Source organism: Talpa occidentalis, unplaced genomic scaffold, assembly GCF_014898055.3.
Source record: "Talpa occidentalis isolate TD23 unplaced genomic scaffold, MPIMG_talOcc4v2.1 talOcc4.2, whole genome shotgun sequence".
NCBI lineage: Eukaryota > Metazoa > Chordata > Mammalia > Eulipotyphla > Talpidae > Talpa > Talpa occidentalis.
This window is the reverse complement of record NW_023602073.1, coordinates 151704316-151776404: the sequence shown is the minus strand read 5'-3', so window position 1 is coordinate 151776404 and position 72089 is coordinate 151704316. Positions and strand designations below refer to the sequence as shown.

At 48.8% G+C, this 72089-nt stretch overlaps 2 long non-coding RNA genes across 2 annotated transcripts; both read left to right on the top strand.

Annotated features, from left to right (window-relative positions):
• The first annotated feature begins 41037 nt into the window (after nucleotides 1–41037).
• Nucleotides 41038–43755, top strand: LOC119253504 (uncharacterized). Its single transcript, XR_005127105.2, has 3 exons — nucleotides 41038–41221; nucleotides 41335–41461; nucleotides 43657–43755. It is a non-coding gene; the product is annotated as an uncharacterized LOC119253504 (long non-coding RNA).
• Nucleotides 43756–44307: 552 nt separating this feature from the next.
• On the top strand, nucleotides 44308–58615 carry LOC129146352 (uncharacterized). Its single transcript, XR_008552923.1, has 3 exons — nucleotides 44308–44495; nucleotides 57947–58058; nucleotides 58591–58615. It is a non-coding gene; the product is annotated as an uncharacterized LOC129146352 (long non-coding RNA).
• Nucleotides 58616–72089: the final 13474 nt, after the last annotated feature.

Genomic DNA, 72089 nt, shown 5'->3' with positions numbered 1-72089 from the left:
CAAAACATAAAGCAAATTTAATTAAATTAAGTCATCTCTGTAGATGAAAATAAATAATTTCAGTGCTGACTCTTGTAATGATTCAGGCTGTCATTCAAAAAGAGGACAGGAGGCTGATAAAGTACTTAGAACTCCATTTATGGGGCTTTTATACTGAAACGCTAATGGGATTTTTCTTGCCAAGGAAATGCCATATTTTATTAATAAATGATTCTGAAACACTCACAATAATTAATAATATAATCACAAAATGTATCTTCAAACGGAAGAAAGGATACTTTAAAGTCATAAGCATTTTTGAAAGCATAAAAATGTCCTTAGAGTCTTTAAAATATTAGGGTATTTAATCAATATATAGGCAAGTTTTATAAGAACGTCTGCCAGGCACAGAAGAGATAGTGGTTGAAAACTCTTTTCATTTTGAGCAGCCAACCTCGTCTCCTGGCTCTCGCCAGTGCAGGAAACAGCACAGCCCAGTAAGGGGGAAGAGGTGGTACAGGGAGCACCAGGAACCAAAGGTTGTGCTGGTCGAACCTGCCTTGTGCAACTTGAGTCTCCTAGAGATGTGCAACCTGCAAGGGGTGACTAGATGGAGGCTGTGATTGTCTTTGGTCCATTTCAGCCCCTAGGACAGGAGCAGTGGCCTCCCCAGCCTGTCCATCCCTCTCTAACTCATTCTGCCCTTCCTCTGCCATCGCCGTCTCTCCCCCAACATCCCACCTGCACCCAGCATGAGGCAGTAGGATTCTGCCTTCCCAGTCCTGCAGCTCCACGCTCTGATCCCTGCCTGCTGCCTCTCGTCACAGAGACACTCACACAGAGCTGGTCCTAGTCTTGTCCCCAGACATCATTCAGAGCCACACCCCCGACCCCTGCTGAGGACTTCCAGGGACTTAAAGCACAAATGTCTTCCCATCATTTTTCTCTTCTCTCCTCTCTCAGGAGCTGGTGTTCAAGGCCAGGACACCCACATTCTTAACTCAAAGGCAGACAGTGGTGACGCTTGCCCAAGAGAAAAAACACAAGAAGACCTTCATTAGCTCAGATGGACATTTGGCACAGAAATAGTGGAAATAAATTCAAAAGGCAAAAACAATAAGCAAAACCATTAATGAAAGAGGACAAACGCTGTGGCCCAGGGAGGCGCCGAGTCCTGTGGTTGTCCTGCCAGATTCCAGTGTCTGATTTTCAACAAAGATAAATCAGAAAGTGGGCAAAGAAATGAGGCAGTATGGCCCAGTCAGAGAAAAATAACTAAAGCAACACAAACCTTCCTTTAAACGCCCTGAGGATAGACATACTGGACAAAGACTTAGGACAACTCTCCTAAAGATTTGCGAGGAACGGCAGGAAGACATGGGAAAAGGTGGTGCTGAGTGGGTGAAACACAGATACCGACAAAAAGACAGAAAACCTTAAAGGGGACAAGAGAGAAATTCTGATGCGAAAATGTGTAATAACTGAGATTAAAAATTCAATAGAGGGATTTAAAGGCAGATTTGAGCAGAAATAAGAATCAGTGAAAGTGAAGACAGGACAACAGAAATCTCTGGGTGAGGACGAGGAAGAGAGACTGAGAGATGGAGCCTCCCTGTGGCCTCCAGCCGTCCCGCGGCTGCCCACGGCCACGGCCAGGAGGCGCAGAGGCGAGAGAAAGAGAAAGGGAGCGAGACGAGCCCAAGAACTCAAGGCTGAAGGCCCCCGACATCTGATGACAACGTGAGCACAGGCGTCCCCGACGCTCCGCGAAACCCACGGACAGCGAAGGTCTCTGCTCCAAGCACAATGTCGGCTGTGGAGACCAGTGACAACCGTCTCAGAGAGAAGCGCCAGGCAGGCGGCCCAGAGGCCGGAACACCCCTAGGCTTGGGCAGAACGATTCCTGCCTGATCTGGCATGTCCTTGAAACCGTCTCCCACCCTCGCCTTCCCTGGACCCCCTCCCCAGGGGTGTTTGTGGGATCTGAGGGAGGGAGGGAGCGGGGCAGGGGATGGTGGTGAGGGTGCTCAGGTGTCTTGGTGGAGGGAATTCTCTGGGCACTACACCTGAGGGGGGGGAAAAAGTAAACACTGTTTAAAAATGAACAATGGGGCCTCCCTGGTGCCCAAGGGCTCAAGACGCAACCTATGAAGCTGTCCTCAGCCTCTGCAGCACAAGTTCGATCCCCGGCTGGCCAGGCAGCTACCCACAGGGCACAGCAGACCTCTCCTGTCTCCCCGCTGCTCCCGTCAGCAGTGGATTTCAGTGGATCTGCCTGTTCTTCTCCCCATTCTGTCTCTGGTGAGTCCTCTCACCCCCATACTGATGGCCTGCACCCCAGTTTTTGTATGCAAAAATAAATAGAAAAAAACTTAAAAAAAGAAATTGTTCCCAAGGAATCCCAAACACTGAACTGATTATACAAAAAGTTTAAAATAATTTAATTTAAATATCTTTTTTTAAACAGAGGCAAAACTTTTGTAAAGAATTAACGTATGGGAATGATGTATTACCAAATAAAGAATGTCAAACAAAAAAAGAAATGTGAAAAAGAATGGGTAGCAATTCTGCAGTTGAAGAATACAATAGCTGAAGTGAGAATTAACTGTAGAAGCACACGAATAAATTTGAGCTGGCAAAAAATTATTCTATTTTAAGCTGCTTTAAGTTACGATGGTAATTACAATCTACCAGACAACACTAAAACCATCCCTCAAAATAGAGAGAAAGAAATGATATAGGACTAAAAATAGCACAAAAGAAAATATCACTGTCACACAAAAAAAGGAATGAAGGAGGGACAGAGAAGCAAAGGCACAGCCACGCAGAAAAGAACGAAAGGGCATTTATATAACTAATATTATTAAATTGGCTAAATAAGCATGAAGTGGGTAGGCAGGTGAAATGTAAATAAAATAAACACTCCAGTCAATAGGCAGGTATGTCAGAAAGGACTTGAGAAAATGTAAGAATACGCTGTCTGCAAGAGCCAGCTTGATTTCATCGGTAAATACTTGTTCAGAGGAAAATAATGGAAGATGATAATATCTCGCAGACCAGAACCAAAGAGGGCTGGGGTTACTCTGCTAGCAATGACATGGACTGAGGAAAATAATTATTGCTAGAGATAAAGAAAGATGTTTTTATAAAGATAAAGGGGTCAAGCCATAAGCAACATCATGCTTCACACATACGCCCCTCCCAGCCCAGGCCCGGAAGGTCATGAGGAAACTGGAGGGAGTTACAGCGAGCAGAGGGGCCTGCACTGCTGTCAGAGCCTGCGCGCCGCTTCCTCTCTGTGGGACGGGATCTGATCTCATGACTGACTCGTGCACATTCCTCTGAAGAACTCCTTGGCCATGTCTTACAAGCCTTATAAGCCAGTTCTGTAACAACAAAATCTCCCAATTATTAGGGCTTTTTTTGTTTTATTGAGGAGGCATCTGGTGAGGAGCCACTGCGCAGATACTACGGGGGGGGGAGGTAGGGGTGAAGTGAAGCTGACACAAGGAGGGGCCACTAGAGGCCTGCCCAGGCGTCTGGAGGGCAGTCCTGAGGGCTGGCACGCGTCCGGCTGGCCTCTCCTCGGTCCTGCTGGCTCGTGTGCCAGCTCCGCCCTGGGAGTCCCACCGTCACTCAGTGGCAGGTCTGGCCAGAGTGGGCCCTCTGGCTGCGTCTGGTGCCCACACAAGCTGTCCGACCACGTTGTCCCCTTGCCGGGCACAACAAAGTCAGGCACGTGGTAAACTGAAGAAAGCATTTTCAAAATAAAATTGCAATGTAGAATAAAACCTGTATTAAAAAGGATGATTTCTTTGGATCTATGTTATTCAGTTGTGACAGTCTCTCCCTCTCAAATTTTGGGGCACACAAAAAAAAATCGCAATTAAAAACCAATTTCAGGGCTTCCCCGGTGGCCTTGGGGTTAAGTCTCAGTGTTACCAACGTGAAGGCCCACCCCCACGACCTGTGTTCGATCCCTGGCCAGGGAGCTGACCCACATGGCGCAGCAGACCTCTCCTGTCTCCCCACTGCTCCCCTCAGCAGTGGATTTCAGTGGATCTGCCTATTCTGCTCTCCACTCTGTCTCTGCTGAGTCCTCTCACTCCCCGCACCTCTGGCCTGCACCCCAATTCTTCTACACACAAAATAATAAATAAATTAAAAAAATTTTTCATTGTACTGTTCATTTATTTATTTATTTAAAATATTTATTTATTTTTATTTATTTATACAAGCACTGGGTACAGTCAGAAGCATGGGAGGGTGAGAGAATTCACCAGAGCCAGAGTGGGGGAACAGAACAGGCAGACAGATGAAATACACTGCTGAGGGGAGCAGTGGGCCCTGCAGGAGAGGTCTGTCGCACCATGTGGGACCCTTGCCAGCCGCTGGGGATCGAACCAGGGCTGCAGAGGCTGCGGGCAGCTTTGCAGCCCAGCGCTCAACCGCTGCGCCACCAGGGAGGCCCTGTACTGTTTATTTTTTAAATAATATTTAAATGCAGTCAATAAAAATCCTATGCCTAATGGATGAATTAGGTTATATTATCGCATATAATATTTTTATGCTTGAACATTAAATTTGATACCAAATATATAAATTAAATAGAGTATTATAATTGCATTATACCCTCATTTGCATTATTATAACATACCTATTTATGTTTTTAACTCACAATTGCTCTGAGAAAAGATTGTGAAAGTAATTTTTTTTCTGAAAATTGTTGAAATTTTGCAGAAAATTGCCTACCTTGTTTTCAAAAAAAATCAGATTATGTATAAAAGTTAAAGAACCCAATGAAAACATAAAGTAGAAATAAAAAGTATAAAAGGCATAAGAAAATAGATATAACCTATAAGCATAACTAGAAGTCAAAAGCAAGAATAAGAATAAAAAGGCAGGAACTGGATACCTGATGACTGATTTATTTCCAATAATGAAGATGCATCAATGCAAAGCCCAGGAGGAACAAGTGTGACAAAGTCCGCTTTGAGCCATACCGCGGTCTAATTCTTCCAACACCAAAGATAAGGCTTGGAAACTAACAAACACTGGGAAAGGCAAGCTGGTGATAAATATTAACATTAAATAATTTGACTATTTAAGCAAAAATTACAACTACATCTATTTGCATTTTACAACAGCGGTGGCGCGTCAATACATGACAGCCTCAATGCAGAGATCCAAGGGAGGCGAACACATTTACACTGCCCGAGACACCTGCAGGGTTCCAGAAATGGGAAGTACAAGTCAGGAAAGGGCACGCTGAATTAATTGTAGATTTAATGTCTAAACTCTTAATCTTAGAGTAACAATATAGAGTTGCAAGGCAGCACTCATGGAAAGATGTAATTTAATGATTAAACAAACATTTGAAAGGGACACAGGAAAGGAGCGATAAGGAAACAACCACCTTTGCGCATCCCAGCGTCTGGCCACGGTCTCAAGGACAAAAGCGTGGGAGAAAGCGAGCTCTGTGTGTGTGTGTGTGCGTGCGCGTGTGCACATGCACTTATATGCACGCGTGCCCGGGGACCGGCTCCCCTGGGAGGCAGAGAGCACCTCCAGCAGCAAGACACAGGGTGAGGCCCGCGCAGACGTTCCCGCCTCCCAGAGGCCGGGCGGCCTCCCCAGCGCTGCTCTCGGCCGGGAGGGGCGCGCGGGCCGGCGAGAGGCGGGCGCAGGGCCGGCGAGCAGGGCCACGTCCTGCAGCCGCAGCCGCCCGGAGCAGAAAGGGCCACGGAGCTGCCCGCGCGTCCACGACTCTCTGAAAGGCCTTTTCTCCCCTGTCTTACCTGGCCGGCCCCCCTGGCGAGGCTGACGCTGGTTCCCAGGAAATAAAACCCGTGCGCCGTCTCCAGGGCCCACCGGTGCCGCGAGAGTCCTGCAGTCCACGGGGATGCCCGGCGGGAGAGGCGGGCGGGGGCGCCGGGGCTGCCCAGCGCCCGGGGTGGCCAGGCGCCTCGCGGGGGCTCGTGTCCACCACGGTGCAGGCAGGGGCCTGCTCGGGGCGGAGCGTCCCGGGGGCTTCAGATCCAGAGCCCTGTCCCTGGGCCGGGAGGGGCGTTCTCAATCCTGAGCGTCAACGTGCGGTTTCAGGAGACGGTCAGGTCACCCGTTTGGTTTCTGTGACGGGGCAGGCGGCACCGCGCGTCTCCGGGGAAAGAGCAGACGGAGAAACGGGAGCTCAGGTGCGTTGTTGTTGTTGTTACCGCGCGCCTGAATAAACGCAGACGCTCACCCTCACGTCCCCAAAGGGTCCCCGCACCCCTGGGCCCCCAGCTGCGCAGCGGCGCATCGTGCCCGAGGCTGCTGTGTTTACTGTAAAGATCCTTGAGGGCCGCGCTCTCTGCGCCCTGCGCCAGCCTCGGCCAGCGCCTGGGGGCCTTCAGCTCGGCTGGTGGCACCGCCCGTCTTGACGGCCTGAGACGCATGGCCTCGCCCTCCCGGGGCCCTAGGCGGGGGCCTGTCCTCGCTGCCATTGCATGATGCAAAATGCTCCCAGGCAGTCAAGTCCTGTCAAGTCACGCGTGCCGACCTGGCACGAGCGGCTCCCAGGGTGGACAGGGCTGGCATCCTGTGGGCCAGTCTCTCCAGGGAGCGCGTGCGTCCTGAGAACAGGATCTGGAACTGAGGCCTGGAAGGGTTCCGGGTTTTCTGAAAGTTCTACGTGTGCCCGGGATCCGGGCCAGGGCCTCCACCAGGGTTTTCACCGGTGTCGGTGGCTGAGGAGGCCGTGGCTGGCGAGGCGACTGCTTCCCCCTTGGACTGGACATGCCTCGACGAGCCCTTGCTTGCGCGGTGCTCCCTGAGCACCCGTGAGCCACGACGCTTTGTGCTTCTAGGAAATTCCATGAAGCCAGTGGTTCCTCCCGATGGTAATTTTTGTCAAAGGCACAACTCTGCGCGCAGAAGGCATCTTTATCACGATGATTCACGTCACATGGAATTTAATAGTTTAAAAACTTCAGCCATGCGGGCACCGCGGTGAGCTCCCGCAGGTGGGTGAGTCGCGGTCACACGAGGGACCCGCAGGGCCGCCGCCCCAGGAAGGCAGCGCGGGACGGGGCCCCCGGCGGTGAGCGCCCCACGTGGGCACAGGGGAGCCCCCGCCGGTGAGGGCAGCGCAAGGACAGCCTGGCCCTGCCGGCCGCGGCTGCGTGAGTCCAAAAAGCAGCCAAGGACCCTTCTAAGTGGCGTTGGGGCCGAAGCAGAAGGTGTGAGCGCAGGGGACGGGCAGCGGCGCGGGAGGCCCTGGCCCAGCGCAGGGAGGCCTGGACTCGCCGAGAGCGGACCGTGCGGGTCAGCCCGGGCTCCCGCCGCCGCACACGGCCCGGCTTTGGGCCCAGCCCGCGAGAGGTGGGCGTGGAGTCAGGAGGAGGAGGGGCGGCTGGCCGGGGGCGCGTGCCCCACAGACGTTCAGCCTCGGGGGGCCTCCTGCGCTGAGCCCCCGCGGGAGGGGGCCTGGCTGCTCCCCGGCTGCAGGCTCTTCCCGGCGCCCTAGCCCAGCTGCCTTTTCAAGTCCAGAAAGCTGACTCCCGCCCCTGGGGAGCCCCCAGCTGGTCCCCCGGGCGCCGTGTGGCGAGCGCCGGCTCTTCTCCAGCCCGGCCCGTCCTCCGTCCTCCGCCCGCACAGGGGCCCTTCATCCCCGCCCAGGGCTGGTCACGCTGGCAGCCGGGGCTTCCTTCAGGAGTCAGGGGTGCAGGCGCCGGGCGGGCTGGGCCCCCGGGATGGCGGTTTCACGAAACAAGGAGACGGGAGGCCCCTCGGAGTCGGGCCCTCAGACCTTCTCGACGGCGCCGGCCTCGCCCGCCCTGACCAGGCCGGCCTGGCTGCGGCGCTGCGTCCCAGAGCCGCGCTCACAGCCGCGGGCAGCGCTTGGTTTTCTATTTCTCGGACCTCGGACGAGGGTCCCAGAGAAACGGGCCTCCCGCGATGACGCGGATAAAAAGACGCTCTGGAAGCAGCAGTGACACGTCGTGTTTCCACTTGAGGAGACTGACACGCTTCGGAGGAGGCTGGTAGTGAGGGCGCGAGGAAGCGCGAGCTACTGAGCTTCCCAGGACCCGCGCTGGGCGCCTCCGCGCGGCCACCTCCTCCGGGCAGACGCGAGGGCGGCGAGCGCAGCCCCCTGGGCTTGCTGCCTGTTTACCCGAACGTGTTTCAATAATTGTGAAATTAGCTCATCATCCTTCCACACTCGGCGTTCGCCTCCAGCTACTTGCTTTGTTTACTTCAGGGACTTTTTGAGGCTCTGTGTACAGAATTAATGAGAAGAGGCTTCAGCCCGCGGCGGCTGCGGGGAGAGGCTGAGCGCCAGCAGGTCACCCCGCGCCCCGCCAGGACCCCCCGCCCCGGGCCGAGCGGGCCCAGATTCTGGAACCGCTCCAAGGACAGCGCACCCTTTATTTAAAGCACAGCGTTTTGATTCCTTAACCTATGGATTCTGCATGTGAAGTTCCTTCTGGAAAACTCCCATTCCAGGATAGTAAATTGCCTGTCCAGGGTTGGTGTCAAGTAGGATTCGGTGCAAATTCGAGACTGAGAAGACCAGGGGGCGCTGTTGACATTTTCTGGAGGAAAATGAGGCCTAAAGGAAAGGAGAAATTCTTATCCTTTTATGAAAACGGGCGGCAGCCGCGCTCTGTGTGTCTGTCTGTCTGTCTCTCCCTCCCCAGAGTGTCCAGGGCTGAGAAGCTGAGCAGGCATAGCCGGGGCGGAGAGATTGTCAGCAGGGAAAGGGAGACGCTCTGGCTGGTTAAGGAGAGTGAGCAGGAGACAGAAGGGGGACGAGAGGGACCCCACACCGGACAGGTCCCTGGGGAGGGGAGGGGGGCAGAGCCCGCCGCTCTCCACCGCGCCCTGGAGAGTGAATGGTCACACCTGCAGAGACGCGGGTGGAACAGTAGGAGGGAAACTGGAATCGGTTTCAGGTTCATGAAAAGAAGAAATCTGGAATCATCAACACTAACTTCACCGGCTAATATGCACAAGCAACGCGCTTTTCATGAGCTGAGATGTCCACCAGGATTCGTCCCGCAGGCCGGGCGTGCTCAGGGGGCCTCGGATGCCAGCGACCTGATCACGCAGCATTGCCAGAAAGTTCTGTTTCAATGCTTCATCTGTTCTTCTGAGATGAGCAAGCGGCGCAGAGAGGCCAGCGTCTCTCCCTGTGGTCGCCCTGTCTCCCATCGAGTTGGCCGATCAGATGAGTGGATGCCAGGAGGGGCAGCCAGGAGGTGCTGCCAGGAGCGGGGGCAGGAGGGGAGGCCAGAAGAGGAGGTCAGGAGGGGGAGAGGGCTCACACCCCATGCCGCCGGGCCCTGCTCTCACCCCAGTGCGACTTGACTTAATTCTCTTTTGAAAAAGTGCCTGGACTTTATTTCTTCAGCAGGAATATGTGCCTTGTGTGTGCAGCACTTGATTGGATTTACTGCCTGAGGAAAAATAGATTATAAAAATAACAGCGAGGTTGTAACATTTTAAATAGTGGGAAGCAGTTAATTTTTTTCCATAAAGTATAATAAATGGATTGATCAGGGGGCTGACGGGACCGGAATCTACACATATTTCCCACATAATCCAGCACCTGTGCTCAGGGCATTTTGGGAAAGATGAGCCCGGAGGACCAGGGGAGGGCGCGTCAGAGGCCGCAGTTACCGGAAACTTCTGAAAGCTGGAGGCGGCCGTGGGCTGCAGGAGGCAGCAGGTGGGAGCTGCTCGGGGGCTGGGGGGAGCAGCGGGGACCCCCTCCAGCAAAACCAGCACCAGGTAGCAACTGGGTGGGATGAAGTGTGAGAGAAATGGGGGCTGGCAAAAATATGCAATATTATTGTAAGTGTTTTACAATTAAACTGTTCTGTATGTACATCTACCGGCATTCAGAGAATTATGTTAAGAAAACATAAAACTCAAGGTTTATGGAAGTGCCCTCAGAGTCATTTAGGTTTCCTTTTCTGTCATATACAATGATGTTTTGTTCAAATATAAAGTCAAAAGTAGAGGCATGGAGCAGCAGTCTGAAAGGAACCAGTCCTGGAGTGAAGTGAGACCTGAGGTGTGGACATTCGAGCAATGGCCTCCCCTGTCTGTGTTGCGTCATCCTTAGCTGCGAGCCACCTGGGTACGTGGCTCATTCCATTAGGAACACATGTCACAGAAAAATCAACCAATGCAAGCCACTGGAAGGATACTTAAGGGGGCTCCTGGTGGCCTAGGGGTTAAATCGCAGGTTGTCACCACAATGGTCTAGGTTAGATCCCCGCCCAGGGAGCTACCCACAGGGTGCAGCAGACCTCTTCTGTCTCCCTGCTGCTCCCCTCAGCAGTGTATTTCAGTCAGTCCACCTGTTCTGCTCCCCACTCTGCCTCTGGTGAGTCCTCTCACCGCCCCCCCTCTGGCCTGCACCCCAGTTCTTGCATGAATAAATAAATAAAATAAATCATGAAAAAATTTTAAAAAGAAATGATCACCCTAAATAAGATCAACAGAAGGAAATCAATCCAAATAACAGCACAACAGATTCTTTATCAATTTCCCTCTCCTCGGTGTGCTCATATTCTCATTGCTGGGCCGCAGCCACAGTCCCGCGGCGCCCCAGAACCCAGCCGCAGCCTGCCGCCGACCCTCCTCTTCACGGCTGAGCTCACACTCCGCTGTCGTGCGCGTGAGCTGCTACTTGCTGTGTAATTTAAAATGCTCACTTTATTATTAATATATGCTAGGAAATAAAAGAAATTTAATGTCCTCATGATAACATAACATTTTACCTACTCCAAGACATGTATTTATATTGATTCATTGAACAATTCTTCAAAATTACCATTTAGGCGAGCGTTTCAAAGCCAGTGCGCTTTCTTTTGCTCTTGGTGCTAGAGAGAAAAGATCAATTCTGCTTGCAATCCAGCTTTTGGTTTAAGTCTCATTGCATCATTGTTGTTTATCACTTGTGTTGCTTTTGTGTCTCTCTGACAACAATGTAACTCAGCAGTGCTTGGCCTCTGGGTAAGAAGAAACTGTGGGTTTAGCCTTGGCTATAAATTGGTACCAGTGGGACTGACAACTACTTCAATTATTATATTATTTTTCACAAGATGCCGTGCTCTGAACCACTTCCCATTCATCACCCTGAGAGCTCAGCAGGTCCTGCTGCAAGCTTGCCTGTCTGCGCCGTCAGCTCCGGGGCTGGAAGGGTGGTCCTGAGCCGGCTGTGGTTTCATCTCTGCACGGGCCTGCGGGCTCGTCAGTCAGGAAAACCCTGTTCACGGCTGCCGCCCGCACCCCCAACCTCCAGTCTTGCAGCTGCACATGAAGGTTATAAAAGTGATGAGTTGTGGGGATGTTCGTGGCACAGAGCAATTCATCACCACCACCAGGGAAATCAACCCCGCACAAGCTCCTTGGAGTGGGTGATCACGTCACCTCATAAAGGGAAGCGAGTATGTGGATTTGAGACTATTCATGCTTGTATTAAAATGAGTATCTTGGGAGCTCCCTGGGGGTGCAGGGGTTAAGTCTCAGCGCTATGAAGCTATCAGCAGCCACTGTGACATGAGTTTGATCCCCAGCCAGGGAGCTACCCACATGGCGCAGCAGACCCCTCCTGTCTCCCCGCTGCTCCCCTCAGCAGTGTGTTTCAGTGGATCCACCTGTTCTGCTCCCCACTCTGTCTCTGGGGAGTCCTCTCACCGCCCCCCCACCTCTGGCCAGCTCTAGTATGCATAAATAAATAAATCTTTAAAAATAAAATAAAATGAGTATCTTTTATTTAAACCAAGTGTGAAGTCAATACCTTGAGTCTGGGACGGTAATGACAGCACGGAATGATGCATGGACCTCAGGGTCCTTCTGAGGCTCGCCCTGCACCCCCAGGTCTCCCGAGAGGCACCTCACCTGGCTGGTCAGTTCCTCAGACCTGTTGGAAACCACAGTTTTTCTGTCGCTGCACTTTCCTGTTCCCTCCGGAGGCCCAGTGCCCAGCCTGGCGCTCCTCCCGTCAGGTGACAGAGATGGGGGGCAAGCTCGGCTCCCGCGCGCCCCACTCCGGGCTGCTCTCCACCGCGTCTGCTTTCGCTGTTTATTTGAAAATGTTTTCATTTCACCTTCGTTCCTGAAGGACATTTTCTTTTATTTATTGTTTTATTGACGCAATATTGGTTTGCAACACTGCGAAGGCTCTCGGGGTCCAGGATCACCCCACCCCAGGCACCAGCGCCCCCGCACAGCCCACGCTGCCTCCCGCCCGCGCCCCCACCTCGCTTGGGAGCCTCGACTCTGCAGTTCCAGGTCCCGGCAAGGTTCAGTCTGGCCTGGGGGTTCGTTTCTTTATTTTCCACACAGAAGAGGCGCCAGTACCGTCTGCCCCCTTCGACCCCCGGCTCAGCGCCGTCCCGCAGCCCTCCACGGGGCTCCGGGCCGGGGGTTCGGCTCCTTCCACAGCCGGAGCGCGTCCTGGATAGACCACCCCTCCCCGACCCGCTTCAGTCCGGGGGGGCGGCTTGTTTCCACGACTCGGCTGCAGTGAACACTGGGGCGCGCACATCCCTCCCCCAGTGCTGCGCTTTCTGCAGGCGGGTGTGGGGGTCCAGCGAGCCCCGCGGGCCACGCCGCAGCCTGCGGTGGACGTTCCCGGCCATCGCCAGGCTTTGGAGCAGCTGGGCCTGCCCCACCCCGCTGCCCTGTGCTCCAGGCTGGCCGGCGCTCGGCTCCCGGCTTCTCCAGCTGGGCCTTTCTCCCAGGGGTGCGGCGTCTCCTCGCGGCTGGATCTGCATTTCTCTGACAACGGTGATGACGGCCTTTTTTTCACGTGCCTGTTGGCCACCTGCCTGTCTCCTTCGAGAAGGGCCTCACGTTAACACTCTAAACTTCTACCTCAAGAAACTAGAAAGAGGATAGCAAAATAAGTCTAACATAAGCAGCAGGAAGAAAACAAAATAGAACAGGCACCAGTGAAACAGGGAGACTAATCACACGAGAATTTTATTTTTGAAGACGCCAATAAAATGGACACACTCTTAGCACACTCGGCAGAGTTGGAGGGCAGGCGGAGATCATCACCCGCCCCAGAGCGCAGGGACGAGCCTGACCCTGGACACAGCTCCCACAGGCTCGCACCCACTTGGCGACTTCAGAGAAACGAACCCATTTCTCAGCAGCTACACGTGGGCCAGCGACCTCAAGAAGGCTGAGTCCTACCCAACATTGAAGCAGCTACTAGCAACTCTGCACAATCTCTTTAGAGGTAGAGCAGGGATGAAACTCATCTGCTTTATGTACCCACCGTATCCTGATTCTAACCCCAAAGGCAGTAAAAACAAGAAAACAACAGAAACATACCCGACAAGAATAGACTCGGAAATGTTCACCCCCAAATTAGCAAAACAATGCAGGTATATGTGTAGAAATAGACGCAGATGTCTCCTGATCCAGAGCAGACGGACTGACATTCATGTGGACTTATCCGCTGACATGGATTCATACATAAGCCGTGATCTGTCTGGCTAAGCAGTAACATGCCACTAACAAATCAATTTGTTTTGCAAAATTCTGAAGTCATTTAACATTCAAAAATCAATTAGTTTAATCCATTGAATTAACATTTGAAAGAAAAAACAAAGCCAATGACCACAGCGGCAGACACAAGGAGTCACCTGGCCAGTCACCCTCCCCCAGACTTCTCTGCGCCTCTGGTTTGTCTCCGTCTCCAGCCTGGACCGGGCCCTGCCTGCCCGGCTCTGCTCTCCCCACCTGCTGGCCACGGCGCCTTCGCCAGAGAGAACCCCGAGCTCTGCACACCTCAGGCTGCTCTGATGCCAACATGCGTCACCTTGGAAGCCCTTCTTGCCTCGAAGCTTCCCCTCCAGACCTGACCCCACAAAGCAGCTGGGCCGGGAGGGCTTTCCTGGAGGCCCCACGCCGCTGCCGCACAGCCGTTTAATCGGATTCTTGTTTCTTGTTGCGCTCATCTGATAGTGTGAAGTCTGCTCACGCACGTGCTTCCACTCCCCGCGCAGTCACCTAGCTCGTAGCAGGTATTGATAAAAATCTATGGGGTGAGTGATTAAGGAGTGAATGGTGACTTTGCCAAGGCTTCAGCACTTTTCGTGAGGGTGTGACCTCTCTCCCCTTGGGCAGCGGAGCTCCGGGGGACGCCGCTCCAGGGAGCACAGCTGTCAGCTCTTTGGCATGTGACCTCACAGCTGTGCCAGATGTATGTGTGGGTTTTGCTGTCTGTGAGACACCTGCAGAGGTGCAAGGGGCCCAGGGGAGAAGACAGAAAAGTCTCACAAATCTGTGAGGTAGACAGGACTGTGGGTCTTCTGTTGTTTCTGTGAAGAAAGAGAACACAGTGACTGAAACAAACGTAGCCCAGAGTTCACCTCAGAAAACACTCATTGGGCCTCGGGATTAGTCCCACCGCTGTCACCACCATGGCCTGAGTTCAATCCCTGGCCAGGGAGCTACCCACAGGGCGCAGCAGACCTCTCCTGTCTCCCTGCTGCTCCCCTCAGCAGTGTATTTCAGTCAGTCTGCCTGTTCTGTTCCCCTCTCTGTCTCTGCTGAATCTTCTCACCACCCCACAGCTCTGGCCTGCACCCCTGTTATTCTACACAAAAATAAATTTTAAAAGAAAAATTAAAAAGGGAAAAGAAAACACTCAATAATGAGAGTCGTAGGCACGTGTCGTTCAAGATTTGAACCATGCAGGAGGGAATGAAATGAAAAGCAGAAACAGCAGCCCCCTCAGCCACCCCAGTTCCTGCCCCTAGTGCAGACACTTTTTCTATGACCTTTTCCAGAAAAAATGAAAAAAAATCTTGTTTACTGAGGGGAAAGGCGCAGTTATTCACCCTCCCTGTCCTGGAAGGCAGGATGCTTGAGCCCCACCCGCTGCAGCACTCCTGCCTCCTGCTCCGCGAGGCTGTGGATGTCATAATTGATGTAACCAGCTGCTGCCTAAGTAGCTCCAATTTTGCGCATTTTTATTATAAAAGCATTTTGATAAATATAATATGCTACACTAAATATTTTATGAGTAATGGATGTCAGAGATGACAAATCACAGGCGCCCTACACTCGTGCACCCTCTGAATTGGCTCCGGCCTGCAGGGGAGCGGGGTGCGCCACCGGGGCTGCTACCCACCTGGCGTTGGTGCCCCCGCGAGGGCCGCAGGTGCTGCCCACAGCGACTCGCCGGGCAGCGCCGTCTCCGCCCGCACGTGGTGATTCTTGCTCTGATCCTAGATTGGTGCATCAGGTGGGGGGTCCCCGAGCCAGCCCCCCCACTTCAAGGAAGCCATTCATGCCAGAGGGGGTGGGTGGGGGCTGAACCCCAGATCTTGCCGCTCTTCTCCCTCTTTGGGACAGAGATCAAGGTGTTTTCCAGAAGGCAGCTTTCACACGAAAAGGGGGCGCTGTCCCCAGCGTGCCTGGTGCGTGGGGAGCGCGCCCAGCGTGGGGTCCGGGCGGTGCTGCTGGGGCTCTGGCCACCGCTCGCGGCCCCACCCGGGTGACTGCGGGCGCGGCCCTGGCCCCTCCGCTGCTCGCCAGCCCTGGGGGCTGCGCAGGGGGGTGACAGTCCGGGGCGGCCCCTAGCTTTCCCGAGCCACCGACGCCCGGTCCTGGGGCGCAGTCGCGTCCCCCCACCCTCGCCTTCAGAAGCCGGGGGCGGCTCGGCCCGCCTGGGCTCTGCTCACCTTCGGTCCCGGGGCGATGATTCACGTCTCGGTTCAGCGAGTGCGGCTGGGGAACCCCAGGCCACGTCCCTGCCGGGCCTGCCGGGCCCCCAAGGAAATGGAACCCGGGCGTGTCCGGCCCACGGAGGAAGGAGCCTCCCCGCGCGGACCCGGGCGCAGAGGACGCGCTCAGCGGAGCTGCAGGAGACGCCCCTGCCCCTGCCACCCCGCCGCCGGGCGCAGAGAAGGGGGTGAGTTTGAAAAACCCTCAGACATGCTCCATTAGGTGTGATCAGGCGTCAGAGTTTACAAATATTTTTAAAGATCTTTCTAGCCACAGACTGGACCGCCCCTTCCTGAGAACCACAATGCGCCCACGCCCCCGTGTGGGAAGGGGCTTTGTGGGCTCTCGGGGCGGGGGGGGGATCCTGTCGGGGTGTTGGGATGAGCCTGAGGGGCTGCGGGGGCCTCGGCTCAGACCCTCAGACCCGCTCGGGAAGTCCCAGGAGAAGCGCGCGCTCCTGCTGCGCTTGGGCGCGGGGTGCGGCTCGGGCAGCCCTGGGCCCCGGGCGCTCCACCAGCTCGGCCAGGCCGCTCGGCCCTGCTGCCCGCTGGAGGCCCCGGAGGTCTTCAGACACGCCGGGCGGTGGAACCAGCCTCGCCTGCCTCTTGGTAAAGCGGTTCCTTCCACGGCAGCCTCGCCTGTGCGCCCCCCGCGCCTGCTTGAGCGCGCGCCGCAGAGATGGTGCTTCTGCTGGGTGAGGGGAACTGAGCCGGGCCAGACGGGAAATCCTCGACAGAAAGGAGCTCTCAGGAGGGCCTCGCAAGGAGCGTAATGAATTCTTCCCACAGTCTCTGTAAGAAGTCAAGTTTCTTATTAAGGTGAGGCATTTTAATTCATTTGGAGTTAGAATAATCAGAAGCACCTATTTAAATATGCATGATGATGTGTGTCTATAAATATTCATATTTGTACAGTTTATTAGTTACACCCTGTGTCACTAAGCCCAGGGGTATGGTAACATAATTTAAAAAACACATTCCACATTTCAATGTTTACAGCATTTAAAGTCATTATGAAATATATGGCAACTAATAATGTTCCTCTTTTTCTTGCAATGGTTGTGTGTATACATGTATATATTTTGTATGTAAATATATTCTTATAGAAAATAAAAAATGGCATTCTGTAATTATCAAGAATACATTAGATGTCTTTGAAGAGTAGACTAAGTTCCTTTCAAGTAAGTTACTTTCAAATTAAAGATTTGAAGCTTCTGGCATAATATCCTGGTAGGAAACGAAAACAGACCGTGCACATACAGGCAAGAAGGTGCTGGAACAAAACAAAGGGTCAGATAGAGCCAAGCCCTGGAGATTGACGGCAGCATTGAGGCTGGGAGGGGGTCAGGGACAGGGCTCTTGGGGAGGGGCACCGTGGGCTGGGGGGGACTGTGGTGCCGCGGTGCTGGCTGTGAGGGGGAGAGCCTGTCCTTCTCAGTCATACACAGTGTTGGAAACCAGTGTTACCTCAAAAGGAAGGAAGGAAGGGAGGGGTAGGGGGGACAGAGGGAGAATATGGGGCCAGGGAAGTCTGGAACCATCTACCCCAAGAATACATGTCAGTGTGTGATGGCTGAAATAAGCTTAAGGCCTGTTAGAGGAGAGAAGCGGCAGGTAGCACACCCCTGAGCAGGGCGAGGGACTACATTGAAGTAACGCTCCATCTCTGAGTGGTAACACATTTAGTGGATAGAAGAGGAAAAATCTAGAATTTATATCTGAGCTAAACGTTTAGTTTATGTCAATCCTGGCTTGGCAGCCTCTGGGAACTCCTAGAAGAAGCACACATGGAAAAGTACAGGAGACCAGGAGAGCTTGTGCACACACAGACACACAGAGACACACACACAGAGACACACACACAGACACAGACACATACACACACACGGAGACACACACAGGCACACATGGACACACGAACACACACAGAGACACACAGACACAAACACACATAGACAGACACACACACACAGATACACGCGCACACAGAGGGGTCATTCAAAGGGAACGCCTCGGCAGATGTTGATAATATCAAAATGAAATGCTCCTGAGCCAAATCTCTAAATATAAATATACATATAAAATCTCTAAATATAAAATAAAAGAGGTCACGTTTTTATTCATCAGAAAAAAATCATAAATGTAGACACACAATGACTATTAATATTAGAACTTTCATACATAATACATTAAAGAAATATATTTGATATACTTAGAGAAATAAATGTAACTCAAAAAATAATGAAGAAGTAGAATATATAATATGTGACAATAAATTTAAATGTAAAGCACGTGGAAGCTTTAGAGTAAAGTAGAAATTAGATGGCTGTGCAGCAAGTGGACGTAACTGATGGAGAGGCTGTGGCAGCCATGGGGAAGTCACGCAGAAGACATGGCTGTGGGAGCGCCCCCTGGACGACGAGAATCCCAGAGACCTGGAGGGTAGAGGTTTAGCGACCTCAGCCTGAAGCCTGTCCCTCCGCCCCACCACCCTCCAGCTGCTAGCCCGCCCTGTCATGCCCCAAAGCCCGGTAGTAAATACCTGGGTGTGAAGACAGTCTGTCTCTCCTCCTACCTTGACAAATCATCTTTACAGCCTTCTCAAAGGCCGCGGTCCAGTGGGGCATCCTTGGCGTTCTCTGCATTCTCAGCTCTAACACTGTCCCCTTGTACCACCAGCTGCACGCTGCCCCGTGAGGGGACCTGTGGGCATGGACAAGGGGCTGCCACATGTGCACCCAATAGGGCCCCCTGGGCAGTCAGCCCCCACGGACCTGTGCTGGAAGGAGTGTGGTCTCGGGAAGAGAGAAGACTCATCCGGCTGGGAAGTGAACTGAGGATGTCCTGGCTGGGAGCTCTGTAGCACCAGGGGCTTGAGTGTTGGCACTGGGGAGTATGGCTCTAGCAGGAAATCCCTTTGCTCCCAGGATGCCCTGACTGTGCATAGAGATGCTTCCAGGGGCCCTCGGGAGCCCTGCCACCCTCAGGTTCCTGCTCCTTGTCTCCAGGGACACTACTGCTGGAACCAATTATCTGTGTGATATTTGACATGTTTCATTATCCTCGACTACAGAATGGAGATAATGCTTTCTGAATTATGAGATTTAAAGAAAATCAGAGATTCAAGAAATATATTCTACATTGTGAGATATGTGGAATAATGTTACCTCTCTTCTTATTTTCACTATTAACTTAATTTCTTCTGGAATTTTTTTTAAAGATTTATTTATGCATGCATACAAGAGCTGGGGTACAGGCCAGAGATGGGGGGGGGTGAGAGGATTCACCAGAGACAGAACGGGGAACAGAACAGTCAGACTGACTGAAATCCACTGTTGAGGGGAGCAGTAGGTGAGTCAGGAGAGGTCTGCTTCGCTATGTGGGTTTCTCTCTGGCCAACCGGGGATCAAACTCGTGCTGCAGAGGCTCTGGATTGCTTCATAGTGTGGTGCTTAACCCCTTGCACCACCAGGGAGGCCCTCTCCTGGAATCTTATATTATCTACTGGATTGACATAATGAACACATCATGCAATGCATGAGCATGAACTGTAAGACATCAACAAGTGGCAGGGTCACAGTCAATATGTAAGGCACTGATATGAGAAAACAGGAAACTTAGGAAAACAGTGGAATTTATAACTATCTGGGACTTTCTGGTAGAACCATCTTGATTCTTACCTTTTCACATAAAGTTGTCTCCCTTTATTTGACTTAGAAATTCATTTTTGACTTGGATTTAGTCAAACAGGATAATGTACAAAACTGGTTTGGAAAACTTGCCAGGGTTTTATCATGTAATCTCCAACACCATGTGTCAGGGGGAGCGTGTGCAGCCAGCGCTCAGATGTTCTGCTCGCCTCCTGGCCAGCAAAAGCAGATGGTATCTTGTATTGAAGTTGGCCTGGAGATGGATTTGGAAAAGAAACTATGAGCATGTAACTTGAAAGCTGTCTGGATCGCGATGACACAGGAGCCATGCTGGAATTTCGAAGCTTAGTGGGAATCATCCATAGACTGAAGTGCCCTCCTCATGCAGCCCCAAGCCATCTCTGTTATCCCCACAGCCCCCAGCTCTCTGCCTGGGACACTGTGTGAAACCCCCCAACTATTTTTATAACATATTTATTAAACCACCACTTCTGCTGCCTCACAGTGTACTCAACAGGGATAGTGAAAGTACAATTGTATCAACAAACAGCACACACTCTGGAATAATCTAGAAAGGTTAGCAAAATTTGATTCTTGTAAATCTCTGAGATACTTGGTGTTTTAGCTGACACTTGGTGTAAGGTGAGGCAGAGCTACCTGCTTTTGCACTGTTTGAATGAGAAGGCATTGCTTTTGCTTGTGAGAAGGTCAGTGCACCCAGTTTATTGGTAAATTTTGATGAAGGTCTTTGTGGTATCCATAAGGAAGGGAAACACTAACAAAATTTTCAATTTTTCATCAGCTCAGTTTCTCCAACCAATTTAATTTTTGTGATTCCTTTTTGATGAGAAAATTGGACTCCCCATGTCCCCTAAAGAGTCTTATATCATGATGTATAATGGTAATATATGCTAAAGCAGCAGGTCATATGGCCGCTGTCCTTGAGTTTCCTCCTTCCCTCTTTGGTAACTTAGTTATTTTAAAGGGCACTTGCCTAACATTAATTTCCAACCCATTAATTTGTTTTTGTGAAGAGAAAATTCCGCTGAGGTCATTCAGTACATGATTATTTTTTAGAGTAATCACTTAAAGATTGCAATTTCATGTTACATTTAATACACAAACCTATAATGGTTTGTTGAAGAAAGTGATTTTATTTTCTTTCTTCATTGTATTTGTAAGAAAACTATAAAAGGGAAAGCTATGAAAGAATTGCAAATATTCCGTTGTTTCTACAAAGCTCAAACTAAAAGTAAAAATTTAAAAGTAAAGCTCAATTGAAAGAAACAACCATTAAGACATAATTATAGGGGCCTCCCCGGTGGCGCAGCGGTTGAGCGCTGGGTTGCGAAGCTGCCTGCAGCCTCTGCAGCCGGTTCGATCCCCGGCTGCTCCCCGGCCACCAGAGGAGGGTCCCACATGGCGTGCAGACCTCTCCTGCCGCCCGCTGCTCCCCTCAGCAGTGTACTTCGGTCCTTCTGCCTGCTCTGCTCCCCGCTCTGGCTCTGGTGAATTCTCTCACCCTCCCACGCTTCTGACTGTACCCAGTGCATGTATAAACCAAACAAACAAATAATAAATAAATAAATAAATAAATAAGACATGCCTCTAGAAAAATTAAAAAAAAAAAAAAAAAAAAAAAAGACATAATTATAAAATTATAAAAAATAAAAGCTTGGGACTAACTAGTTAAATAAATAAGCCCCATGCAGAGCCCTGCACAGTCTAGTAGTTATAGAGAACAATAGTGCACTATAACTTCATTAGTCATTAGGAGTTAGATCTTAGTTCTTCCCATCACAAAAAAAGATGACAATTATATGACATGAGCAGGTGTTAGCTAATGCTGTATTGGTACTCACATTGCAATATACAAATGTATCAAATCCATTATACATCTTAAGATTCTATAATGCTATATGTCGATTTTGTTTTAATAAAACTTGTGATGCATTTGCTGTATTTTTCCTGTGTACTACATAAACAGAGACCTCCTAATATTCTCAGATAGGGTTGGGTTACTGCATTTCCCATTATTATACATATATTATATATATATATATATATATACACACACACACACATTAGGAATAACATTATACACACTTAGAGCTTCAATGAAGAGAACATACATCATTGTTTATATGAATGAGAAACAGTAAAGTGCTCTGGGTTTATGACACAGGTAGAAACAAAATATATATCAATAAAAGGACAAGGGATCTGATAAAACCCCATAAACTGTTGAAGATTATCATAGTCAATATCCATGATAAGTATTAAATCTATAACACAAAAAAAGACAAAACAAAATGGGCAATGTAGGAAATCATTAATATTCTAATAATACTCAATTCATCTAAAGAAGAGAGATAATGTAATCAGTAATTACATTAAATATAAATGAGCTAAATAATCTGAAAAAACACAGATTTTTTTAGCTTAGATAAAAAAAGGGAAAAATACCAACTAGCCTAAAAGCATGTGTAATTTGTGATAACTCAGGTGGGCACTTCTTAGGAGGATGGGAATTACTTACCACTGAACAGGGTGGAGCTAGCACAGGTGTGCACATACGTAAAAGCTCATTGGATTGTACTCTTGACACCTTTACATTGAACTGCATGTAAGTTGTACTCAATTAATTTTAAAAATTAAATAAATACCTAACCTATTACCATTTAGTCTTTCTAGAAATAAAATTCAGTTAATTAGGAAGAATCAATCCAAGGTCTTTATTTCCCATGCATTGTATATAGAAATGTGTATTATCTGTAGGGGTGTGTGCGTATGTTTGTAGGAGGGTGTGTGTGTTTGTAGAGGCACAAAAGAGGAAGGGAAGGGGAGAGAGAGAGAAGAGAGATAAAGAGAGAGAGCCAAAAATAGAAAGAAACTTAAAAAGTAAAATGTGGGAAATAAACTTTCCCACATTACCAGACTTCAGGGAAGTTTTTAAGTCTTTCTTTTCCCACAAGGCAAAGGAAAGTACCTATTAATGGACCCCAGAGTTTCTATTGTTCTTTTCAATCAATGAAGCAAAGCAGGTAAATATAGCCAGAGGTAAATGCAGACACCAGAGCCAAGGAATATTAAGTCAGAAACGCAGGGCACCCGCTAATATGTCCCACGAAATACCACAGAGCGTTTCCACTTCCCTGCCATTTCAGGTGATCCCCTCTCTCTCTGTCTGGAATTCCCAGTTACAGCACTTGAGCCGGAGCAGCCGCAGCCAGGAGCTGCAGTCGCCTTCCATTCCAAGCTGTCGTGGCTGTAAGACTGCTCAGCCAGCCCCGCAGGGAGTGCAGCTCAGCTATGCAGATGCACCCCAAGTGTGACACTTGCCAGCGCGGGGCTGTGATGTGATGGCTGAGTGACCGCCGTCGGTGTGTGTGATGGATGGACTCCTGTCACCGAAGGCCAATGCCATTGATTTCTGCTCATCTGTCTCCTCACAGTGACCTTCTCCCTGGAAGGCAGAGAAGGAGGGAAGGGGGAGAGGAGAGAGGGGCAGAGAAGACGAAAGTGCTTCTGTCTTGCCGTCCCAGTGCTGTGGTCGTGAAGCCATGCCCCTCCCCGAGCGACCCTGGCCCTCGCCACACCCTGCACTGCACCCCAGGTGAGTGACCTCATCCATGGTCCTTGGCCTGGTGCTGCTTATTTGTAGCTGTGCCATATTCTTTAGGGTCTGTAATGAAAGAATAGATAAAGCAGTGTTTCTTATACGGTGTGAATTCAAACCCGTGTAGACAGAAGATACAAAGTTTTGCCAGCATTTTTTCATGAACACACTCCTTTGTGACACTGTGTTCTCTTTTCTCAGGAGGTTCCCCTGGAGTGAAATAATCCCAATTTCCTGCCTTAAAACAATTAGTGGATGGGTGGTCACAGGAGAGACAGGGAGAGAGTCAGAGAGCCGTGTCCATAAAGGGGGGAAAATGAGGAAACCACAACTGCTCTAAAGAGGTTCTTGGGGGCCTTCCTGGTGGCTCAAGGGGTTGAGAGGCAGCCTATGAAGCTGTCCACAGCCACTGCAGCACGAGTTCCATCCCCGGCCAGGGAGCTACCCACAGGGCGCAGCAGACCTCTCCTATCTCCCCGCTGCTCCCCTCAGCAGTGGATTTCAGTGGATCTGCCTGTTCTGCTCCCCACTCTGTCTCTGGTGAAACCTCTCACTCCCTCATACCTCTGACCTGTACCCCAGCTCTTGTATGCATAGATAAATAAATCTTTAAAAAAAGAGGTTCTTGGGTTTGAATGTAGGATGCACTTCTTTCTAATGGTCTTGCTCACTTAGTCTTCTCTGTCTGAACCGGCCTCTGGCATCCTCCTTCATGAAAACAGATTTTTCACCACGAGGAAGTTTCCCTCTATTTCATACTCTGAGGTATGACTTGTCGAAGGCAGTGACCGGACGGCAGGGGCAGGGCTGCTGTGCCTATCGGCAACTCTAAGCTTTCTCCTCGAGGACTCACGCTGCCTCCCATGACTTTGAAATTCTCAACCAGACTTTTTTAAAGTTCCTTTCTCCTGTTGTGATCAGTTGTGATCATCTTTAGTGGCGATGTGGAAGACTCCGAGAGCTGTGGTTGGACAATTTAAAAAAACAAAAAGGACTTTCTTTCATAAACAATAAAGACACATTAGAGTTCAGGTGAAATCAGGATTTGCCATAAGACCCACTTTCAAGGAATCTAAGAGATCTCAGGCTCTGGACAGCAGAGAGGGCCGGAATTGACAAGGGCCTTGTAGGACCCAAGAATGCATGTTCTATGACTGTCTTGCACCAGGAAGACACCATGCAGGAGACTCCAAAACTACCTTCTTACTAGGTCAGAAATGGTTTGTAATGAAGGAGGACTCCGGGCCTCTACATTTCCGCGAGAAGAAGAGCTGCGTAGACACATCTCCAGAGGAGGCCGACACACGTCCAAAGGCAAGTGAAATCACACCCGTCTCGCTTATCAGCTGGGTCATGCAAATCAAACCCCTGTGAGACGCCACCTCCCGCCGGTGAGAACGGCCCTGGTCAACACGGCCGGGAGCGGCAAGTGCTGGGAGGGTGTGCAGGAAAAGACCCCTTTGCGCTGCAGGTGGACAGCAGACGGGCCGGTCCCTGGGGAAAGCCGTGTGGAGGGTTCTCAAAATATTAAAAATATAACAACATATGATCCCGCAGCTCTACTCCTCCTCAGGCCCTCCCTGAACAAGGGAAGAACAGTAACTTCAGTGTAGTTAAGAATCCTGTAAATTCTTTCAAAAATATAAGTTCACATTTCTTTTTATTTATTTATTGATCTATTTATTTATTTATTTGTCTATCATTTATTTATGTATTTTAAGATTTATTTATTTTACAAGAAACCAGGGTACAGGCCAGAGGCGCGGGAGGGTGAGAGGATTCACCAGAGACAGAGCGGGGAACAGAACAGGCAGACGGACTGAAACACACTGCTGAGGGGAGCAGCGGGCGAGACAGGAGAGGTCTGCTGCACCATGTGGGTTTCTCTGCGGCTGGCGCAGATAGAACTGGCACTGCCGAGGCTGCAGACAGCTTCACAGTGCGGTGCTCAACTGCCTGTGCCACCTTAAAATTTATTTATTTATGCATACAAGAGCTGGGGTGCAGGCCATAGGTGTGGGGGTGAGAGGTTTCACCAGAGACAGAGTGGGGAACAGAACAGGCAGACGGACTGAAACACACTGCTGAGGGGAGCAGCAGGGAGACAGGAGGGGTCTGCTGCGCCATGTGGGTAGCTCCTTTGCTGGGAATTGAACTCGTCCTGCAGTGGCTGTGGATAGCTTGATAGCGCCGAGACTTAACCCCTGCCCTGCACCACCAGGGAGGCCCAAAGCTCATTCTGAGGTTATCCAAATGAGCTTCCTAAAATTGTTTTGTCCTTTATCTTTCTATGGATATAGAAGAATATTAAAAGGATATAATGCTATTCTTTTTATACTTTATGAAAGTAGTGTCCGGTGATTTTTTAAAATAATTGTTATTAAAGACAGCAATATTTTATTTGGAAAATAGGAACAGAATATATTGCAAAGAGAATCTAGAGGAAACACTGAAGTTTATGGCAAATTATAGTTTTACATTCTGGAAATATTAAAAAAAAATCATAATAGCAGGGAGTACCCAAGGGTCTTTTCAGGAGACTAACATGTATCTAATATATTAATCATGAGCAAGGCTGTTCAGCTGAGGGAGATATTCTGATATAGAATCCAGAGAGTGTTGGCTGAGACAGCCGTGTCTGCAGAATACCCTGAGCGAGAGGAGGAGAAGGAACTGGAAGTGTGTGGGAGCTGACCTGGAAATGCATTAAATCCAGGAGCTAGAGTAGACAACAGAGAGAGAGACTTAACACCTCACTGGAGAGAAGCTTTCTAATTATACAAAATGTTTCTGTGGAAAATTTATTCCTTGAGGAGGTAACATCGAGGTCTGCGTTCCTGACACAGCCAAGTGAATTTCTATCGAAACTTCTAAAACTAAAAGAGAGTCAGGAGGCCCAGAAACCACACAGCCGACTAAGACTCAGCACCACAGGGGGCTGGGAGGGCTGTTCTGGAGCTGACCTGCCTGGGGCTTGGGGAGGAGCTGAGATCTCTGGGGGTTGCAATTCTGAACCACACCATTCAGGACATGAATATACAACAGGTAACGCGTTACAAATACATAACGGTGCCATGAGCTAAACCTGATTATTAAAATTCAATTTATAAGAGCTAAATTTATATGAGGGCTTCATGAACTCATCATGGTAGGTGATGAGTTGAAGTGGATACTTGGAAAACTGCCTTTTAGAACAAAACAGATTTCAAGAATTTCCAGGAGGGATGCAGAAGAATTTAAAGCTTCTTAGAAACCTGCAGGCCTTGTTACGGCACAGGAGATCAGCTTTGCAAGTGTGTTAATACGTAATCATAAACAGCCAAAGCAGCCCCGGAATGCTTCTGGGGGTACGGCGGGGTACAGCTGAGTCTCCTGTTCCCATCTAATGCCATCTTTATGGGACCCTATGCGCCGGGGTTTTCCTGGGCCTGCGTCTCCAGGACCCTCTGCCCATGGCAGCGAAGAGAACGTAACACCCGCGCCGAGCAAGGCCTGGGGAGATGCAGACGCTCCCTCTGGCTTGTGCTCTGAGCTCATGAAAACAGAGTTTACTTTTTTCAAGTCTTCAGCAGACTTGCCTGTGAGACATGAAGACCTTCCTGACTGGGATGGCTCCATCAGATGCCATCACTCTAGCAGTCACATAGACGCTGCTAATTGTGCAGACAGAGCTCTCCCCACGTCACCGCTGGCGGTGCGGACAGAGCTCTCCCCACGTCACAGCCGACTGTGCGGACAGAGCTCTCCCCACGTCACAGCCGACGGTGCAGACAGAGCTCTCCCCACCTCACAGCCGACGGTGCAGACAGAGCTCTCCCCACGTCACAGCCGACGGTGCGGACAGAGCTCTCCCCACCTCACCGCTGACGGTGCGGACAGAGCTCTCCCCACGTCACAGCCGACGGTGCGGACAGAGCTCTCCCCACGTCACCGCTGACGGTGCGGACAGAGCTCTCCCCACCTCACAGCCGACGGTCTGGACAGAGCTCTCCCCACGTCACAGCTGACGGTGCAGACAGAGCTCTCCCCACCTCACAGCCGACGGTGCGGACAGAGCTCTCCCCACGTCACAGCCAACGGTGCGGACAGAGCTCTCCCCACGTCACCGCTGACGGTGCAGGCAGCTCTACCCCGCTGCAAACACGCAGGAGCGCTTGGGCACCGCGGCCAGGGGCGCGCGAGTCCCTCAGCCTCTGCTCCCGGGGCGGAGAGGCCGCTGGGCTGAGGCCCTGAGGCCCGGGGCCGCCCAAGGACGCAGCCGGGCTCGCCCAGCCACAGGCGTCGTGGCCAGTTTTCCAACAGCAAGAAATCGTGGTCGTTTCTTCCCGCGGAGCCCCGGGTCGGCCGGACGCCAAGGTCTGCGGCCCGGCCCCGCGGGGGGCGGCCTCTCCCGTCCCGCAGGACGCCCGAGGAATTCAGAGGTGCCCGGGGTAGAGGGTCGGGGGAGTCTCGTGATTTTTTTAACAATTCTCAGTTTCCCGGTCCACGTTCCATGTGCGTTGCGTAAAGCGGTGACCTTGGCTTGGGTCTTCAGAGTTTCACCTCGAGCGTCGTGTCCAGCAAAGCGCGACGCGGGGTCCGCGCAGGTTCCGTTTCCAGACACGCCGGGTTCTTCGCGTCTCTGAACCGGGCCGTGGACCCTCCGTGTCCGCCGCGGGCAGAGCCTCCCCCGCGGACAGGAGCGGCCGCCAGGGGCCAGGCCGAGCCTCGCCCGTGAGCCCCCCGTGCCCGGCCGCCCAGAGATTCCACGACGCCCCCCCCGCCGCGGCAGCTTCGGGGCGCGCGTGGGGCGTGTGGGGCGCCGGCGCAGCGTGGCTCTGGGCGCTGCTCCGGGATTCGTCTTTCTTTCCTGCTGGGCACCCCAGGACGCGTCGCCTGAGTTAAGTCCAGGGCCAGGGGGCCCCTCGGAGCATCAGCGACGCTGTTTCCATGAGCGCGCTGGGCGCGGGGGCGCGGGGCCCGGGGCGCTGGGGCGCCGGGCGCTGGGGCGCGGGGCGCGGGGCCCGGGGCACTGCCCGCGCGAGCAGGAGCAGGAGGGCGCGTCTCGCGGGCCGGCCTCGCGCACAGGTGGCCGCGGTGACCCCACAGCGTCCGCGCGTCTCCCGCGTGAGCGCAAAGGAGCCGTCGCCAAGGGAGACAAGCGCGCGGGCGGCCAGGCCGCTCTCCGCGCGGCGATCGCCTTTGAAACATGCGTGGCCAGGAGCGGAGCGGGGGGCTTTGGGGAGGGGGTCGTGCACCTGCAGCCGCCGTGCACCCGCCCCGGCCCCGGGGGCAGACGCCGAGCGGGTCCTCGAGCGCAACACGGGGCGCGCTCCCCTGTTTCCCTGCGCGTGTGAGACTCAGGGCACGCCGTGGAAACACTGAGAACCGTCACAACCAAATACCGAGTAAAGAGAAGGACAGAAGTTACCTGGCGTGGGCCCGAACCTCTTCGTGAACGGACAGAAGCGAAGGACACAGCATCCCGGGAAGACTCGGCCATCAGAAATGCAAATTCAAAAAGACACTCTGACAATCTGCCAATCCCGGGCAGAGAGGGACACAGAGCAGCTGCAACTCGTTTGCATTTTGAGTGACAGAGCAAAATCCAGTCACCTTTGGAAAGCTTGGCTGTTTCTTATCAAGTTAAACAGGAAGGTGACAAAGGACCACCCTTGGGCTCTCAGCCAAGGCGAAGACCCCTCCCGCCCCACAAAGGCCGCCTGCAGGGCTACGTCTTCGTGAGACTTGCATTCCTGCTTGCCAAAAAGTGAGCAGCCCAGGTTTTCAGGGTGGGTGAGCAGGCAGGTAAGCAAGTGGGGGTTCAGTTGCTGACACTCTGCTCAGCAGCAGAAGGGAGAAGGCGCTGACGCTGCAGTCACGTCGGTGACTCAGCTCCGGCTCAGCCAAGGACCCGCTCAGAGAGACTCTCTGGTGGCCGCCTTGACAGTGACATCTGGAGAGGCAAAGGAGCAGGGAGCAGGTCTGTGTCACCAGCTCCCCAGGCTGGGGGGGGTGCACTGAGGACAGAGGGGCTGAGAAAGCCCCGGAGTGAAGAAGTTGCTGTTTCCTGAACAGTAGGGATGCCTGAGTGACAGCGCCTCAGACCGAAGGCACCCGCTTCACTGCACGCTAAGGGCACCTCGGGGAGCTGATGCAGAATGTGCACCCCACCTGGCCCAGTTTCCCTGGGGGACATGGTCAAAGGCACAAACTCCGAGTTACGTAAAGTAAATGAGTCCCACGCCGCCCTGCACAGCCCGGGACTGTTATGCTGACACTGCAGTGGCTGTCGCGAGCCGCTGAGGGGCTACATCTTACACGGTCTCGCCACAGGGGAAAGCGTGTGACTGCGGGGCCAGTGCTGACTGGGCTTGTCCAGGGTCATGTTTCCACACGGACAGGTCTCACCTGGGGATGGCACACACCTGGAGCGAATGTGATGGGGAATCGGGGTTCATCCCAGCAGGTGCATCTATTAATTGCACGTATTTTCGAGGCACATTATTAGAAAGGCAGATGCGACAGTGGGCGTGGGGGGGGGTGACCTGAGCTTGTGTGTTTCTGACCAGCGGTGTCCACGGCTCTGAGTAGCAGAGATCCGGGTTCGCCCTGGTGTTCTTCTGATCACACCAAACTGCTGGAGCTAAAAACAATCCATAGGTCATCGGCATCCATCGCATCCCTTAACTCAGAAAAGACATTGAAATTTTTGGAATCAGAAAACCTTCTCCAGGGATCCTGCTTAGGTTAAACCTTTTAATGGATATGGATTGTGAGGGAGGGTTTCTTGGTTCATCCAGACTAAGTGAGGTCTTTGCAGTTTGAATCCATCCACCCCGACTTACATAAACCTCAGCATCAGCAGGATCTCTGTCTCCACATTCATTCATAAGATTCTTGTGAAATTGTGGGCTTCAATCCACTTTGATTACAAGATATAAAGTACATAATATTTATTTCTGAGGCCTGAATATTTGGAGGCTGTTGGATACTTTGTGTAAGGGTTGAATTTGGAATTGGCAGAGTAAGTCCTAAGCAGGCAGAGAAGTGTGTTCACCCCTTGCTCTACATTAAAGTACCAAGGGGAGTTTGCAGATTAGAGCTTCCTGCTAATTAGGCCCCAGGAAATTAGGCAGGAGTCCACTAGTGGAGGGAAACTTTTACGGTGTCAAGTCATATTCCATTTTATGTTTCCCTTGCTTGAGTTGATTATAAAATAATATCCTTGCAAATCTCCATGCTAGATACCAGGGTGGCTTAGTGGCTAAGAGGCTTAGCATAATTTATGCTATAATGTTAACCTTACCTCATTTTTTTAGTACTAATAAGGATATAGTGAACATACTGGTACTATATTAGAAAGATATTTTTCCCCTGGGAGGATGCTGGTTGTAAATGCATCCTGTCCTAAATATTTTCTTTGCAAATACTTCATGAAAAGTCCATTTTAAAATGTTCCTTAGGCCATCCTTTTATTAATGACGAAGGTGGAGTGAAGAATCTCTATAAAGAAATGCCACCAACATCACCCCCTGCTACTTGACAGCATTCATGTTACAATAAACATTATCCGAGTCATTTTTCCTAGTCAGCGCTGTTTGTTCTTCCATCTTAGAATTTCCTTATTTTCCCCCCAGTATCCAGTCATGTTCTAGGATCATCCCCCACTACACAATATATAAACAGAGTCCTAAGATCTAAGGCTATGCGTGGAGGGAACAAGTGACCACACCCACGACCTTGGCCGCTGGAGGGCGGCGCCACGCAGGGCAGAGCTGCCAGTGGTTTTGTTCAGCACAAAGTTCGGTGGCAGCCAGTCAGCGCCTTAGAGCAATAAGTGAAAAACTGCTATCGTCATCCATTTGTGTCTTTCTGACTGTTATATGCTCAATTGATTCAAATATCAAAATGCCCTCATGGACATTTGTGGCATATCTTATTGGAGAAAATTGGATTGGGACTCAGTTCTTGTTTGACAGCAAACGGCAGCCCCTCTGCCGGCTGCGGGGGAAGCAGCGGGCCGGCGCTGCTCTGTCTATATTTACTAACTCGTTTTTTGCTTTATTCCCATGAATCACTGATGATCCTACAAAATGATCCTACTGCTTCAAAATTGCACTTTCTTGTCACTCACAAAACATGGCCAAGCTCTGCCACAATATCCTTCCCCTCAGAAACCACCTGAGAAGGAAACACACAGCCCCCTCACCGCCAGGGGCCACTGCCAGGGCCTGGAGGAGCACTCGGCTGCAGGGGGGTCAGCTGGCCTCTTTTTTTGCTGACTTTTTCTTTACTACAAGCACTTCACTGGTGCCGAGCTTCACCGAGTTAGCGCCAGAGCCTGGCACGTTATAAAAAGCCTCTGATCACGAATAACAGGCGGACGGGATCATTGAATTGGGAGGGTCCCGACATCGCCAGAGTGGAGCATGGTTCTTCCATGACAGGTGTTGTGTCTACACTCACAACCACAGAACTGGGAGCCACAAGCACCCCCACCAGGCAGATGCACCCTCATCCCAACCTATGAGGGAACACATTTGCCCTTGAAGACTACTCCAAAGGCTAATTCCCTTCCATGTGACATTCATATTCCCAAAGTAATTTTATGTATTTCTACAAATGAGCCTATTTCAGCAGCTGCTTCTAGCACAGACCTGGCTTGAGTCTTCACTCCGGTGTTGGTATTTACAGCTTTCAGTTTCCCCATCTCCACCTCCAAGCTTCGCAGTAACAGCAGCTCCGGGATGCGGCACTGAGAAACGTAGTTCCAGGCTCTGTGTGGAGCTGCTCACTGGCTGCGGTGGTGGCTCTGGGCCTCGGATGAATCCTCTGGAAAAATCAGGATGAGAGGGAACGATCTGCTCCTTTGTAACCGTACTCACTTGCTAATTCAGTGGAAAGAGGCAAAGGTACTGAGCAGGTTTCTAGGAGGTGTGCAGGAGTCAGCCCTCCACCCGGGCGTGAGGCAACATCGTCGTCACGGAGCACAGGTGTAATCCAGAAATGAGAAACGCCTGCTGGCGTGTCAGGCAGTCGCTGGTGCTTCACGTGAGGTGATGGGGCTTCAGGTATTGAGAGGTTGTTTTTAGGTGGGGAGTCAACCTTACTCTGTTCTGTTTTCTATCCAGTTTAATGCTTCGACAATTATTTCTGCACAGATAAATGTAATTGTATGTTTAATTGAAGAGATGTTTGCAACACCGGCTCACTTACATGTGCAGGGCCCCAGCTCTGAGACGGGGACACAGCACCACGGCCACCACCTGCGTGCTCACAACACCCCCAGCCCGCCCCGCCCCCTCTGGTAGCCTCCATTCTGCATTCAGACTTCTAGGTTTTTGGGGGCTTAGTCTTGTCTGTTGTTGGTTTTGTGTCTTTATATTCCACACATAAGTGAAACCATCTGGTATTTGTCTTTCTCCTTTTGATTCAATTCTCTTAGCATAATCCCCTCCAACTTCAGCCAGATTGTCTTAATAGCAAGATTTCATCTTTTTATAGTTGAGTCTCCAGTGTGCATGTAGGGCACATCTCCAGCCACCCTCTGCCTTTCGGCTTTCAGTTCATTCCCATCGCTGGCGATCGTAAACAATGCTGCAAGGAATGTAAGATGCTAGTGTCTGTCTGTTTTGTTTAGCTATATTATAGTTATATTTCTATATTATATTAAGCTACTCAACAATAAGTTTGAATCTGTTTGGTAGTAGTTATTAAAGCTGGAAATGTTGTACAGGGAAAACCATCTTCTAAGTGTATTAAAGAATATTTTTTAAAAAATATTTATTTATTTATTTATGCATACAAGAACTGGGGTGCAGGCCAGAGGTGCAGGGGGTGAGAGGATTCATCAGAGACAGAGTGGGGAGCAGAACAGGCAGATGGACTGAAATATACTACTGAGGGGAGCAGTGGGGAGACAGAGGGATCTGCTATGCCATGTGGGCAGCTCCCTGGCCAGGGATCAAACTCGCACTGCAGAGGCTGTGGACAGCTTCACAGCGCTGTGCTTAACCCCTTGCACCACCAGGGAGGCCCATATTAGAGAATATTGTGTGCTTACACTTTTATTAACTTAATTTTCAAATATGTATTTAAAAACAGGCCATCTAATACGTGAAATATTTAATCAGACTCCACTGAATTTGCCCTCTGCAGTTGTTGTGACATTAATGGGTGTGTTGGGCTGGCCCAGGCCTTTGAATTGTGTCTTCTGCCATCCAAGCCAAAAGAACATGGCGTTGAGCTGCCACGCACTGTGCTGCGTAGACATCAGGAGAGGGAGGTTTACATTCATTCTTCTCAAAAGACTGCACAGTAGATATTGTTGGGCCCCGTACTACAGAGGGTGACTCAGAGTTTAGATGTGTCGCGTCCTTGGCTTTTTCATCCAGCTGGTAAACTTCAGATTTCATCCTGATGTGACTTCAGTGAGATATGCTAAATGCTTTGCACTTTTCAGATAATATTTTCATCTTAATGTTGACTAAAATTGCTTATTTCACCAGAACTCACTGTGTGTCACAGACATGCGACCAAAGGAGGGATCTTGGCAGGTGCTTCTCAGTCAAGGGGACACCATGACCAGCTTCTCTGAAGTTCAGAAGCTTCGAGAAGGCACTGTGGGCACTGCTCTTTCTCTGGACTTCTGAGAAGACGTTTTTGGCCTTTGCTTAAAAATGTAAACTGAAACTCACAAATCCAACCACGAAAATTGGGAGGGGTTGTTTTAGATTCTAACCTACAGCAGAATGACTGTAATTCTGTAAAATCATTTTAATGCAGATACGTTCAAGTTTAAATGCTGGTTGTGAGGCGTATGAAAGTGATCTGGCCTCAGGCTTTCTTCCATGTATCAGGATAATGAAGTCAGTCTACATTTCAGGAAAATGGATGGTGGCATTCGCTATCGATCTCCGGACAGGTGGAGAACACTATTATAATAATCCATATGTGTCAGCCTGGCCTTTTACTGATTGACCTTTACCTGGAGTGGGAGGAAAACGGAAGAATAAAATAAAGGATCCAATTTGAGCAAAGGAGAACATATGATTGTCACAGGCTGGATTTCACTGTTATTTATCACTGAAGCGAAGTCATCCATCATGCCTCTGTCTCATCAGAGCCGGTGAATCCGAAGACAGTCATGGTGAGGCGTTAGTGAATCTGCCCAGTGGTGAACTTTAAGCATCTTCCAAGGCTTTTGCAAGAAAATGGATCTTAAAAGCAATAAAGGGGGCTGAAGTATCTGCCATGGCTCAACTAGCCTCTCTGGAAAGGTTTCTAGGATCTCCCCACTTGTAGTTCATTTCTCTCCCCCCATTATAATCAGAGAAGGTTGGACCCCAAAAGACACTTAGACTTGAGTGATGGCTGATGACACATGCTTGTGAGAAGAACAGGGACCGTCTCAGAATTGCCTGTCGTCCCCCTGGAGCAGAGCTACTGATGGAAAGCCCCTCCTCCCACTGGCTCTGGAAGCTGCACTTCCCATGGCAGAATATTAGTGAGTTGGATCCTCAGGATGAGAACGCATCTGAGGCAAGGGCATAGGACTGCATAGCTGGAAGCATTTAGTGGTGCTGAAATGGGTAAAGAGGCTCTTGAAGAAGAAGCAGGAGTCTGCTGACCCCGGAGCGGTGGTAAAAGGGAGAGCGCTGGTCCGCAGGGAGCTGCAGTAGTTGGCAATGCAGGATCAGGATTAGTTAATACAAAAGTTTTGCGTGCTTTGGGTAAATCCCTAGGAGTGGAATTGCTGGATCCTATGGAAGCTCTATAGTAGAATCTCCACACAGCTCTCCATAGTGGCTGGATCAGTTTGCACTCCCACCAGCAGTGCAGGAGAGTGCCTTTTCTCTACCTCCTGGCCACATTCTGCAGGGGAGGAGGCGGGACAGGGATCAAAACTAGGGCGGGAAGAGCACAAGGCACGATGGTGATGGTCACGGGTGAATTGTTGGTGGAAATTCTATGGGGCCTGAGAGGAGAAAGCAAACATTGTAAGATAGATAAATAAATATATTAATTATTTAATTAATTAGTTTTGGGGCTGGTTCTATTTTCACACTCAGGAAGTGTAAGTGGAGACATGGTCACTTATTCTGCTGATCTCTAAACTCTGCATCTACACAGTTACTGTCATTTTTAAGTCTCAGAGATACCATAGGTATGTGCAGAACAGACACGGTGTTCACGAAGTTCCACTGCAGGGTTTAAAAGAGTAGAAGTTAGTGCCAGAACGTCAAGTTCAAAGCCTGGCCCTCCCAACAATGCACTGGGTGATGTGGGCTGTTGTTTTACAACTTTAAACTTCATCTGTAAAATCTGGGCTATAATAGCATTTATTAGAGAAGTAAACACTATCACAGAATTTTCTATGGGAAAGTCTTTGTAGCTGTGAGTTAGTCAAGGATTAGATATAACACCAGAGCATGAGTCACAAAGAAAAACAAAGACAAATTGGACTGCAAGATTTAACACTTTCCACTTTGAAAGACGCTATTGAGAGTGAAAAGTGGCAGACGGGGAGAAAAACAAGTTTGCAAAGCACGGATCTAACAAGGAACTTGTGTGCAGAGGACATAAAGAACTTAGAATGCTCAAAAATGAGACAAAGAATTCAATTAAAAAAGAGAAAACTATTGAAGGGATATTTCACTGAAGTAGATATAATTTTGACTAAACGTCCCTGAGAAAAGTTTCACCATCTTTTGACATGAGAGCCACACAACTGCCAGTGCACTGAGACAACACCATGCCCTCGCCCAGGAGGCGGTGACCGTGCGCCAGACGTCAGCTGCTGCCCACGAGGACAAGGATAAACCCAAGTCTCTGCGTTCTCCAAGGCGGGATCTAAAATGCTATAGTTCCTTGGAAACGGTGGGCAGCTTCGTGGGGCATTAAATATAAGTTAGCATCAAGCCAAGTAAGTCCTGTCCTAGGCGTCGACCCAAGAGCAACGGAAGCTACATCTTCCCAGAGAAACGCCATAGCATCATTCATGATGACCCCAAGCTGGGGTGATCTCCATGTCTGCCCACTAGTTACGGGTAAACAGAAAGTCACATTTTAATGCTATAAAAAGACATTATTTGGGAGTAGGATCAAAACAAGGGTGGTGGGAATTTTACGGGGACTCTAACCAAGATGAAAATGCATACATTGTACAAAAATGAAAAATGATGTAAAAATTTATAAAATAGTAAAAAAAAAAGACATTATTCTGCAATAAAAAAGAACTTTCCATGTATGTTACAACATGCACCAACCTCAAAAACACTATGAAAGTGAAAGCAGTAGAAATGAGAAATAAGAGGTCATGCGACTCGAGCACATGAAGCAATTCATACGAGCTACACAGAAAATGCACATTCGTGGCGAGAGCAGGCAGATTGGTTGCTGGCTTCGATATGGACTGGCAGCAGATACGAACTGCAAACAGAGTCTAGGGAGCTTTTCCAGGTGGTGGAAATGTTCTGAAAGTTAATTGAGATAATGTTTGCCCAACTCTACAATTTTACTCAAGTCATTTCATTCTAGACTTACAATGGGTGGATTTCATAGATGTAAGTTGTCCCTTACTAAAACTCTTAAATATACATCTGATTAAAAGGGTAGGCAAGACTATAAAAAATAGTATTTATTCCTAAATGCCCACTGACACTCTTAAATATAAGATAAATGTATGTGTGATATATATAATCAGTAACGATCACACCAAAGTTGTATTGGCTTTGTGGGGATATTACAGAAGTAAAATACTACCTGTGTGTTGCTATCCCCGATGCCTGCTACATGACCGCGGGCCTGCAACAAATGCCAGATAGAAGCAGTGGCTCCCCTGGGCTGCATGGCCTCAATAAGGCCTGGCTATCCATTCTGCCCATCCCATGGTGCAACTGTCCGCCTGTGACCGCTCAGCCTCCAGGGGACAGATGGGCCCACTTTGTGAGGGGGTCACCCAAGAGGGCAGCTGAGAGTTTCAGAGCCTCAAAAGTTGCACCTTCTATTTCTCAAAGCAGGTGCAGTTCCAAAGCAGAGAGAGTAGCAGCACCTCTTGAGGGGGGACTGGAAAACTCCTGTGGCAAAGAATGAGGAGGCAGGAGGTGTGATTCGTGGGGACTATTATGACAGTGATTATTCAGAGCTGCTTTCCTGTGATATGTGCACACATATTTTACACAAAACTTCATAAACCAGTACCTCCCTGGTGTCACAAGGGGTTAAGTCTCAGCACTGTGAAGCTATCAACAGCCTCTGCAGCACAAGTTCGATCCCTGGCCTGGGGGCTACCCACAGGGCACAGCAGACCTCTCCTGTCTCCCCCCTGCTCCCCTCAGCAGTGTATTTCAGTGGATCTGCCTGTCTGCTCCCCACTCTGTCTCTGGTGAATCTTCTCACCCCCCACACCTCTGGCCTGCACCTTAGTTCTTCTATGCATAAATAAATAAAATAAATCATAAAAACTTCATAAACCATATCATCATGGATTTAGGTAAAAAATTGCTATACAGAAAGGATTTGGGAGTTGGGAGCATGGTTTTTGTAAAGGAATTGCTAGTGACATTCAGTATTTGTGATGCAAACTCATTTTCCTAATCTTCACAAGAAATTGTAAAATGTATTTAATATGGCATTATTATCTGGGGAATGCCACATATTTTTGCCTACAAGGTTCTTGACATTGACCGAATGCCAGAGAGACTTGGGCTAGTTCCTGGATGTTAGCAGCCTAGTGTGAATCTCAGCACAAAGTGCTTCATCTTGTTTATGGGAGAACAAGTTCATGCCTGGGAAAAATAAAGATTTCCTAGGCAGAGCGCTCCGGTTATGCGTAAAGGTCATTCTGTGTGTGATTCAATTCTACTAAATAAAACAAATAAGTCACTTCTATTAAATACTTTACTGGTGTAGATACTAGATGTGAGAATAACTCTGCACAAGTTTAGCTATTTTTAAAACATGAATCAAACATAAAATTTCATTTCATTTATTGCTAAGTTACATAAATACCTTTTATGAGTTTTAAGAAAACGTGATAATGGCTTTAACATTCATCTGGATTATTTTCTCAGGAACACGCCTACCTAATATTTTCCTCAGATCCCCTAATACAGTTCAGCATTAATAAATAAGCCACTCAGTTCAGTTTTCATGCATATGTGAAATGTGGCATATACACTATTATATACAGTATGTATGTGTAGTCAAACTCATACACAAGGAAAAAATAAGTCATGCAGTTTATGTATTAAGAACAAACTTTCTTCTATGATTTCAGGAAAATATTTTAAGAACCTGTGTGTCCTCAGGAAAATATTCATTTGTATTGATTCATAGTAATTTTTATACTTAATTTGATGCTCACTTTCTCTTAATAGTTTTTCAGTGACTTCATGCTATACCCACTTATTAGCAACTTAAAATCTAGATTTATTTCATTTTTCTGAGCATTGCAAAGTATTCTGCTGCCTTCAAACCACCGTGTAAGGTGTGTCACGGACAGCTTTTGAAACCATTCCTAGCGTGTTTTCAATGACAGTGAAATGCTCTGATGCATCTGTCTCCCTACAAGCAGGGCAAGTTGGCTGGACATTTGGAAGTGGGGCTGCAGAGTTAGTGTTTATCTTCTAAATTTGGGTAAATGTGATTTATAGGATGGCATTAAATTATTTTTGCATTGTCAGATTTTTTTAAATTATATTTTTAAATTGTATTTTTTTTTATCGAGGTAACTCTGGTTTACAACACTGAACATGACTGAAAGGTATAGGTTCATACCTCATGTAATGAGAACGACTTTATTTCCCAAAATTTGCTTTGACAAATAAACTAAGAAATTAAATTTTCATTAAAAATTCTTTCGCATCATGGCAAAATCATAACCACCCTGTCTTTGGATCCTTGAAGAAAGTAGCATTTTTACTAGATTTTCAAAATACACTGAATCATCCTTGAAATCCTGGGGGAAACTCAGTCTTACTGATTTATTCTTTTAATAGTGTGCAGCTTCCTTTTATGTTATCTTTCAGGATTTTATGGATATGTTATATTCGCTACATAAAACCAGTTTGGGGTTAAATGTTCCTTGAAGTTTTGATAGAATCCACTTATGAAACTGAAGAGGACAGGTTGTTTGTTGACACCTTCTGAATTTCTCACAAGCTGATTGATCAATTTAGAATACGATACAGTCACTTTGGTTAGGTTGTATTTTTGTCTTGAAAATTATCCAGCTCATCCAGCTTTTCAAATATGTTTGAAGAAAAATGATTGGCATGTGAAAAATCTCTCCTAAATCTGAGTTGTCCTTCTCAGTTAAAATTATATGATATTATATTTCCACTTTATTTTTTTAATTAAAATGGCTGGTGCTGTCACTATTTAGGATTTAATTGCTGACGGAGAAGCAGAAATTGCATTTATGTTTTAATTAACACATTCATTTGCCTCTGCTATTTTTCATGACTTTCTTTCTCTCTTCCTTCATTTATATCTCGCAGCTCCTCCAGCTTCTGAAATTGAATTCTGATTCTTTTTAAAATCTCTTTGAATATTTTAAGTATTTGATGTATATTGTGTATGTATATGCAGGTATTTGTGGTTATGAGTTTTTCTGTAAGTTTTTACATTCCTGATTTAAAAAATATTTTGGACCACTGGTTCTGGACAGGTGAAGGGTGGTGACAGGTGTCTGGGTCACACAGAGTATTGTGAATCAATGTTACCACAAAAATAAAATTAGAGGGGCCTCCCTGGTGGTGCAAGGGGTTAAGCACCACCCTATGAAGCAATCTGCAGCCTCTGCGGCACAAGTTCCATCCCCAGCCGGCCAGAGAGAAATCCACATGGCACAGCAGACCTCTCCTGTCTCCCCACTGCTCCCCTCGGCAGTGGATTTCAGTGGATCTGCCTGTTCTGCTCCCCGCTCTGTCTCTGGGGAATCCTCTCACCCCTACACCTCTGGCCTGTACCCCAGCTCTTGTATGCATAAATAAATACATCTTTAAAAAAAATAAAAAATAAATAAAATTATATCTGACACATGATCAGTTTTCTTATTAATGGCCCTTTTTGTCTTTTACTCCTTCTTATATAATTAAAATACCAGTAATAAGATCTTTTCATTACTTATTTAAACATTTAAATATTATTAAATATTAAATATTGAAGATATTTATTAACATATTACTGATATTTTTATTGTAGAAATACATTATTTTATTTTTTAAATTCTTTGATTTCTTTTTTGTTGAACATACAATTACATTTTAATATATCTCATGGCGTTTAAAAAGTGCATTATTTCATTATAAATTCTCCTTTCTTACATACTGTGTGTAACTCATATCTGTGAATTCAATCATATTATATGTTCACATCTACCCTACCGTTAGGAATCTTACTTACTCTGCTTCTCGTATTCTCGCTACCATGTTTAGCTCTGGGATTCCCGGTGGCCTGAACTGAGAGAAGCGACTTAGAAGCAGAGCTCGGGTCTTCGCGGTCCTGCAGGTGCCCGTGGCGGCTGCGCTGCTGTGGGCGACGCGGGGCCTCTCCAGGTACATCACTGATCTGCTGCAACTCTCCTTGTAAAAGTGCTGCAGTTTCTTTCTTTTTTTTTAGATTTATTTATTTATGGGGACCTCCCTGGTGGCTCAGGGGTTAAGTCTCAGCACTGTGAAGCTATGGGAAGCCACTGCAGCAGAGTTCCATCCCCTGCCAGGGGGCTACCCACATGGCGCAGCAGACCTCTCCTGTCTCCCCGCTGCTCCCCGCAGCAGTGGATTTCAGTGGATCCACCTGTTCTGCTCCCATATATTTATTTTTTATTTTTTAAAATAAATCTTTAAAAAATTAAAAAAATATATTTATGCATACGAGAACTGGGGTACAGGCCAGAGGCACGGGGGTGAAAGGAGTCACCAGAGACAGAGTGGGGAGCAGTGAGTCTGATATTGCGTCTCCCTTAAACACTAGGGCTTGGGATTGGAAGTGAATTGTAATTTCATTGCAGCTGAAAATCTTTTTATTCTTCTCATTTTCTATTGGGTTTAAGAGAAGAGCATTTGTCTTCATTTGTGTGTTTTCCCCTAATGAGGAGCAGAGACAGGGGATTAGAGGAGGAGACACTGGAGGATTAGGCATCTTCCCCAGGAGGACCCCCCAGGCAGCTGACACTGGCCACCCCTCCCAGGCTGAGGCCCAGGGTCTCTGCGATCCTCCCTCCTTGCCCCTCCTGGCACCTGACGGTAAGCACTGTCTCAGCCACTTGCCTCAGGAGCTGCTCCATCCCTCTTTCTGTTTCACTGACCCCAGCAAGCATGACTAAACAGCCCCTTGATTTAACTTATTTATCTTCCAGTCCAGTCTATGACAGACCTGCTTCAAGCTGTGCTGTAGTACATTTCAAGTGTGTACAGTAACTTGGTTTATAAGTGCACATCTATGCAACTACACACCCGATCGAGATAGTGCAGCAGCTCATGAAGGTATGTTGTGCTCTTTCAGCTGTCACCTCCTGTTTCCTGCAGGTCACTGGGCTAATATCTGGGAAAGACTTTGCAGTGAATCATGTGGGGAGCAGGCTTCAAGGACAACTGGGTTTTCCCCCTTCACACCATACCCAAAAAATCAAACTCAGGTGATTAAAGATGAATATTTGAGCCAATTCTGACCCTATGCCCCTAAGTCATATACAGTGTTGCCAATCTGTTAGCTTAGTTTAAAAGGATCATAAAACAAACAGGAATTTGACTCTAAAAAGCTTAAAATTATAATAAAATAGATTATCTTCATCAATTTATATGAAGACATTTTAAGATAAGTACAAAACAGAAGACACTGCTATACTTTATACTCATATCCATTTATTAAATATATATTTTAGGGAGTGAAATATCATTTATAGGATAGAATAGTATATTTTCAGTATGTATTATTGTTAAGAATCAATATCCAGAATATAAAAATAAATCCTACTTATTGGAAGTGAGCAAAGAAAGATGGGCTAAATAATTGAGCAGTCACTTAAATCCAAAGAAAATCAAAAGAGGTCAGCAAAATCTGAAATTTGGTCCACAACACACTTTGCTCTGAGTCCCCCCTAGTTCTTGCCAGAAATCCACCTGAAAGTGCTCCCTGGTTGGCGTTAGGATCTCATTCCCATGGCAGACTCTGCTCTGGGAACCCCACAGGAGAAGAATACAATTCTTGTAGGAAACCAATGACAAATATTTTACCCAACGGAAAACAATGACTATCTGGAACATATACAACACTCTCCAAAAACGCAAGATTGCCAATTTTACATACCACTATAGTATGTGTCAGAAGTTTTAGTTAAAGCAATCATATATTTAGAAAGCTGTGGAGTCCTATCAGGGTAAGTAAAGAAACACAAAGGTTTCTTTATTTTTTCCTATCTTTATTTTTCCTATCTCCTTTATGAAACAGGTGCACAGACATAAAACTACATGACCTGTAACAGCACAAGAATGTGAAAATCCACTCATAAAATCTATAAAAATATGAGAAAATTATGCCTCATTGTTATCAAAGAAATATAAGTCAAAATGAAATCATTTATTTGTTATCAAATCAGGAAAACAAGATAAAATAAAAATATACAAAAATTATTGAAAAAAGCAATATAAACATTATAAAATAACAAACATTATTTTAAAAAGGCAAAACAGCAGTTACAGTAAAGAATAACCTGGTCAAAAGATCATTCACATAGGGCCTCCCCTGGTGGCGCAGCGGTGGAGCGCTGGGTGGCGAAGCTGCCCGCTGCCTCTGCGGCACCAGTTCGATCCCCGGCTGCTCCCCAACCACCGGAGGAGGGTCCCACATGGCGCGCAGACCTCTCCTGCCGCCCGCTGCTCCCCTCGGCAGTGTCCTTCGGTCCTTCTGCCTGCTCTGCTCCCCGCTCTGGCTCTGGTGGATTCTCTCACCCTCCCGCGCTTCTGACTGTACCCGGTGCTTGTGTAAATAAATAAATAAATCTAAAAAAAAAAAAAAAAAAAAGCAATGGAATGTTTAAGAAACTTTAAAAAAAAATAAAGCTCACTAATGTTCGATGGAACATTAAGAAAATAATTATTAAAAAAAAGATCATTCACATAAGCTGATGTTAATCATGAAAGCTTATTTATACTACTCCTAGAGAAAATGATATATTTTTACCTAAATTATTAGATGGGAAATTTAAAGTAGGCAAGTAAATAGATGAACAGATGGGGCATATACACACACACACAAGTGTATATATATTTATATATACTCATATATACTTATGTATATGGTATACATATAATTTTGATGCAATAATTCCTCTTCTTGTAATTTATAGTAGATATCACTGATGTATAGCTATTCATATGTTGGGTTAAAGAGGTGTTCATTACTTCTGTGCTCGCTTTGAAAAGTGACCAAACAAAAATATCCACCACAGAAAGTAGGAATCGTATTAGGTCTAGGTCATAAATATTATGCAAGTATTACTGATATTATAACAGAAGATTGTTTCTTTTCATGAAAATGTTAATATATTTTAGTGAGGATTCATTTATTCTGGGGAAAAAGGGTGTGCAGGTCCAGATGCATAGGTTTCAAAATGTGACCCCACAGTCCGTCTCGATGAGAATAATAGTGTGTTTTCTTTTTTGACTTGATTGTATTTTAGGGGTTGAATATTCATAAAGAAATTGTGATAAGGTCACCACGGGGGGTGGTGGTGGTGAAGCAGGAGCCAGTAAAGAAACCCAGTCAAAGCCCACAAAAGAACAAGTAAGTGTATAAAGTGTTTTCAACCCCATTAGTCACCAAATAATTGATTGTTGACGTATAATAATTAATGACATTTAGACTGATATTGCAGGTAACAATTTTGTAAAAATAACATCCAGTCAGACACTGGAAGAAAGGACACTACACAGCAATTGGGAGCAAAAATGCTATGGATTATAATTTGAAACATACATTAGAAGTCACTAATAAAAATAAACATTTTAATTCAGCTATGTCAGCCTCACTTTCAGACCCTTAACTTAAAGGAGAGGCTACAAAAGACCACAGAGTTAAGTGGGCCATGGTGCTCACCAGCACTTGATCGAAATAATGGCATAATTTCCAATATAATGAGAATAACTAAAAATTAGCACACATTTATGTCAAGTGTGGCAAACATTTTCTGTGAGAGTGCAGAGAAGAGGCATTTTAGGTTTTGCATGTTATTTGGTTTTTGTTGTAATTATTCAAGTCTTGTGTCCTAGCATGAAAAAAAATCATGTGAACAACAGGCATGATTTGTACCAATAAAACTTTATTTACAGGGCCTCCCTGGTGGCGCAAGGGGTTAAGCACCACACTATGAGGAAATCCGCAGCCACTGCAGCACAAGTTCGATCCTGGACCGGCCAGGGAGCAACCCACATGGCGCGGCAGACCTCTCCTGTCTCCCCGCTGCTCCCCTCAGCAGTGTATTTCGTCAGTCTGCCTGTTCTGCTACCCACTCTTTTTCTGGTGAGTCCTCTTACCCCCGGCACCTCTGGCCTGTACCCCAGCTCTTGCATGTATGCATAAATAAATCTTAAAAAAAAAACTTTATTTACAAAACAGGAAGTCATACTGATTTGGACTAGAGGTGCTGTAGTTCTGTCCTGTTGAAGGCTATTTCTATATAGTCAGAAATATTGTCAGAATATTGGCAAATGGTAAGGGAATAGGCAGTGTTTGATCCCACTTGTTATTTGGGTACATAAATCTAATAAATCTTACTTTTTACCTATTTATGTAGAAAAAAACAGGTGAATAACCACCAACATGCTTATATATGTATTTCTTGCTCATAAAATTATAATTTGGGGTATTTTTCTACTTTGTATTTTGTAACATTTTCTATTTTAAACTTAGCATTTTAAACACCTTAAAAGTAGTAAGTAATAAACTATGATATTGAACTCAAGCAAATAAATAAGAACAAAATAAAGCATGATCTGTGTCAATAATCAGAACAGCTATTTATTTATAAGAATAATTTATCAACTAGAAAAGTCAAAAACAAATAATAAAATAATTAAGTGCTGTTATGGAGAATGGAGATTGTTTATATTTCTTGCTGTTTGAATTATATTATTACAAAAGACAAAAACATCCTATGCAGTTAATGAATCTACTCTTTTAACTATCTGTACTGCAAAAGAAACCAAAAATTACTTTGATGCTTTCTTTAGAAATCTAGTCAGTCATTGCAAAACCACTAATCAAGGAAGACTTAACAAAAATTCTGCATCATTTTACTTAGCAAAAAAAAAGTGTATAAATGTGGTATGTGCATGTGTGTGTGTGTGCAATGCAAAAATTTCAGGGAACCATAGTAACATCCCTTCTATAGATGGGTGACAGGAAGATAGATGAGTAGATAGGTTGATAGGTCAATATGAATTATTGATTAGTTCCTTTTTCGGTGTCTATATTATGCAGAGAAGCAGTGGCAATATACTATAGCATGAGCAATAATGTCAATCAGAATGCATCTAAATCTTGTTGTTACTTCAAAGAAAATTTGAAAAAAGGAGTATTCTCCTCTGAGATTTTGTATTCATTTTGACCAATTTATTCCTGTCAGTTTATGTTTACAAGCTTATTGCTGGGTTGATACAGTGATTGATTTAATAGATGACATCCGTCCTCAAGTTAATATTGAACCAGTATCCCAGGTATCAGTTAGGATGAGCTGAAGGCAAGAGTTGTCAGACTTCTTATTAATTCTTCACCCATTCTCAGATCCATCAGGCAAGTGAGATCCGTGTTTATATCCCCAGTTTAATGATGAGGGCCTTGAAGTTTAAAAAGATTAAAAACTCAGCCAAAGTCATTGGGCATCAAGGTTAGCATTTGAACCCAGATGAATGGAACAGAAATGTCTGTCTTTAAGCACGTACAAACTTGTCACAACAGGACAGGAGAAAGGCGTGATTGAGAACATACACGCTTATGATCGCTGAGATAGTGAGACTGACATAGCTGAATTAAAAGGTTTATTTTTCAGTAGTGACCTAGGGAGGCAAGACCACAAGGGAGCAGCATTTGAGTTGAGCTGGAAGGTTCTGCTCCAGATTCTCGGTCTTGGGGAGTGCGACCTTCAATTGGACCTTATGACCCCAAGGACAGTGAAGCATAGGCAGCGGCGCTGTTCCTGGCCCATGTCCTGTCCAAACCTCCGGTGAGCTGTGCAGGCAGGTCCCAGCCCCTGCCCCTTGTCTGTCCAGTTTGCACACAGCCAGCAAGCAGGTGCTCATGTTCAACAGGCTGGTCCTGCACCCAGATCCCCCCTGTGTCCGTGCAGCACTTTCTCCACCAGCTGGACTCCTGTGGGCATTCAGTTCTCCTATCTAAAAACAGAGACTAGGTTTGATGATTTTTTTCTTTTCAAGATTTATTTTTATTTATACGAGAACTGGGGTACAGGCCAGAGGTGTGTGGGGATGAGGGAATTCACCAGAGACAGAGCAGGGAGCAGAACAGGCAGACAGACCGAAGACACTGCTGAGGGGAGCAGCGGGCGAGGCAGGAGAGGTCTGCTGTGCCATGTGGGTATCTCCCTGGCCAGCCAGGAATTGAACTTTTGCTGTAGAGGCTCTGGACAGCTTCACAACATAGCGCTTAACCCTCTGCACCACCTGGGGGGGGGTGGGGCTAGGTTCAATGATTTTAGAAGACTGCATTTCAAACATTCTAATAATAAATGTTAGTGGGTTAAATTAATCCATGAGCTCGCCTTCTTCCAGAAGAACTTTTCAGGAGCATCTAGGACACAGTTGCGACTTCAGCCTGGTTGCTTGGGCCACCGGGGCCACGATTCGTGCAGGTGACTGGGCCAGGCCAGGCCTGAGCTGGCTCAATTATTTGCAATGGCACTATCTAATGGGTTCTATCCCAAATCTTGGGGTAGAGCATTGAAAGGAATGGAATCAGTGAAAACTGTCGACAGCCCATTTTGAAAAACATAGCTGTCATACTGGGACCGCCAACTGGGGAGAGGGAAGGAAGTCAGCAAAGAGGAGCAGGGGCCTCATGGCCGCGTGGAGGGCTCTGGGGGTATAATGGTGGGTCAGGTGTGATTACATATACCTGAAGAGGCTTGAGCCGCCATCCCTAAATCACGCAGTGTTATAAGACAAGCTTATCTCCAAAAATATATATAATTTAAATAATAACAATAAATCAATATATAATAAAACACCCAAAAAAGACATGAAGAGGAAATCTTAGATGCCAGTCAAGAATGCACATCCGTCTCAGAACAGACGGTGCGATATTGGAATAGGAGTCACAGACGCTGTGTGTTAACTGGAAGGACAAATAGAAGAGAGAAAAATGCAACAAAAATAAAGGTAGCACTAATTGAACAACTGAACAATTATTTGCGTGTAAGAATCACAAATACCTACAACTGGGGAGCAGACAAATGAAAACATGCTCATTAGCTCCCAGGAACTGCAAATCCAAACGGCACTGACACGCCTGCTTGTGCCCGGGGGAGAACCAGCATCAAAAAACGCATTTGCTAAGAAAGAAGTCTTGGCGAGGAGTTGGAAAACTAGAATATATTTATTCTGTGGGGAAACAAAGTGGTGCAGCCTCTTTGGGGAATAGTCTTGACGCTCCCCCAAAACTGGAATGAAGCGACATCCGGCCACGGAGCAGTGGCTGTGGCCTCCCGGAGCAGCCCGGCGCCCACCACCCGGCGCGGAAGCCCCCACGCAGCCACGCGTCCTCCCACTGCTGAGTGGATGAACAAAGTGCGCCTGTCAACACAGGGGTGTCACAGGCAACAGAAAGGAACACGTGCTCAGTGAAACTGATGAGTTGAGAACCACCACATCCAGCCTGTGTAAGAAAAATCCAGAATAAGCAAAGGTACAGAGAGCAAAAGCACATCAGTGTTTGCCGAAGGCTGGGTGGCTGGGAGGGAGGTGGGGAGCTAACAGGTCCAGGACCTTGGGGGCTGAAGCAGAGAGTCTAAAATTTGTAGAGGTGACAGCGGCACAAATCTGTGAACGTACTAAAAATATTGACTCGCATGCTTCAAGTGGTGATATGTAAATTGTGTGAATTATACTGTAATAAAAGTATTTGACGGCATTTGATTACTTGCTTGTGGAACTATCTGAAAAGGTATCTATTGTACAAATAAAATCACCGGCATTGGCAGGCCGGCTGATCGGTCTTCACACTTAGATGGAATGTCACGCTGTGTCCATTCTCTGAAAGGGCTTAAGTGTCTCTAAATGATGTGACAGAAATTAGCAAAGTGACTTATATCTAGAAAGATTAAATTGATGAATGTAAAATTTAAAAATAAGAGAGGGCCTCTCTGGTGGTGCAAAGGGGTTAAATCTCAGCACTATGAAGCTATCTGCAACCACTGCAGCACCAAGTTCGATCCCTGGGCAAGGAGCTACCCACAGGGCGCAGCAGACCTCTCCTGTCTCCCTGCTGCTCCCCTCAGCAGTGGATTTCAGTGAATCCGCCTGTTCTGCTCCCCACTCTGTCTCTGGGGAATCCTCTAACTCCCTCATACCTCTGGCCTGTACCCCAGTTCTTGTATGCATAAATAAATAAATCTTAAGAAAAAAATAAAAGAAACAAAAAAGAACAAATCTTTCATAAATATTATATCCAACAACTGGTTGAAACCCTGGAAATTTTAGAGTAAATATACTCTCCTATGTCTATAATTTTTGTTTATGCCCTGTGTAGCCACCCTGATGTGTTTATTTAAAAATTAGTAGAGTGACACATCAACTCTTAAAGAATCCTTTAGACGACAACTGGAATAATGATTCAAAATATTGGCTGCAGTAACAGGACCAAAGGAAGGGGATTTGAAGAAAAAAAAATTCAATGAATCGGGAAATAGGTTGAGGCTACAGCATATCAGCATCTTGAGTCAGCAATGCCTCGGCCAGGTTGTGAAGTCATGGCACGGCCGTGAAAGTATGAATGTCCCTGGGAAGCACGGGATGGAGGGCATTAGGTGAGGAAGAGAAAATTCCAGTGGAGAAAAGAACAAATCAGAAACACTGGATCTGTCTCAGGCAGGGTTTCACCTCAGTGTTTGACAGAAAAGGGTCACTGCTGTCACCTTTTCTCAAGCGTTTCCAGATTTATCTTTCATCCGAAATCTTCAGCTACAGAGAAGAAACTTTTCAGAGCTGTTCCTGTAAAATGATATTTGGAACCAAGAAAAGAACTGGGTCAACAATAAATGTCTTGAAATCGCTTCAGGAAGAGCCGGGGGTGGGGAGGAGCAGGTGCCCACCGTGGCCCCAATCCCCGTCCCTTTCTCCAGCCCTGGCCGCTCAGGGCCGGCTGGGCCAGGGCTCTCAGCCAGAGCCCACCACTGCCCGTCTCCAGACCAACTGTCCACGCTCCTGGGCCCAGGAGAAACACGGGAGCGAACGAGGGAGCCCAAATAGCCAGCGATCGCTACTCCTCAAACAATGTTCTTCTTGAAAGAACAATCCCAGGAGCTAATTAAGAGCTGTGGGGTGTCCTCAGGGGGCTGGCCTGCACCTGAGCTGAGATGGTGTTTCAGAAAAGGCTCAGGACCCCGGGCACCTGCTGGGTGGCTGCGGGGAGCTGAAGACTCTCTTAAAAACCAAAGTTATACAAGCAATTTCAGTTGCTAGTGTCTCATCACCTGAGGAGATTCTGCCCCATGGTGATGGTGCTTTTCTCCCTGTTGTCACCGTTTTTATGCAATTATTAAATATTTCAGATACTACAAATTGTGGAATTGCTGTATGCTTTTACAGTGTGGAAGGGCAGGGTTTTTTTTTTTTAAAGATTTATTTTTTATTTGTTCATGCACACAAGAGCTGGGGTACAGGTCAGAGGCGCAGGGGGTGAGAGGATTCACCAGAGCCAGAGCGGGGAGCAGAGCAGGCAGAAGGGCCGAAGGACACTGCTGAGGGGAGCAGCGGGCGGCAGGAGGGGTCTGCGCGCCATGCGGGACCCTCCTCCCGTGGCCGGGGAGCAGCCGGGGATCGAACCGGCGCCGCAGAGGCCACGGGCAGCTTCGCAGCCCAGCGCTCAACCGCTGCGCCACCGGGGAGGCCCATTTGTGATGCTGAAAACCTAATTCCTCGTTTCCTTTCTGCTTTCTGGAGATCAGGGCTGGGCCGAGGCCGCCTGCACGCGGTGGACGCTGCCCAGCCGCCCGGCGGGAGCTCCCGCCCAAGGACCACAGGGGACGGTCGCGTTCCGGGCAGCGGTGACCGACGAGGGGCAGGTCCGCGTGACCGGCTCGTGTGTGCCGGAGCCACAGGACGCGCCGAGTGCGCAGACAGCACAGGCCAGGCTCTGGGGACCGAACAGCGGCCACGCGGGGAGGGGCCGCGGGCCGCGCGGAGCGAGCGCCCGAGGACGCGGGGCCGGAGCGGCTTCCCCCGGGCCTGGCGCGCACCCGGCTTCTCTCCTCGGTCGCCGGAGCTGGGACTCCCCGGGTCCCGGCGGACGCCCCAGACGGGCAGAGCCACGCCGGCCCCTCGAGGGCCCGTCTGCTCAGCCACCGGCTCCTCCGCCCGGCGGGGCCCGGGGGCAGCCGGCCCGGCCAGCCCCAGCCGACCGCGGGTGGAGACGGGACCCTCCCGGACGGCGGGTGGAGACGGGACGCGCGCGTCCAGCAGGCAGACCCGACACAGGACCCCCGGCCTCTAGCGAGGTCCGAGCCGTGCTCTCCGCGCGTCGCCGGGGTCTAGGGGGACAGGAGCCCGGCAGCCGGCCGACACTCGACCCGGCTTTCAGCCGCTACGGGGCAGGGCGGGAGCTGTGACGTCAGCTGGGCGGATGGCGTCACGGGCGAGGCCGACGCCCCGCAGCCCGCGGAGAGCCGCGCCCTGGCCCCCTGGTGCGCGGGGCCCACCCCAGGGCACGCGAGCCTCACCCCGGGCCGAGATGGGGCGGCGGAGCGCAGGCGCTGCTCGGGGCTCCCCTGGCGGCCAAAGCCGGTCCGGCTGACGCCAGCTGGAGTCCCGGCCTCCGGGCGCCGTCACGCGGTGGTTGGGGCTCTCCCTGCCGTGAGAGGACGTGGCCTTGCCAGCCGTCGGCGTGAACAGGGGACACGAGGAGACAGGCCGGGTGGCTGCGGCCCAGCACCGCCGCCGGGGGCCCCGCCCGCTGGAGGGACCCGCGCTGGGAGTGTCTCTGCTTTTAAATGTAAAAAGTCGAGATTTGTGTGCAAAAAACCTAACGTACCATTACAGACATTCTCAGGTGTCTCCTTTCCATGAAGTGTCTATGTCAGGTGACTAAAACCCCTTAATGCAGGATTTCAAGCCCGTTCAGCAGGAGAAGATAACAGCGTCTCTCCTGCAAGTGTCTGCACCTCCCGAATGAATGTCCCCAGTGATTCTGATAATTAAACTCCTCCACGTTCGGCTCTCCTCGGGCCGTCACACAATCAAATTAAAGGTTTTTTCTTCAACCATTTACCCCACATCCACTAATTCATTTATTTAGCAAACACTCTTGAGCTCTAATTATGTGCTAGTTACGATGTTCAACACTTAAAATACAAAGATAAACAAGGCCCAACTTTGAAGAAGTTGACAGTAGAATCCTCAGATGTGTTTTGTTTCCAAACTGGCCCCCAAAACCGGGACCACTTTGACCACCTTCACATAGAAAGCCACATTCCAGCAAAACAAGCATGGCAGCCTTTGCTTGTCCGGCTTGAATATACACTTTTGGACCTAGCATCACGCAGAAGTCACTTTTAAGGCCCAGCAAAGATGCTCGTATACAACAACCCGGCAGCACCTGAGAGGAGTGAGGGATTAATGAGCAACATTAAAAATTCAGACCGTTTATTCTAAGTAAGAGCGAAGAATTAATCTGTAACGCAGGCCGTCAAGCCCACATGAATTCTGCTCTCTTGTGAATATATGCATGTGAGTACATCTTTTGAAGGCCACAGATCTAAGGTTTAAAAAAAATGATGAGAAAACCCCCACTTTGGCTTACCTCCTCCTTATGACGTCCATGACACAATCAGCTCACTGGGGAAAGGAATTCCATTGATAAAAATAGGATGGTGGCTGTGGTACATTTCTGGGGCCGTAGTCCCTGTGGATTGGGAAATAAAACCCGTGAGCAGCCGCCAGGGGCTCCTGCAGCTGACACAGGACACACTGCCCTGGGGCCTTAGTTCATCTTTTTAGAAATGTGTCGTTTTGGTCAGACACCCCCCGTGGCTCCGTGCTATGTGTCCAGCTGAACAGAGGAAATATCAAAATGCAAATTCTCTACTTCATTTCTCCTGAAAGGAATCCTGGGGCGCCAGGAGGGAGGAGCTGGGAGCCATCTCTCCCTCCCTCGGCAGCTGCTCTGTGCTCCTCCGTGCTCCTCCAGCCCACCTGGCAGCCGGTCCGTGGAAGACACTCCCCCCGGCCCCGACTCTGCCAAGGATAAGTGCTTCTGCTGTCTTCCCAGCCCGGCTCTGTGAAAACCCTATTATCTGATGATGCAGCTAAGCTGCGCTAAACTACAAGATTAGCATCATATCAAAGACAGGGCCGGGAATCGTGCCTGAGCAGCGATGGCAAATGTGGGTGAGAAAATCCTGGGCCTTTTTTTCCCCACGAATACCAATTTCATCCCAGGATGTCCCATATTTCTCTCATCTGAAGAGACTGTGTCGTTTAGATCATTTTGACAAACCACTAAAATAACTTTGGAAACGGGGTGGCCTGTGCCTTTAAAGGTCCACGAGATGGTCCCTAAAACCAGTTTACCGAGCGGCACCGTCAGATTGTGAGGGAATTGCTCTTTAATGCATTCGAGAGTCTATTCCTTCGGCGCTTAAGCTAGCCAAAATAATAAATATAAAATGGTAATTTTTCTCCATGAGCTGCTCCTGTTGCTCCCACATGGCTTGTCCCCGCCCGGGAGTAACAGGCCGCTGCCTGCCAGCAGCTCCCGCCGGGCGAAGCCGGGCCTGGAGCTCTGCTCAATGGACTCGGAAGGAGTTAGCAATTACAGTTAATCCCTCTGCTGCCCGCCCGCCCGTCTCTGCTCCAGAGTGTGAGCGGCAATGGGGTGATCAAGAGCAGGGGCTCGCAGGCTGCACGGGAGTGGGTGATCACCCCTTCATAAGCAGCCACCCCTTTCCTACCCCCCCCCCACCACGCAGGGGAACGCTGACCGCAGAGAAAACCCTGCTTCCCTCCCGCTGATTTAAATGACAACACAATCACTATGAAAAGGAAACACACTTTCCCACCATCGAGTCAGACGTGGGAAGAGCTTATCTGGGATAAAAAGATGAATTCCAAGAAGAAAGCTATTAAAGGAGATGCTAAAATTAAGACCTGTAAGACTTTACGAAGCTGGAGCCTTCGTGAGCTCCGCTGATGGGTGATGATTTTCTGGGAAATCTCAAGAACTGGGAAATCTCAAGGGCTTTGCCTTCCTGAGAGGGGGCCTGGAGGCCGCGCGCAGGTGACCCTCGGCCGGGCCGCGGCTCCTCTCTCTGATCCAAGGCTTGGCAGGCTGCTCCCTCCCACAGGTGGCCTGGCTGGACCGGAGGCGCGGCTGGTAGGGGAGGAGACAAGGCTGCCCAGCTGTGCCGGCGCCTGGCGGAGGGGCGAGGGGGCTCGCCGGGGGCTCTCTGGTTAGGCACTCGCACCCCCAGTGAGTCTCCCCCCTTATGACCTCTTCCCTTCCCAAGACTCGCCTCTCAGCGCTGCTGCCCTGGGGTTCGGATGCCAACATGGGAATATTGAAGGGACGCAGCATGCTGTACCCTGCAGTGAGCTCACAGGAGTGTGTGGGACCCGTGGGGCGTCTGGCATGGGGTCCCCTCTCAGGGTCTTCTGTATGCACCCAACAGGTACTCCCCAGAAAGCGGGGGAGGTGGATGGAGGCTGGGCAGACAGGTGTGGAGGAAGGGGTGACTGTGCTGCAGGACAGGCACCCCCGGTGCCTGAGAAGGAGGAACAACCCCTGAGAGAGGCTGACCTGCCCTCTGTGGCCTGGTGGGTATCCTGCGTGTGAGTCATCAGGGCATCGGGGGAGCCCCTGCCTTCCACCCACTTCCTGGGCACTAGATAACAAGCAGGACAGAGAGGCTGGGACAGGTGGGGAGTAGAGGAGCCTGGGGACGAACAAGAGCTTAGGGGACAACAGGAGCAAAGCTGGCCAGTGAGCTGGGGAATATAAGGATTCTAAAATCAACTCCCCAGAAAATGGGAGAGGAGCAGACACGTCCCAGCGTGTCAGGAGTCAGAACATCCTGGCGCCAAACGCAGGCAAGAGCACAAGAAGTCTGCACTCCAGATCCTTCTCTGACAGAGACGCCAAACGTTTCCACAGAATAGCAGCTGATAAAATCTACCGGGATATGAAACTTGTGATGTTTCGTGATGGGATGGGCTTTGTTCTGAGGTGGCACAATCTGCTTCACTTGTGCCAAATAGCCGATGTGGTTCACTGTATCAGCTGCCCAGAGCGCGGGAAACCTGGCCGTATGTGCACTGACAAACTGCAATGTCCATTTGTAACAAAATCTCTGGGCAGATTTTGTCTCCCCGCTGCCCCCTCAGCAGGGTATTTCAGTGGATCCACCTGTTCTGCTCCCTACTCTGTCTCTGGGGAATCCTCTCACCCCCCACACCTCTGGCCTGTACCCCAGTTCTTGTATGCATAAATAAATACATCTTTTTTAAAAATCCGAGCAAACTAGAAGTTAAGAGGCCTGCACCTGCCGGGGTGTGGACCCACGTGAACACCCAGAGCCCAGAGCAGCCTAGGCAGAAGCCCGACTGTCCCCTGGGTCAGAGGACAACAGGTTTCCCTTCTCCCCTTCACAGTCACTTTGTCCTGAGATCAGTGCAGTAAGGACAGGAAAGAGAGAGAGAGAGAGAGAGAATTCTTTATTTTTAAAGTAACTATGTAAAAATAATGAAAGAACCATCAAAAAAACTAACAGAATTTATAAATTATAATTTAGTTGAAGAATATCATAGAGTGTGAGACCAAATACTTTTGGGTTTCTATCTATTAGCCATGAACATTAGAAGCTAAAGTTAAAAGCAGCATCTATAATAGCACAAAAATCATTAGATACTTAATCTTAAATCTAATAAGATATGAGAAAGATCTGTAAGTGGAAAATACTACAAAAAATTGAGGTAACTCTAAGAAGGCTTAAATGCAGAGACGTACTAAGTTCATGGATTGGAAGATGGCGTTAGGATGATCTCCAAATCCTGTCCATGAAGTGAAGTGCTGTGAAGCAACAACACCTCAATGAAAGTAGCACAACAAATGCCAGTCTCCCCAAATTGACCTCCATGCTGCATATAAAAATGAAAATGAAATAGGAAAATAATTTAAAAGAAGAACAAAATTGGAGAACCCGTACTCCCTGATTTCAAGGTGAATCATCAAGCTGCAGCAGTGAGTGCTGCTCCGGATGGGCCTGGTGCCTGGTGCCTGTGAGAGTCCAGGTGTGACCTGAGCAAATCATGAATTAATTTCAGCAAAGTCACAACAACAATTCCATGGAGAAATGATTGTCTTTAGACGTAAAAACACAATTCACAGATCATTAGGGAAAAACAAATGATACTCTGTGAGCCTCCAAGATAGTTTTTAAAGTGCAAAAAGAAGGATAATGATCACTTTCAGCGTTTTCCCTAGCATTGGACTGTAGTCTCAGTGCAATCACTGGGGAAACGACATCAAACAAATCCTGAAGTCAAGAGACAAAAGTAAATGACCAATGGCCTTTAAAAGTGTCTGTGCCATGAAAGACAAGAAAAGAATCCTGCAAATTAAGGGGAAGTACCAAGCAAACGCAACAAGGGACCCTGGATAGAATCATGCAGCAGGTAAAGGGCATTAGTAGAAAAACTGGTGAAATTCAAATAAGGTCTTTAGTTACAAAGATGTATTGTGTCAGTGTTAATTTTCTTGTTCTGATAATTGCAGTCAGGTTATTTGAGATGTTAGCATTAAAGGAAATTGAATGAGGTATATATTATTTTTGCAAGGTTTCTGTCATTCAATATTCAAAATGAAAGCTTTAAAACTGGTAATAAAATCAATTAAATAGCAGGAGCAATAGAAATTGACTAAATATCGACGTTCATAAAATGTGCAATTTAAAAGCTGTACCTTGTTTAATAAAAGTGAAATTCTTAACGAGCTATTACTAGGCTATTCGAGGTCACAAAGAATGGTAACGAGCATTGACGATGCTATGGGGTAATTCTCAGGTGTTGCTGGTGGAAGTGCAAGCTTTGATGCTCAATTTGGAAAAGACTTGGACAGTGTCTTTTGAAGATGAACACAGACTCTCCCGGATACCAAGGGAGGTGAGAAGATGCTGTCACACATGGACCTGTACATGGGTATTTATAGTGTCTCTACTGATAGGCACAAAAAATTAGAAGTAATAACACAAACGTCCCCAACTGATGAGTGGCATGGGATCGGAGCACCACTGACAGCAGCAAAGAAGAGCGGCTGGAGGCTAAAAGGGGGAAATGAAGCCAGACTCAGACCCTCCGCACGGCGTGACTCTACGTAGAGAACAGCCTGAAGTGCCGGGAGACAAGTCAGGTGTCTTGGGAACTTGGCTTCGAGGAGCTGTGGGCCGCGGGACAGAGGGATCTCGCGGCGAGGGGATGGCTGTCTCTGCTTGTGTGGGTCACACGGCCTCACGCGTCTTTTTGGAGCCCACAGAACTGTACACCGAAGAGGAAACATTTCAGTGTTGGCAAAGTTTATCTCAATAAATCTGACTTTTTATTTGCCTAAATATATGAAATATATTTGTTAATTAGGACTTCTCCCCTGGAATGAAAGATGTATTTTTTTAAGAATAATAATGAAATGTTGTATTGGTGTATATTTATATATATTATGATAGCGCTGGTTGCAGCACTGCCTATGATTCAGAAGTCCAGGCTCACCCCTGCAGGCGTCTCCACGCCACCCCCAGCGCCATGGCCCCAGAGTCCCCCACCGTCCACGGGGCCCTTCTCCTCACCCCACACGCTCAGGCAGCCTCAGTTTTACAGTCACACTTCTAGGGATTGTTTTGGTTCTGTGTTGTCTGATTCTTTGTTCTGCTTCTCTGCATTTCACAGAGGAGAGAAACCTGCCGACTTTTGGAAAAGAGAACAGACTCAGAGGACAGACAATGTTTTGGGGTGAAGGGGTCAGGCAGGTCCTTGCCCGGCTCTGAGTTTGCAGGATTTGAACATCTGGAAGTGAAGGGGCGAGCTGGGCAGCGGGCCCACAGGCTCAGCGCAGCCGAGACAGCGTCTGAAAGCTGCTCCTGCGCATACTGAGCGGTCAGTGTTGATAATGTGTGGGTTGGTATCAAGTGAGATCAGGAAGACCCAAGTTCAAAGCTTGACAAGATACAGACATAGCTGTGTCACCTTCAAAGAAGAACCTTCTCATAAATTGACAGGAGTAATAGTGTTTGTTAGGATGAGAGTCCACTTAATATAACCACAGAGGTCCTTGAATTGTGGGCCCCTAAAATTCCGACACCGACATTTGAACCCCGTGGTGACTGTGTTTGGAGCTGGGTCTCCGAAGAGGTGACCAAGGTTGTACCAGGTCAAGGTGAGTCCTCTTCTGCTGGGACGGGTGTCCTTACAATTAGGGGGGAGACACCAACAGCGTGCACACGGACCAAGCTCACGGGCACATGGGGGCCGTCATCCTGTCAGCCAAAGGGACAGGCCCCAGAACAAACCAGCCCCCCCATCTTGATCTGGACTTGCAACGTCCAGGACTATGAGAAATAAATTTCTGTTGCTTAAACCACAGAGTCCGTGGGTATTTCATTACGCAGCCCCTGCTGACGGATACAGTATCTTTGCGATGCTTTTCTGAGAAGCCTCCGGATAACCTTGAAGCCTAAAACATGTTATTACTTCTAATAGGAGCGGGACCGGCATTCCTGGGCAGTCATCCACAGCGAAGGTTGGCAGTGTGAGTCTGAGCACGCGGGGGCCCTGGACAGCAGGTTAGAGCGTGGATTCTACTGCGGGGCAGGTGAGAAACCACGCAGCCCCCGGAGCCAGGAGAGCCGGGGTCCCGCTGGCAGAGTCAGACACAGGATGTCCTCCGGGGTGAAGGCGCCGGGGCCGGTGGGAGTGTTCGCGGGAGATGTCAGGGCACCCGACCAGGTGACAAGGGAGGCTGGGGAGCTCCGGCAGGGGAACAAACCCCTCAGCGCTGATTTTAAGGGGCAGGAAGAGTCCGGCGCAGTGCTGGGCCTGAGGGCTGGGCCTGCGGGCTGGGGCAAGGCTGGGGCCGAAGCAGGGGGACGGGCTGAGATGACCTGGAGACACTGAGTCACCAACATAGAAAGTGAGGCTTTTGTTGAATGATTGATTGATTGATTGATTGATTGATTAGTGCAATGGAAACCCCAGCCAGGGTCTTCCTGCGGCAAAGAGCTATTTTGAGACAAAATGAGATTATCTATCCCACTTCATTTTGTAAAGAATTATAAAATCTTATTAAGATTTTTTATATTAAGATTTTCGATATTGAAATGACTTGAAGCTGAATCTTCGTCCAGGACGGCGGGAGGAGGCCGGGGCGAGAGCCTCTTGGCGCCTCCCCTCTGGGAAGACTCGTGAGGCTTGGGGATGCCGAGGATGCCGAGGACACCGAGGACACCGTCCACTCGTGGACTCCGCGCCGCGGGCCGAGCTGGAGGGCGGCTCAGGCGCGCAGGCCCGGCGAACACATCGGAGCTTCAGGGAGCAGCGGCCGCCGCGCGCCCAGAGGTGCGGCCTGTGCGCGCAGAGCCCGCGGGCGGCGCCCCGGAGCGCCCTCCCCGCGCCCGCTGGCCCCCAGGTCGGCCTGTCCTTGGCCACCCCGCCTGCAGCGGCCCCTCGCGTCCCCCGTGCCCGGCGCCCGCGGCCCCAGCCGAGGAGACGTCAGGGCCGCCGTCGGGCGCGGGGAGGGGCGCGCGGAGGCCGGGCCTGCGTCCTGCCCAGGCGGCTCGCGAGCCCCTCGGCCCGGGCCTGCTCTGGCTGCGGCCGCCGCCCCGGGCAGGAGCCGGCGGGAGGGTCGGGGCCACTGCGCTCCTGCTGCCCCTGGTGGGGCCACCCCCGAGCCGCGGCCAGGAGGACCCCGGGCCCCGGTAACCTGCGCACATCACCTTCACCCCAGTCCCAAGTTTTCTCGAGACGCGCTCTGGCTTCGCCCCTGCCTCGGCCTCGGGGCGCTGTCTCGCCGCCCGCCTCTCTCGTCCCCTCCGGCGCGTGTCAAGGCCCACACGCCAGGGGCCTCCGTGCTTTCAAGGGTGCACAATTAATTAGGCCTTAATGAGACCGAATTCACTGCTCCTGCCGTCTGACCGCAGGCCTTTGAATCCTCGCATGAGCTGAAACACTTGTGTTTTCCAGATCGGCGTGGAGGGAGTCGCGCCTCCTCCCGCAGGCCGTGAGCGTTCTTCCTGGCCCCGGCACAGGAAAGAGGCAAACGTTGAAGAAACGGCTTCCTAATTACTCGTTTTTATCACACTGCTGTATTCTACTCTCTGGCACTGTGGGACTGATTTGCCTAATCCACTTTGCCCATCTTTGCACGGGAAGGGTTGGGAGAAAGCATCTGAAGAATGGCAAAAATTTAATCATAAAGAATTTTTGAAATACTGTTATGCAAATAAATTAAAATAAAATAAAACCTGCAGATGGTTTCCCCTGCACAAACTTTGCTAGTTCCTGCTTCGTCTCTGCTCCCACTTCCTTGAATTCCCTCGGCTTCCTGGGTGGGGAGACTCCTGTTAAAGCTGCCCACCGCTGTTTGGGGTTTATTAATATTTTATAGCATCATCCAGGAACCTTGATGCTGGTGAAATTCTCTCTGGCTTCAGCCATGGGTCTTACCCGATGCTCATTCCCACCCAGCCCTCCATGTCCCCCTCAGGCTTTGCACTGAGTTAGCGGGAGCCTTGGCACTCCTTTTTATTTTATTTTTTTTTAAGATTTATTTATTTATGCATACAAGAATTGGGGCACAGGCCAGAGATGCGGGGCAGGGGGTGTGTGTGTGTGAAGGGATTCACCAGAGGCAGAGTGGGGAGCAGAACAGGCAGATCTACTGAAATACACTGCTGGGGGGAGCAGCGGGGAGACAGGAGAGGTCTGCTGCACCGCGTGGGTCAGCTCCCTGACCAGGGATCGAGCTCTCCAGCACTGTGGCTGCTGACAGCTTGATCGTGCTGAGACTTAACCCCTTGCACCACCAGGGAGGCCCCGACACTCTTCTTTAAAGTCAGGGACTTAGAGCTATTTAAACTCTGTGGTGTCCCCTACTCACCCCTGAAATGGAGAATGGGAATTGTACCACCTCGTACCTCAGAGTAAATGTCATCACCGTCAGTATCACCACCATCACGTGCACCCCATCAATTCACATTTATAATTCTCACTGTCAAATACGGTCTTAAACTCTCTGGGTCTGCTCACCCAGAGAAACTAAGAGATCACTGACTCCCGCTTGGCGCTGCAGGCTCAGAGGTCCCGCGATCATCGCAATTAAGCTAAGGATTATAAATATATCTGCTTCCCAGGCCACCTCGGAAGTCTTAAAAGAAACCACTTTGATCTTATCCTCCTCAACCTGAGCCTCCCGCAGCTCTGAGCTTCTCACTCAGTAGCGCGCGTCACTTTGCTCAGGGCTCAGGGTGGATTTGGGCAGCCGCAGGCGCCAGGACAGGAGAGGCAGTGCCATGGTCCGCCTAGAAAGAAAAGAGCCTTTTGCAAAATGCATTAGTTCGGTTGAGGTGCGGTTGGAGCACAACAAAGAGGAGCAGAGGGGCTGGGGTGACACAGGAACCCGCCCAGCCTGGACAGGGACCCCCAGGCTGTCCCGATCCCCCCGGAGTCTCCTCCTTGTGCCAGAGAAGAGGCGAAAGCACACGAAGTCGTTCCGGGAGGCAGATGTGGGTAATATTTTTGGATAAGATCATCTCACATTTTTTTGGAAAAAAAAATATGTTTCTTGATTTTTTACTGAAAATATTGATATAACAAAAAACCGTTTAAAATAACAGATTTGTGGAGGAAAATATGTGCGCCCTGACAATATAAATAAATGAAGCTTATGAATAATTAAAATGTGCTTTTCCTTTTTGACTCTCAGAAATTTGAATGTTCTGCTCTCGAAAATAGTAATACCATTATCACCATTAACATGCAGGCAATTGTGAAAAGGTGTCTTCAGATTTCATTTACAATTCAACTGGCTTTCTATCTGCTGGGTTTAGGGAAAAAATACTGTCAGGAATTACTTCAAATACCCAAACTCGGTTGCCCTTTATACTGTCAGCTCCCCAAGGGACTCGCCCTTATGGGGTGAAGAGCTACAAACCCGTGTGCCCCGTTCTCAAAGGCTCCGCTCAGGAACAGCCCATGTGACAACTTCCTGCACTGAATCCTTTAGAAGAACGTCTGTATTTTTTTTCTACACAGAAGAACTGGGGTGCAGGCCAGAGGTGCAGGAGTGAGAGGACTCACCAGAGACAGGGCGGGGAGCAGAACAGGCAGATCCACTGAAATCCACTGCTGAGGGGAGCAGCGGGGAGACAGAAGGGGTCTGCCGCGTCCTGTGAGCAGCTCCCTGGCCGGGGCTGGAGCCCAGGCTGCAGCGGAGACAGCGCAGAGACGCAGCCCCTAGGCCACGGGAAGACACGAAAGTCTGTATTTCTATGAAGTCTAAGGGAGACCGCAGATCACGGCCTTCTATTTCACTGCCTGAAGTCTGTTGCTTTTTCTGCTTACTGTGACCCAAATGTCAGCTCTGCCCATTTTCCCTCCAGCCAGCCAAGGGACCCCTTCTCTGTGGGTGCCCGCAGGGCGGGATGCCCCTGGCTCACCTGGCCTACGGGTTTCCTCTGGGCTGGCGCTTGGCCCAGCGATCCCCGCCTCCTCCTTCCCATGGAAACACACACACACACAAGCCTCCTGTGCGAACAGGGCAGATTTATCTGAATATTGGCAGGCGTGAGGGTGCAGAGGTCTGACTTACATCGCGAGCTAATCACCTTAAAATTGCATCTGCGATTTTTTGTTCTTGAGGGCACATCTCGCCTCTCCTGCTAACCCGCAGGCCTCCCCGGAGTGCCGGAGCCAGCTCGGGCCGTCAGCCTCTCCCTGAGAGCAGGCCCCTTGCTCCTCTTTCCAGGACTCAGCTTCCCTTCGCCTCAAGCCTGCCAACTGTGTCTCCTAAAAAGAACGTTCCCTAAAAGTGAGACTCGGCATTAAGCAGACCTCGTTCACCCTAACAAGCAGCTAAGGTGAAAATCGTAAAGCTGTAGCTTCAGGGCACGCTGCTGTGCAAGGTGCGGGGTCTGCTCTCCTCGGGCCATGGAACGCTGAAGCGGGCTGAGAGGGGCCGGACAGGGAGGCACAGTCAGGAAGAGATGGAGACAGCAGGGGAAATGAGAGATCTTTCCTCCATTAGAGACCGGGACTCTGTGATGACACCAGGATGAGGAAGGGAAACCGCAGAGGACTGGGTGGGTGCCGGTGCCAGGAGAAAAGCCGCATTGGCAGTGCCCACGCTGCTCCTCTCCTGCCAGGTCTATCTTTGTTCTTTTACTCAGTTTTGGGGAGGAGGGTTCTAAAAACAGTAGGGGCCTCCCTGGTAATGCAAGGGATTAATCACCGCACTATGAAGCAATCCGCAGCCTCTGAAGCACGGGTTCGATTCCTGGCCACTTGGGAGCAACCCACAGGGCACAGCAGACCTCTCCCGTCTCCCTGCTGCTCCCCTCAGCAGTGTGTTTCAGTGGCTCCACCTGTTCTGCTCCCCACTCTGTCTCTGGTCAATCCTCTCAGCCCCTACACCTCTGGCCTGCACCCCAGCTCTTTTGTGCATAGATAAATAAATCTTTAAAAAAACAACTAAAAACTGTAATCACACTGTTGTCTTTCGAATGATCAGAAGAGACGGGAATGATTTAATAAGTATTTTTAAGGTATTTGCAGCATTATTTCATGACAGATAAAATAAGAGCCCTGCCTTACATTTTATATAAAATAGAGTTCACTGAAATTAATGCGTTAGATGTCAAAGGTGAAAGGTAAAGAAGAGTGAAGCTGCTGTTTGTCACACAAGCACGTTGAGAAACTGGTAAAGAAGCAATAAAATTCATGATAATTGAAGTTTTATATATGTATAAAAAGAATGGAAATGTGAAAGAAAATATAAATTGTCAAACATTATAACAATATCTGTGTGTGCAAATATTTATATATGACTTATGTCATCTAGAAATACAATTACATAATTTACTAGAAAATATCAGCACAGAAACGTAATATAAATGTTACTATAACTGAATGTATATGAAGTAGTCAACCATCCTGATAATTTTAAAGTACAGAGAATAAAATCCATTTTACCACCTACCAAAATGTCTTAGTGAGTCGCAAGGATACGGGCAGCATATAGAAAAGGCAGATTCGTATAGTTTCAGGGCCAGATGCTGGTTAGGATAAACTGGTACAGTTCTTCTGGGGCACTTAAGAATATTTACAAAAAGCTTTAAAATTATTAACAAAATAATACTATACCTTGACATTTATCCTAGGGAAGCATTAAGTATAACATAAATAAATAATATGAAGAAAGAGGGCCTCCCCTGGTGGCCCAGGCAGTTGAGTGCAGCGCTGTGAAGCTGTCCGCAGCCTCTGCAGCGCCAGTTTGATACCGGCCAGGCGGTGAGGGTCCCACATGGCGCAGCAGACCTCTCCTGCCGTGCCCGCTGCTCCCCTCAGCAGTGTACTTCGTCAGTCTGCCTGTTCTGTTCCCCGCTCTGTCTCTGGTGAATCCTCTCACCCTCCCATGCATCTGGCCTGTACCCCGGTTCTTGTATTACATAAAAAAAAATGAAGAAAGAGGGGTGTTATTTTTCCACGTGGACTGTGTATATAATTTACATATCCCAAATTTCTAGGAAAATGCCAGCACACAAACATACATAATAAAAGAAATATTATATTTCCATGTAAACCATGATCTGTACCTTTCTCCTTAATATCATATTACCCCAATTTTCCAAAATAGTGATCTATTTTTGGTTTGTTTTAAACTTGGATGGTAATTGCTACAGGAAGTTTATCACCCACCTACTAGACACCTATTCAGAGGCGTAGGATAACTTCTACAAATGCAATATTCCCAAAAATGCTCAAAGGAGAAATTTTCCCTCTGTCTAAAATATTCACAAATCAGCAACCAAATTCCTGGAATGGATGGTCAGGGCCTCTCAGCCACTGCTGTTGGCATTTGCAGACCTGGGGCCCTAATTTGATTTATTATGAAATAACTATCTAAATGAAAGAGTGTCAATGTGCTAAAAGATCTTCATGACCACTGTATAGGAATATGTATTTCTTCTTTTTGCTGAAATGATGAATTCTTAGAGCACTTCGCCTCCAAGGAACTAGTTCAAGACACCCAGTCACGGCAGAAGCTGGGAGGCCCCCACTGCCTGGAGGCCGGCGCCACGAGGGGTCCCTATTGGCCTCCTGATGGGCCTGCGGCCTTGAGAAGGCAGCAAGCCCGTCCTCTGAGGCCACAGCCAGCGCTCAGTGAGAGCCAGCTGGGACGTCTCCTTATTTTTATTTCAAAAACCATAATATTGTATCACATGCAGACGTTGTTCAAAACCCTCTACAAACAGCCTGTGAGACCTCGAGGCCGCAGTGACTGCTACTGCACTCATCTTGCAGATGAGGGAAGTGAGAGCAGAGGGAAGTGACTGACCCAGCATCTTGTTCCCACAGACTTCCGTCAGGCAGGCAGCAGCACTTGGAGAGGCGGAGGGAAGCCCTTTGCTCACGCGGGGGCCCACAGGAGGCCTCTCCCCAGAGCCTGAGCCCCAGCAGCTGGTTACCCAGTACTGACAGAAGCGAGGGGCCAGTCACTGGGATGCAGGAGTCAGGGTGCGTGCGGCCCTGTGGGGGTTCATCAGCTGTTCCCCAAGACCTTCAGGCCGCAGGCGATGTCCTGGCTCAGCTCCACACTGGGCAGCCCGGCGCGCTCCCCTCATTGTCCCGGCTAGAAAACTATCCACGGGGCGTCGTGACATAAGGCACACGGCCCCACACCCCACAGGGGAAGGCGCTGAGCAAAGTCTTCACCCGAGAATCAGGCTGAGGATGTGGGTCCCGCAGGGAGAGGGACAGGCAGGCTGCTCGCCGCGGGGCAGGATGCTGACTCGGGGAAGACAGACACTCTGCTCTCATGTTCTCTGTCTGGCCTTATCTTTCCCATGACAAGATATGAATGAGCCCTCAGACAAATAGAGACACAAATAGTCAACTTTTTTCCAGTCACATCCATTTTTATATCCCAGAAGCACTTCAAATTCGGGAGGCTGAGAACTGTAACTACCGGGTTGTTGGGAAAGTCGTGACACATTTGTTCTATGTTTTTTTCTTTTTTAAAAAAAGATGTATTTGTTTATGCATACAAGAGCTGGGGTGCAGGCCAGAGGTGTGGGGGCGGGTGAGGGGATTCACCAGAGACAGAGTGGGGAGCAGAACAGGCGGATCTACTGAAATCCACTGCTGAGGGGAGCAGGGGGAGACAGGAGGGGTCTGCTGCTGCAGAGGCTTCGGATTGCTCCATAGTGCGGTGCTTAACCCCTTGCGCCACCAGGGGGGCCCCGAATTGTTCTGTGTTTTCTATGCTAACATGTGTCGTGACTCTTCCGACAACCCAATGTTGTTAGGACAAGTCACCTCCCCTCCAAAGCCCTTCTCTCTGCACCACATCTCAGATCCAAAAAGCTGCCACCAGGAACCACAAGACTCAGGGTATGGCTTGCACCCCCAGAATGCTTCCCTGCAGAAGCACTAGGTTGGGGGGCAGTCAGACAGGCTGCAGGACACGAGAGACATCACCTGTCTCTCCAATAGGTCAAGCGGGCGGGAAGCTGCGCGCCATCTCAGGAAGCCGCGCGCCATCTCCTGTGCTGTCTGAGCCAGAACGCAGGGGTCGGCCCTGCCCGGTCTCCAGCCCTCACCCTCCCACCCCTCTGTCTCCAGCTCCTGTGGATTCCACTTCTTGACGTCCCTCAGGTACATCCACTTTTACCACGTCCAGGAGGGTCAGCCTGGCCTCGCGGTTGCAGACGATCAGGCGAGTGGGGTTCCTGCTGGTGACGCCACGTCCTGCTGTGAGGGGCAGCTTGCCCTAGACAGAAGGGCCTCAGGGCTGCCCTGACACAGACTCACGGTCCACACTCCGCTGAAAGGGCTAACATGGAGAATGCTTTCAATTATTTTAAATGTTCCGTTTACCTAAAAACGGTGACGAAGCGTTGCAGCAGCCTAACCAGCTCAGATCCCTGGAGACAGCACTGCTCAGCCGCTCACTGCCAGCCAGTGACCCCAGGGGCCGCCCAGGCCTCACGAGCATCTTCCTTGCTCAGCTTTATCCCCGTGGAGACTGGCAACACATGTTCTTCTTTGTTAAGAGGCACCTTTTGCTCAGAACACACTGGCTGCATCTGAAGTGACTAAACAGCCCTCCATGTTTGCAGCTTCGCTCCACTGAACATCAGAGGGCAGCGCAGCAATTTCCCAAGACTCCCGCCCGCTTGACTTATTGGAGAGACAGGTGATGTCTCTCGTGTCCTGCAGCCTGTCTGACTGCCCCCCAACCTAGTGCTTCTGCAGGGAAGCATTCTGGGGGTGCAAGCCACACCCTGAGTCTTGTGGCAGCTTTTTGGCTCTGCCTCCAGCCTCCTGTCCCCGGCCCTGGGGACCCCAGGGCACATCATCAAGCCTGTGAGCGTGAGTCCACGAGTCCTCCACTGTCCTCACTTGACACCCACAGTTCTTATGATGATAGTAAAACCGGGCTTAACAGCATGAATTCCGCAAAGAAGACACCAGCACACCAGCCTACATTTCTCTGGTGATCACACTGCACCCCATCACCCCAGGTGCTGCTGCGTGGGGTTCTCCCAGGCCAGGGTAACCTGCGATGACCTGCCCTCTGCAGACACTGTCCTCAGCGCTTCCCCCCACACTGCAGCCGTCAGCATTGGCATCCCAAATCTCTCTCTGCCCCACCCCTCCAGCCTGCTTCTCTTTCAGGACTTAGTTGTTAAAAATTGAAACTGCCAGGTGTGCCGTATTTGAAATCGATGCCAGAGCTCCTTCAGGAACGCTTTCCGCATGCCTGAGCCCTCGCTGTGCTCCCCCGTGGGAAACGCTCTCCTTTGCCTCTAAGTTTTATGACAAGATCCCTGGCTCCTGCGGGAGCTGTGGAAATCCTAGTATAAATGCCATCACCCAGGGGATTGTCTTCCTTAGCCAGGAATCAGTCACAGGAAGGAAGACCCTCCCCGGCCAGTGAGGGCGTGTGTGATGGGTGAACACGTCGCTCCTCTGACTTTCCACTGCAGGTGGGGTGGAGACACTGGTGGGGAGGGCTGAGTGCCGTGTGCACCCCTGCCTGGGAACATGGGTTCTCCACTGGAGGCATCAAGCAGAAGGCACCTACCTACGGGGTGGGCGGGAGACTGCGGGAGGGAGATGATCCCTGGAGTATTTAATGAGTCTGTGCCTCCTCCACTCGGCGTTTCCAGTATGCATTAAGTCCATTGATTTATACTAAGGGCTTCATTACCAAACAGAAACAAAGCAAAATAAAATGCAAATTGCACTGAAGGAGCATCTTCTCTCTCCGCGCAGGTAGCCAGCAAGTGGAAGAGCTGGCCCCCAGCTTCTCCAGGAGAAGTTTCCAGCCTGAAACCACTGATCCATCTGCTGTCAACAGCCACTCTCTTCGGCAGCTTTCGGATGCCACCCAGGCGCAGTGGTCTGGAATAGCCACCAACCAGCCTGGCCATGAGGCACTGTCATGGCTGGAGGCTGCTTTTCTTGACAGCACAGAGTCTTTAAAACAGATCGAATTTGCCACAGTTTATAAATCAGCAAGATGCATGCTGTAGCCTCTGGATCTATGCGACAATGGTGGCACTGTAAGGGACATGCACATACCCTTCATGGCGCTATTCGTGTGACCAACTGCCACATGCCAGCTCGATTCCCACCACAGGTCACTATGGAGAGACCACCCAGTTTCACGGGATGCTCTTGCCATGGGACCAGAGTTTCATGGGGATTTAATCAGGATGTGCCCAGATGTGGAGTTTAGGAACCTTCAACTCTGGTACTAAACGTATAGCCAAATGGCACGTGACTTCATTTTTCCAGTTTTATTAAAAATGGGTTGGTATTCATTTGTTACTGTTCGCTCTGTTTTCTTCACCCTTATGTCTGGTTTGATCAGTATTTACAGCAAATGTGGGGGCCCTGGGTGCCTACATTTTATCTATGCTTTGAAATCCAAGTCAGATGCTTAGTCTCTTGAAAAAGATGGTATCTGGAGCAACGACGCAGGGAATCTCAGAATCGAGGTCCTGGCAAGGAGGAATCACAGATGTTGCACTGGTGACATACAAGCGATGGAGCCGCAGAGGCCCTAACACAAGCCTGCTTCTCTGGGGGCGCTGGTTTGAGCCTGAAAAAAAAAAAATCACCTCTCTCTAAATTTCATGTCGAATTTCTCAGTTTCTTAGACTCATAAAAGTAAATAGCTTTTTCAAAAATTATTTTGTCTTCATAAAAGTGGAAAATGCTTTAAAATACTACCGTCTAAGACATCAATTTAAAGAAAGTGGGTTGTTTTTTTATGAAAAAGCAACACTGACAATTAAAACACATCAGGCAATTTAAATAGTGAGTGGATCCTTGAATACACTGTGAATCAGGTGCATATTTCTCCATCTTGGTCATCATGGATCGTTAGCCTGCTCATTCCGCTGCTCTGAGTCCAGCTCACATTAACTGTGGCGTGAAGAAAGCTCACAGGGTAAGCCTCAAGTGAATTAATACATCTGCAATTTTCTTTGAATTATATTTCATTGTGAAATTACAAGTTTATAATACAATATTCCAGATCCAGATAGAAAACAATTTAGTGTGTCTGGTGAGGGATATATTCTTTTTATATTGGCTTATTAATCAATCATATTCACCACCATGGTCTTAATTCCACCAATAAATTGACAACAATCGAAGCTAGAGCTTACTTCCTGAGTTTGCTCTTGAGTTCAGAAATCTACACATAGCCATACCCCTGGTGTCGGGAAGTCAGCATGGCCGAGTGGCAGTCCACATACACTCACTAAATCATGCCTTCTTGGACGGACTGTGCTGGGTGCCGGTAGCGGAAGACCTGGGCCACGGTGCCTCGGGCCATCATTAAATCCGCCTTGTGGAGGTTGGATGAAGGGCAAGTGAAAGACAGGAAGATCAGGGAGGCGAGAGGTAGAGAAATTCAAGGCAGGACTGATGACCCAGCTAGCTAAGCCATCCTTTTTCTGATTTAGTGAGTTGACTTCACATGAGAAACAGAAAGTAAGATTTACAAATTGCTCGTTTAGTAGCGTAGGTGAGGCGACGGAGGCATAAAAATCCCTCCTGGGAGTCTAGCTTGGGTGATTACGTGGTTAGTGAGCCTGATTAATGCAGGAGAAGGCCCTGGGAAGATCACTCCCTTCATGAGTGACAAGCGATGTGGGCAGGAAGGCGGGCCCATCAGGAGCACACGGTGACCCGCTGGTGTGTGCACTGTGGACTCATGATTGGACTCTTACATCTTTTCTAGAAGCTCTGCTGGCCTCAGTTGTATCAGAAGCCCTTCGTCTTGATGAATGAAGTCGACGTGTCCCTCTAAGTCATCACATTGAAGCACCCAAGTGGTAGAGAATAAAATTGGAGAAGCGACATTAGCTTCTTCAGTGATTTGTTCAAATATGTTTAGTGCCCAGTGGCAGGTTCTCATCTTTCTAGTTAATGAAGAACCTTGGGCATTAATACTCCCAATGGGACTTCCAGCAATTCTGATAAGCACTAAAATAACTGGCTCCATGAAACATCGCAAATAGAACCATCACAACACATCATGAGGAAAAAGTATGGCATGTATTGATTTTTGAGCTACCACTGGATCTTCATTAACACACATCATAGATACTTTTTCCAAAATCTCATGCCATTTTCCCAGACTAAATATATTTTAGCGAGCAGCCATGACAGATCTGATGTGACAAGCACTGTTTTGCAATTACCGTGCTGTGTGCTGTGACACTGACATGCTCTAATTCATACTCCTTGGGCATGTAGGATTATTAGCAATTATTTTTTAGATGAGAAAACTGAATCGATGAGTGAAGTGACAGTCAAAGTGAGAGCCTGGCTTTGAAGACAACAGCCTGAGTAGAAACAGAGGCTTGGACCAGCTCCTTCGTCTCTTTGAGCCCCAATTTGCTCATTTAAAAAGCACGGCTATCTACACAAAAGAAATATTTTAAAAATTGACATAGCTAATTTTCTAAGTTAGTGCTTAATAACTTACCTAAAAGATCGTTCACGCCACTTATCCTAGGCTGCCTTATTTCACCTCAAAACCACCATGAGCCAAAAAGAAATGAATGTCCGACAACAAAGATGTGAAAAATAAATCAAATTATCTACATCTGTTCCAAATAACCCAAAAATCTTGACATACCCACCCGCACAGGTATGTATACTGTGTACACACAGTGTTTCTCACTAGTCTTGATGGTAGATTCCAGAAGAGGCTATGAGAACCGAAACCGTGGATACTTGAACAACTTTTAGAGGAAGCACAAAGTTCAGATTCTTCAAACCTCTGGTTGCAACATTTTTGTCAACCAATGACGACATAACCTTGTTTTATGTCAGTGTCTGTAAATGCACCTTAGTTAGTATATGTCGTTGATCCGCTGATGTTGGCCTCACTGTCCACAGCCTTGAGCTCACACCCCAGGGAACCTGCTCTAACAGCCCCTACCCCGGGCAGGCGCCTTGTGGCTTCTGCAGCTTAGGAACAGGAGAGCAATTCAGCATATGTTTGGGTTCTATTGTAAACAATGAAATTAGCCACAAACAACACAAATATGCAAAAATCATCACACAAAATACCACAAAGCAGCCACTTGCTTGGAGTGTGACTTCGGCTGGGAGCACGTGGGCGAGGCACGCAGATGTTTTGCCGCCGGCACGTATGTCTGCGAGTGGCCATTAAAACACTATGGGTATTGATTTTGGGTCAAAATAGAATTCAAACATGTAGGCGAATTTGCAAATACAGGATCGATGACTGGCGAGGAACAACCGCATGTGGACATATTTTATGTCCTGAAAAAGTATTTTTGTAATTGAACAAAGAAAATAAGGACACTATTGTAAGAACAAAACTGGGAGAAGTTATTAATAGCAGAACTTACTGCAATGAATACCAAAGCGAGCTGTTTATGCTGAATAAAAATGATCACATGTGAAAATATTGGACTACAGGGCAATGCAAAAGGGTTAATATTTTGGTGACTTTAAAAACCACAGACGGAGAGGCGTGCTCAGGCATAAAAAGTGTTGAACCTCATTATCATCGGTCATACTGAAGTGGAAAATGTCAGGCTGATCTGTTGAGGAGCTGAAGTCAGGGCATCACCTGCAGACTGAAAGTTTCAGGGTACGGCTGGAAAGTGCTCCCAAGGCCACACACACCCTGATTCATGCACCCCAGTGACTGTACCCCTTGCTTTAGTCAATAAATGCTCTGTGACCTCGTTGCTCAGGACTCAGACTGTGGAGAGAGCTCCTCTGGCCCTGCAGGCGAAACAGAGAACTTCCTTCTTCCTCTCTGAGTGACGCCTGCTTCCCTGAGGGCTCCTGCTGCATCAACGTTTTTATTCAAATAAACAGGGAGGAAGACTACATATTCTTAGAAGAGACTTGAAGCCAAAAATTGAAGGCAGAAAGAGGGTGAGGCCCCTATTGACTGTGGTACAGGATTGGGGCGCTCTGGTGGCGGGGTGGTATGGGAACATCTGAAGAACTGGGAACCTGGCTCCTAAGTCATGTGCAGTGTTGGAAAACCATGTTACCTCAAGAAAAACAGCTGCAATTAAAAAAAAGAAAATTGCCTAATTCCTAAGTATTATATTCAAAT